Source organism: Gopherus evgoodei, chromosome 1, assembly GCF_007399415.2.
Source record: "Gopherus evgoodei ecotype Sinaloan lineage chromosome 1, rGopEvg1_v1.p, whole genome shotgun sequence".
Lineage (NCBI taxonomy): Eukaryota > Metazoa > Chordata > Testudines > Testudinidae > Gopherus > Gopherus evgoodei.
Genome location: NC_044322.1, coordinates 108,028,300 through 108,100,388, shown reverse-complemented (window position 1 = coordinate 108,100,388; position 72,089 = coordinate 108,028,300). Strand labels below are relative to the sequence as shown.

Sequence of the window (72,089 nt, the reverse complement as noted above, 5' to 3'; positions counted from 1 at the left end):
GAGGCCCTCGCGGTGAAGTGGGCCTGTGAAGGCCTTCAGTTCTTCCTCCTGGGCGCCCCTTTCACCCTCGTCACCGACCATGACCCCCTTCAATGGCTAATGCGGATGAAGGACAACGCCCGCATCACACGCTGGTACCTGGCCTTGCAGCCCTATGCGTTTACCATCCAGCATCAGGCCGGCAAGAACCATGCTAACGCGGACTTCCTATCCCGCCTCGAAGAGATGGAAAGGCCTGGCCCCGACAGACGGGAGCCAGACTTGAGCAGAGGGGCGTGTAGCGAGGCGGTGTGGCTCCCCTCCTCCCCAGAGAGGGTCGAGCTCCGTCAGATGCCAAAGGGGGCGGAGCCACTGAGCAATAGTCCCGCCCCTCAGAGGGTCAGGAGGCACCCTGGAAGTATAAAAGCAGGCCCTCAGCCGGAGCCCTACCGCCATCGGGAGCAGACCTGCTAGAGGGTGCTCCTGCCTGGGAAGCTGCGGAGGCCCAGGGCCGTTGTCCTGACTGGCCAGAACTTCCCCGCTGCAACGAGGAGCCGCTAGAGCTGCCCCACGCCCGCTACGACAAGGAGCCACTGGAGCTGCCCCACGCCCGCTACGACAAGGAGCCGCTGGAGCTGCCCCACGCCCGCTACGACAAGGAGCCGCCGGAGCTGCCCTGTCCCTGCTACTACCCCGAGGAACCCCCGGACCAGGCTTGGCCGGTCTTTCCTGAGGTACTACCGGATCTACCGCCCAGCCCTGGCCGGGAGGAGCCCATGCTACTAAGCTTCCCAGGGACGGATGGCCACGATCAGGTAGGACCAGAGGGGGAGATAGGAAGTAGCTCGGGGGCAGCTGACCCCAGTCAGACTGCAAGTATGCCGGAACCCATGTCAGTGTGTTTCGGTCAGGATTCCCCACTGACCATTAACGGCGTTAACCGCTGCTAGGGCCCCAGGCTGGAACGCACTGGAGTGGGCGGGCCTGTGTTCCCCCTGCCACCCGTACCCGGGTGGCAGACTCTCCCTCTCCGCAGCCTAAGGAGGCCATCAAGCCTAGTGACTGCTCAGCCCTGAGCCACAAGGGTCTGAGCTATTGTAACTGTGAGTTTGGTGCCCCGCCCGAACCAAGGGCTGGGCCCCCCTTGACTGTGCCACTGCTCGGTCCTGCCTACAGGGCCCGAGCTGCCTGAACTGCTAACTGCTCAACCCCGAGAGCAGAGGCCCTCAGATGACGCATAGCGAGGCGGTGCGGCTCTCCTCCTCCCCAGGGAGGGTCGAGCCCTGGCCGTGCACCGTCACACACACCAATATCTCACCTGCAGAATTGTGTTATTCACAATTTTTTTTTATAATCAAACTTTTATTTCCCCTTTCTGAGGTTACATTTGTTAACCTCTGTTAGGGACACAACACAAGTTATCTGTCTCCAGAGTCAGACACTATTCTTCCTCAATAGCTAACCAATATATAAGAAATCAAGGGAAAGCAAGCTCAATTAAAAGAAAACTAACCACCATTATTACTACTGTTCCTAAATTCTTCTGTTCCTTCTTATCCTTCTTAGAGGGCATCAGTAGCGAGGAGGCGTGGCCTCCCTCAAAGTGACAGGAAGGGACCACAACATACCCACTGGTGGACAAAACAAGGAGAGCCACATCCGCCCTGCCGCAAGCAGAAGGGCAGGGCGGAAGTATAAGCACAAAAAGCGGGGCCCTACAGTTCAGTTGGGTTGGTTGACAGATGCATCCTACCAACTGCTGGAACCTACAGAGGAACCCACTGTGCTGAAGACTGGCCAGATCTCCCGGGCCACTGGCCAACCGAGACACTGAGGAGCTTCTGGGGTTGCTGCCTGAGGACTGTCCGAGCTTCCCAAGAAGACAGAGGACCCCCAAGTTATAGAGGTATCAAAATCTGGGTATGTAGGAAGCAGCCATGGGGAATTAGATAACTGTCTGGTTAAGTGCTGGCCTGATTCTAGGTCAGTGTGTTGCTGGCAGATTCCCGCTGGCCCAGTGGCAGACCACTCTGCCACTGTTAGGGTCCTGGGCTGGCATACGATGGAATCAGGCCGGCCCGGGTCCTCCTACCCCCCTGCTACCTTACCCTGGTGTGGCAGCCTTCCCATATAAGGTCAGGAGGCCCGTGTTAGTCTATCATCTGCCAAGCTGGGACCCTAGACTCTGCTGGTGCTCACCCTTACCTGGGGCTCATAGACTGCTTACCTGCTCTGCCCTGACTGCAGGCCAGAGCCAACTCACTGTTTGCTGCCCCACCCTGACTGAGGACTTGGGGCTTGTAGACTGCCATACTGTTCTGCCCAGCTGGAAGATGCAGCTAATTTCCTGCTTTTGAGCTCACCTTTAGAGGGACGTGGCAGCGAGGAGGCGTGGCCTCCCTTAGAGAGTGACAGGGAGGGATGGCCACACTGCCTACAGCATACTATGGGAGTTAGGCACCACAGTGCCTTCGAGGATTTGGGCTCTTAATACTTTTATAACCCCCAGCAGAGTAACAAAGCCCACCTGCTCTGACTGATTCCGATTGAGTTACAGCTCTGTCTTATTTCCACAATTGGTGGAGTTTTCCCTAAAAGAAACAATAGAAGCAGAATTCTGGAGCAGAGAAGGTTCTCTCTGAAACACCAGCCACCAGCAGATCTGGTTACTACATTTTACACGCACACATGTAACTGTGACCTACTGAATCAGTGAAATTGATTCTACTTGATCATGAAAAATCAGGAATACATTCTGTTGTGTATATAATACAATAAGTATTTTATAGCATCCATTAAACCTTTTTATCTTTTGACTTTAAGAAATTAAATACTAAAACATATTTTTACTAATCTGATGAAGCTCATGCAAGCCAGGAAATTCAAACCAAAAGGCTGATGTTGTTAATTATATATTGTGCCTTTCTTTTGCCATACAAGGGTGTCGATTACAGGTTAGCCTTCACTTTTAATTTTCTGCTTTATAACATATAATACACACAGACTAAATTAATAATTTTACATGGTTATTGTCTGGTAAACCAAATATATAATCTAGAGAGACGCCTGACCACAGAATGTGGATGGATCCATTTCCCAGACCTCTGAACTCTGGAATGGAAAGACTTCTGTGTGAAAAGAATGGGACTGTTCAGACAAGAAAGAAGACTATTAAAGCAGACTATATACAGATACACAACTCAAAACAACAAATGGTACAGAAAAGGTAAATCAAGGAAATCCTATTCACCCTTTTGCATAATACAAAAAGGCAACATATTTAAAATAAAATTCTTTTCTAAATACTGAATAATTAGTCTGGAAATCACTGCCACATCACTGAGACTGTAAGCAAAGCAGGATTAAAAAAAGGATTTCATTTATTTGATGCCATTTATCTGGATAATGAGAACATCCAGTACATCAAACAGAAATACTGTAAGAATAAAAGAAGGAATATAAATCCTCTTGCTCCAGGTCATAAGCTAACCAAACTGATGGCAGTTAGAATGAAACTTCCTCTGGAGGAGATTAGTCCATAATTGTCCACCTGCAAGTAGTTGGTATGGGCTACTGTATAAGCTAAAAAAAGGAAGGATAGCCAGAGGCTAGCAATCCTAGCCTACTACTTAGCAGTCCTGAGGTTCAGTTCCTTGCTCTGCCATAGATTTCCTGCATGCCTTGGGCAAGTTATTTAGGCCTAAATCCTCCATGTATTTAAGCCCCTAACTCCCATTGAATAGAAATTAGATGCTTAAATAACTGGGAGACTCCGGGTGCTAGTCTCTCTGGCCCGGATCCTCAAAAGTATTTAGGCATCTAACTCCCTGATTTCAATGGGAGTTAGGTGTCAAATTCTTTGGGCCTCTGGGCCGCAGGCCCCCATTTGTAAAATGGGGATATAGCACTTCCCTACCTCACAGGGTATTGAGACAATAAATACATTAAAGATTGTGAGGTGCTCAGCTACTGCAGTAATGAGGGACATGTACCACACATAAAGAGGATACTGAAACTAGATGGACGCCTGGCTGAACAAGTATGGCAATTCCTATGTTCCACTGAAGAGATAGACGCTTTAATAGAATCATCGAATTGTAGGGCTTGAGAGGTCACCTAGTCCAGTGCCCACACTGAGACAAAACAAAATATACATAGACCATCACTGGCATATGGTTGTCTGTCCTATTCTTAAAAACCTAAAGTCCAAGTGGATGAGATGTTAGTTTAGACTCATTCTTATATGACCAAAATTGCTTCTAATGTTTGCTGCACATTATTATAGCCATAATGTAAACTGTATTGAAAAGGTTATATTTGATTATTTGTCAGTGATAAGCCCGATAACCTACAAGACACAAATAATGACAGTGCTTCCCTTACAGTTTCCAGTCTAAGGGAGGACTATCTTTTAATAATATTCTTCATTTTCTGAAGGCCTCTTATGACTTTGTTTATTTGCCAAGATCAATACAATAGTTTGACAGCATAATGAGAATCAGTGTTTTGGCATTTTAAAAATTAATCTAAATCTGTTGTCCTCCATTCTTGGGCAATCCCTGTGCTATTTTAAGCACCTATTGTCAGTCAAAGCTGCTGCTTATACTGAACCAGTACCCTGGAAAACACCATCTCCTCTCAGTTACTTTAAGTATCTAATCAGATTCGGGAAGTTGTAATCCAGAAAGAACCTTCTCAGTAGGGTGATCAGATAGCAAGTGTGAAGCTGGGACAGGGGGTGGGAAGAAATAGGAACCTATACAAGACCAAAGTCCCGAATATCGGGACTGTCCCGTAAATTAGGATATCCAGTCACCCTACTTCTTGGTGTTGGCACCTTTCCAGAGGAGTAATTCCTCCATACCACTGATGTCTCAGGGAGAATTTGAAAAAACTTTCCATTAAGTAATAGTTAGACCATAGACTTTAAGGTCAGAAGGGACCATTATGATCATCTAGTCTGACCTCCTGCCACAACGCAGGCCACAGAATCTCACCCACCCACTCCTATAACAAACCCCTTACCTATGCCTGAGTTATTGAAGTCCTCAAATCATGGTTTAAAGACCTCAAGGTGCAGAGAATCCTCTAGAAAGTGACTCGTGCCCCACACTGCAGAGGACGACGAAAAAACTCCAGGGCCTCTGCCAATCTGCCCTGGAGGAAAATTCCTTCCCAACCCCAAATATGGCAATCAGTTAAACCCTGAGCACGTGGGCAAGGCTCACCAGCAATCACCCAGGAGAGAATACTCTGTAGTAACTCAGATCCTGCTCCATCTAACATCCCATCACAGACCATTGGGCATATTTACCTGCTAATAATCAAAGATCAATTAATTGCCAAAATCATACCATCTCCTCCATAAACTTATCAAGCTTAGTCTTGAAGCCAGGTAAGTCTTTTGCCCCCACTACTCCCCTTGGAAGGCTGTTCCAGAACTTCACTCCTCTAATGGTTAGAAACCTTCGTCTAATTTCAAGTCTAAACTTTCTAGTGTCCAGTTTATATCCATTTGTTCTTGTGTCCACATTGGTACTAAGCTTAAATAATTCCTCTCCCTCCCTGATATATTTATTAAGAACAATCATATCCCCCCCCTCAACCTTCTTTTGGTTAAGCTAAACAAGCCAAGGTCTTCAAGTCTCCTTTCATAAGACAGGTTTTCCATTCCTCGGATCATCCGAGCAGCCCTTCTCTGTACCTGTTCCAGTTTGAATTCATCCTTCTTAAACATGGGAGACCAGAACTGCACACAATATTCCAGATGAGGTCTCACCAGTGCCTTGTATAACAGTACTAACACCTCCTTATCTTTACTGGAAATACCTCACCTGATGCATCCCCAAGACCGCATTAGCTTTTTTAATGGCTATATCACTTTGGCGGCTCAGTTATCCCGTGATCAACCAATACTCTGAGGTCCTTCTCCTCCTCTGTTACTTCTAACTGATGTGTCCCCAATTTATAACCAAAATTGGTGTTATTAATCCCTAAATGCATGAGCTTGCACTTTTCACCATTATATTTCATTCTATTACCATTACTCCAGTTTACAAGGTCATTCAGATCTTCCTGTATGATATCCCGGTTCTTCTCTGTATTAGCAATACGTCCCAGCTTTGTGTCATCTGCAAATTTTATCAGCACATTCCCACTTCGGGTGTCAGGTCAGTAATAATGTCTCAGGGAGAATTCGAAAACTTTCCATTAAACAATAGTTTTTATTATAATTACATATACACACATACATACATATACACACACTTATTTCTGTTTTCCCTTTCTTTATCACTAAGATTAGTTCCACGGAAAAAGGAATTTTGAGGTGGAGAATGTGTGTGAGGATGTGACTTTCTCAGCTTATCTACTATAGTTGGTTTTCAGGTTTTTTTGTTTTGCTTTGTTTTGGTTTTTTTTCCTGGTTTGTACCTGAGCTTTTTCTTTGGGAATTTGAGGGATAATAGTGACACACATCTGGCAAAGCTAATCCAGGTCAACCTCACATATCTCCAAAAAGGACGTATCTGTTAGTCTTAAATTATCTAGCACAGTGTTTCTCAACCTTTTTTATACCAGGGACTAGCTTGCTGCCTTTCTGAACTGTGTCAGGAAGATCTCCGGGACCAGCAACCAGTCCACAGCCCTGTCATTGAGAAACTCTGATCTAGCATGAGGGGGTATCTCTTGTGAGGAATTGGATGAGCACTAATAGGTCATCAGAAGACAGTATGATGGATAGTCTAAGGGTAAATATGCTGCTGCTAATTTCCTTCTGCTCAGGAGATACATAGGTCAACTGAGAGGAAAGTTCCATGGCAACTGGCCGTTGAAGTAGGGTGTAATGGGGGATCTTAGAGAGCAGTATGGAGGCTATAGTGAATTGGTTAAATGCTTATCTGACTAATGATACACAGAGAATGCCACCAAAGACTGTTCAGGACAAATGTTTATGTAGCTCAGCACTCCACAGACCCTACAAAGGGGGCAATAATTATAGATGAATGTTAATGCCTTTCAGTATTACTATCATGAGCATCAGCGTAATGGACTTCAGATGTAATCCAGCTGTGAACCCTAGCCAATACAGAATGGACGCATGAAGTGCCCAAGCTGAAATTCTATAAGGCACCATGGCAGCATTTCAGAATTGAAATTCTGCAGGTTTCAGCTGACATTGTTCAGATTTTGAGTGTTCATCTTTTTGAAAAGTTGAAATTTTCTGCAGAAAGCAGGTGGCTTTCATGAAAAATTTTGCTTAGTTGATAAACCAATTTTTCACTGAAAAACAGTTTTGATGGGAAAATTGTTTTACCATCCCTATTCCTGATTTGTTTAGAGAGAAAAGTAACACATTGTCTGAGAAATTAGGATCTCCTATAAGGTCCACAAGGTAGTTCACATGCTTTGATGCCAGAAGGAAATCTAAAAATAAGATGCTTGGATCTGCCAGGACTTTTGAAAATAGTTGCTTCTATATTTAGAGACTTTAGACTGCTTACCCCAGAGAGACAAAGAAAATTCTGGGCCACTTGGTATGTAATTACTAAAATATTTACAAACAAGTTACAGAACACCATCAATGTTTAGGTCTGCTATTTCAGGCAGCTATTAGCCAACAGAAAATTGTTTTGTCAACACATCCTTTCCAGGTTAATAAAAGCTGCAATTATCTAAAACACTCCTCAACCTAAAAATAGTATTAAAGAATATTAATAGAGATCTAGTCTTTTTCCAAAGTTTAAAAATCCAAAACAGTTGTTAGATCTTTTGGCTGAAGCTAACTCCAATTCATTACTAATTTATCTGAGTGACATTAAGATATGGTTCTAATCTTAAAAGTGACTGCCCCTTGTGTATAAGCAACCACATCAATCACAAAAGTTTCTAAAAGTTTTGTAGAATCAATGAATCTAAGACAGTGGTCTCAATTCTATTCCTTTTTGCACATAAATACTATGTATTTGTATTTTATTGGATATCAACAAATTGTTCACTAGGTTCCAGTGACTTATATCAGTAAATCCATTGTCAGCAGTGGGTTACACTGGTGTCAAGTGTAGGATTTAGCCAGCAGCCTTTTTACTACTGGTGATAATGCATGAGAAGGGAAGAATACAGCTACGACTCCAATCCCAGGTCCAGACCCCAGTCCTGCAGACATTTATGCACAGGAATAATCCCACTCATTTCAGTTGGAATACAATTATTCACTTCTATAACTGTCTGTACAATTTATGAATATAATGAATGTAGCCAGCTGTTGACCCCATATAACATGGAGATAAGCATGGGGGATATAACTTCACAGAGAACTCCCCTCGGTGGAGTCCTGCCTGGCCAGCTGTTCTGGACGGACAGAATCCCCTGCAGCCCCTCCGTGAGCTTCAGGGACTCTCTGCGCAGCTTGGAGTGTAAGTTCTTCCCTCAGTAAAGCCTTGCTTATTATTCTCAGGCTGAGTGTCATTCTTTCACTGGTATCTCGGCCCCCCCTTGCAGGCACAAATTACCCATCAACTAGGTAATGCGGCGTACAACCGAAGACATGCCAAGAGGCATTAAATGTACACTTCTCATCCCTTGAAGACCTGGACTTCACAGACGATGTCGCTCTCCTATCACACACCCAACACTATATACAAGAAACAACAACTTGACTTAACACATTCAGCCAGAAAATTGGTAGCTGGTTGAAAATCAACCGTGATGAGACGGATATCATGGCCTTTAATATTGCATCACCATCACCAGTACGGATAGAAGATTATGTTCTCACCAATGTAGAAACATTCACATACTTGGACAGCACCATCAGCCAGGATGGTGGAACAACCCAGGATATCGGGGGGGGGGGGGATTAGTAAAGCCAGGAACACCTTCAGGAGCTTAAATACGGTCTGGAAATCATCAAAATACAACACCAAAACAAAACAAGATTTATCAGAGCTGCGAAAATAGTATGCCATCACCAAATGACTGATACAGCCAAAAGGCATTCATTAGACTTAATAAATAAGCACATTTTATTTCATTTACCTTATAAAAGTTGGTTCTCCTGTAGTTGAACATCTTTGCTCATGGTTTCTTTCTTCTTAAACCTGTAATTTCTTGCTGCTTTCAGCAACTCTGGAGACTTTCTGACATTCATAAATGTCATCACAAGACATACTTAGTGCACCTATACCTGGCTTTGCTTTCACAATACATTCACTTAATCAGTTCCTTTCTTTCCTCCAGGTTGAGTCAGAAACCTGCACACTGCAAAAAGATTTTCATTGAGACTGGAATGGAAAGCATGAAAGATACAAGTTTAAAAATGTGTGGTATTTATTTGAAAACTTCCAGCATCTTTGATCAGCTTTTTGCTCCTTTGAAATTACTTCCCTAATTTGCTGCAAAATGTTGTAATCATCATATAGCTTATCAAAATCAATCTCAAGGTTAAGAACTTCAGCCACTTCTCAGTATCAAACCATTCCACTTCATTGTCCAGTAAGAGGACTGACCACATGTTTTGGAAACAGATGTCTTGAAATCATACCATTTCTAAAGAAATGCACTGCATCTTGACAATGCCTTATCTGCTTTCGCCTCAGATTTTCTCCTCAGACTCATAGGTCAGAAGGGACCAATATGATCATCTAGTCTGACCTCCTGCACAAGGCAGGCCACAGAACCCTACCCATCCACTTTTATACAACCCCTAATCCAGGACTGAGTTATTGAAATCCTCAAAACTGGTTTGAAGACCTCAAACTGCAGAGATCCACCAGCAAGCGACCCATGCCCCACGCTGCAGAGGAAGGCGAAAAACCTCCAGGGCCCCTGCCAATCCGCCCTGGAGGAAAATTCCTTCCCGACCCCAAATATGGCGATCAGCTAAACCCTGAGCATGTGGGCAAGACCCACCAGCCAGACCCAAGAAGGAATTCTCTGCAGTAACTCAGTTCCCATCCCATCCAACATCTCCCCGCAGACCATTGAGCAGACTTATCTGGTGATAATCCAAGATCAATTGCCCAAATTAAACTATCCTATCATAACATCCCCTCCATATACTTATCCAGCTAGTCTTGAAGCCAGATAAGTCTTTTGCCCCCACTACTTCCGTTCTATAGAGAGATTGCACAATATAGCCTGCACTGATGGTCCACAGAAGTTGTCCTCTTTCCTTCTCTTAGTTTAGAATGAAGACCTTCCATGACAACCTCATTCTATACAGTTGGCAGTGTTGCATTCTTTTTGAGTGCTTCAAAATACTCCCATCAGGTTATGCAGGAAGTAAATTTAAACAAAGAGATTTCTGATCATCCTCACTGAATACTTCCTAAATAATCTTGGCACAATTTCCCCCTCTCTGAAATAAATATGCTTTTAATACAGGGGGATTGATTTGAAATCAAGGCAATTTAAATCAGCTATTTAAATCACTACATGCATTTAAAAGCCTTGATTTAAATAACTGATTTTAATAAATATTTCCATTTGTATTTCAGTTATTTTATAAAGAAAGGTGCGTTCTCATTGGTTGATATAACCATTACAACATATTGATTTACAACTAAAAAGAGTCTTTACACTAGATTTGGTGCATTTTTTTTGCTACTGTGACGTTATCTAGGGTACAATCTGGACTGTTGAACAGCTGTGTCCCTTCAGTACTCCAACCTGGGGTGCCTTTTACAGTGCTTTGGTGTGGGAGCAGTCATTCATGACCTGTTTACTTAGAGCCTCCAGCATTTAAACTACTCCCAGCTATATCATAAGAGTGATACGGTTAGCCAAGCTTGAATTATATTACAGAGCGACATTAGCAAATTCCAAGTCCCAGACTTGTCCCCAGAAATGTGTGCCAGTACCCTCATGGACAATACAAGCTCATAGAAAGTCCATCATTTCATTAACAGAAAATTATATGCACAAATCTTGTTTCCCCAAATGAAGTTTCCCAAACAAACACACACTGGTGTAGATAAAACAAGTTTATTAACTACAGACAACAGATTTTAAGTGATTACAAGTAACGAGGCATAAAAGTCAGAATTGGTTACAAAAATAAAAGGTAAAACACCAGCTAAGTGAATTTAAAGCAAAAGGATTTATCTTACCACATGCTTACAGCAGTGTAGTTAGATTCCTTTCAGCCAGGACCCCACCCCAGTTCAATAATGCTTCCTTTTCTTTCAAGTGTTGTTGATGCTGTGAGTAGAGATGAGGGGAGAGAGGTGATTTGGGGCCTCTATTACTCATTTTTATCTTTTTCCTCTTCTTTGAGAATCATCTCCAGCTGGGGTTCAGGAGACAAAGTCTGGGGACAGAAATTTCCATGCATTCAGCATATTTATTATTTAAATATTTTAAGAAACTAATAAATTTAGGCCTTAAATTTTGTCTTAAATTCAGATTTCATTATAAACAGGCTTTTTTTTTTTTTAAAAAAAAGTAATTTAAGTAACAAACCCTATTTTAATTAAAAAAAAAACCTGATTAAAAAAAAATCCTGTATTTTTATCCATGCTGCTTTAATGCAGGCCAGTGTGGTAGGATTCATTCCGTTGGAGGCAGAAGGACAGTTACCTCATTGGCACATTATGAAGAAGTTTCTTATACGCATAAGAACTACCATATTGGGTCAGATCAATAGTTCATCTAGCTTAATATCCTATCCCCCAGAGTGTCCAATACCAGAGATCCAGGGAAGGGCAGTTTTGTAGAGATCCCCCACCCCCAGTCTTCCCCTCCTGGCGTCTGGCAATCAGAGGCTTAGGGTTGCCCAGAGCATGGAGTTGATCCCTAATCAGCTTGACTAATAGGCCTTGATGGACCTATCCTCTACGAAGTTATCTAGTTCTTTTTTGAACCCAATTATGCTTTTGGCCTTCACAACATCCCATGGCAATGAGTTCCACAGGTTAATTGTGCATTGTGTGAAAAAGTAGTTCCTCTTGTTTATATTAAACTTGCTGCCTATTTATTTATTTGGGTGACCCCTGTTTTTTTATTGTGGGAAAGGGTAAACAACATTTTTTCCCACACCAGTCAAGGTTTTATAGACCTCTATCATACACCCCCAATCATCTCCTTTCTAAAAACAGCCCTAATCTTTTTAGTCTGTCCTCTGAACCTTTTCCAGTTCCACTATATCCTTTTTGAGATAAGGCAGCCAGAATTGGAAACAGTATTCAATGTGTGGGCACACCATTAATTTATATAGTTGGCATTATGATATTTTCTATCCCTTTCATAACTGTTCCTAACATTGTTAGCCATTGATGGATATTGAGCTGAAGTTTTCAGAAAACTATCCATAATCACTCCCAGATCTTTCTTGAGTGGTAATTTAGAACCCATCATTATATATGTACAGTTGGAATTATTTTTTTCCCCAATGTGCATTACTTGGAACTTATCAATGTTGAATTTCATCTGCCATTTTGTTGTCCAGTCACTCAGTTTTTGTAAGATTCTTAGAATATCAGGGTTGGAAGGGACCTCAGGAGGTCATCTAAGTCTAACCCCCTGCTCAAAGCAGGCCCAATCCCAATACAGATTTTTGCCCCAAACCCCCACATAGTCCCCTCAAGGATTGAACTCACAACCCTGGTTTTAGCAGGCCAATGCTCAAACCACTGAGCTATTCTTTGTAACTCTTCAAAGTGTGCTTTATACTAAACTATCTTGAATAAACTTTGTACCATCTGCAAACTTTGCCACTTCACATTAACTCCCTTTTCCAGATCACAAAAGAATATGTTGAACTGCACATGTCCCAGAACAGATCCTTAGGGGACCCCACTCCACTGTGAAAACTTACTATTTATTGCTACTCTTTCTGTCCTTTTAAAAAGTATAGATCCATAAGAGGACCTTCCCTCTTGTGCCATGACTGCTTACTTAAAAGCCTGTGGTGAGGGAACTTGCCAAATGCTTTCTGGAAAAAAAAGTACACTATATTACTCCTGGGAGAATACTGTGCATATACATAATTAATAAGCTGTGCATATTTTTAATTTTTTGCGCAGAAAAAAAAGTTTCTGCTGAAATGTTGCTGCAGTTCCAGCTTTTTCCCACCAGAGGACGCTTGGTACAAGAACAGAAGCAGCTCCCAGCAGAAAATAACTTCTGCAGTTCCACCTTTTGTCCACCAGAGGGCTCTGTGGCAAAAGAGCAAAGCTGCAGCTCCCAGGCTGCCAGGGAAGAGAAAGAGCCTGCCTTCTTAACAGCACCTGTAAGGCCAAGTCAGGAGACAGAGGCTACAGGGAGAAAGACAGCATGGGGAGATGAGGGGGGGTGTCAGAAAGGGGAGGACAGACTGGGCCAAAGTCTGAATGGGAGTGGAGGCACAAGCCACAGGGGGAAGGGAGGTGCAGGGCCACATGGTGATGGAGAAGGGGGAGCAGAGCTACATAGAGACAGGGGAGTGGCTGGGTGGGGATACAGAGACGCATGGGGATAGGGAAGGAGTTACTGAGCCATATGGGGATGGGGGGAGTGGAGGCACACAAACACATGGGGACAGGGGCAGATGTGCCTGACTGAATGGGAAAGGCTAGGGATCAGCCAGGGTCTGCATGGGGGAAGCTCCCTAATAATCCTTCCCTGCCCCCCTAAATGTTCCGTACTTTTCCCACCCATAACCAACAACCCTCCAAGTTCTCACACAGGCTCCTTCCCAGCAATTTACTTCCCTCTCCCTCAGCTCCTCCGTTACCCTTGACTCTCCAAGCCTTTGCACTTCTTTTGCGGGGCAAGGGAAATATGGTTCTGTATTGTAGTTTAAATCAATTATTACTCAGAGTTCTGTATTAACATGCCTAGTAAGGAATCTATTTGTCAAAAAACATTTCCTGAATCTTTTTTTGTTGTCTGTATTGTTAGAGACATACTTGCTGACAGGTATTTTGAAACAAATGACCAAAAATAATTGAAACTGGTGTGATACTATGGTGTTATTTTGACAAATAAAATACGCAGAATTTTGCAGAATTTTAAAATATTGTGTGCAGAATTTTTAGGCACAGAATTCCCACAGGAGTAACTATATCGACTGCATCACTCTTATCCACATACTTGTTGACATCCTCCAAAGAATTTTAATAGATTTGGGAAGGAAAATCATGCATCACCAAAGTCATATTTCCCCAACAAATTGTGTTTATCTTTGTATCTGATAATTCAGTTACTTGTTATAGTTTTTACCAATTTGACTAGTACTGGCATTAGGCGCACCAGCCTGTAATTGCCAGGACAGCCTCTGGAATGGTTTTAAAAATTTGGTGTTATATTAGCTACCTTCCAGTCATCTGATACAGAGACTTGTTTCAGCAATAGATTACATATACTAGTTAGTAGTTCTGCAATTTCAGATTGAAGTTCCATCAGAACTCTTGGGTGAATACCATCTGATTCTGGTGACTTTTTAACTGTTTGTCAGTTTGTTCTAAAATCTCTTGTATTGACACATCATTTATTCAATTTGTACACAGTCAAAAAAATGAACTGAGAAAATGCTCTGTTTAGAGGAGGAAGAGAACTTACTATACGCTTTCAAAATCAGACATTCAGTGTCAAAAAAAAAAAAAAAAAAAGTTACTCACCTTTGTAACTGTTGTTCTTCGAGATGTGTTGCTCATATGCATTCCAGTTAGGTGAATCCCAAGCCTTACCTAGGCAGTGGGGTCGGAGTGAGAAGTCGCAGCATGAAGCACTGCAGAGCCGAAGGCCGCGTCATCTCTGGACTGCTGGACCAGGGCATAATGGGAAGCAAAGGTATGGACGGAGGACCACGTCGCCACCCTACAAATCTCCTGGATAGGCACGCGGGCGAGAAAAGCCATCGATGATGCTTGTGCCCTGGTAGAGTGCGCAGTCACATGGCCTGTAGGGGCGTGAGCCAAGTCATAACAGGTCCTGATACAGGACGTCACTCACGAGGATATCCTCTGTGAGGAAATGGGAAGTCCTTTGATTCGGTCCGCTACTGCCATGAAGAGCTGGGGGATTTGCGGAATGGTTTGGTCCTCTCCACATAAAACGCGAGTGCCCGGCAGACATCAAGCAAGTGGAGTTGTTGCTCCCTGAGGGACGAATGGGGCTTTGGGAAAAAGACGGGGAGAAAGATCTCCTGGTTGACATGAAAGGCTGAGACCACCTTGTGGAGAAAGGCAGGGTGTGGTCTCAGCTGCACCTTATCTTTATGGAAGACCGTATACGGGGGATCTACCGTAAGGGCCCGGAGTTCTGACATCCGTCTGGCTGAGTTGATGGCCACCAGGAAAGCAGTCTTCCAGGAGAGAGAGAGCAGGGAGCAAGTCACTAACGGCTCAAATAGAGGGCCCATGAGCCGAGTCAGAACCAGGTTGAGATCCCAGGTAGGGGCAGGGGGAAGAACCTGGGGGTAGAGACGTTCTAGTCCTTTCAGGAATCTAGTCACTGTAGGGTGAGAGAAAACCGAACGGCCGTCTCCCCCGGATGAAAGGTGGAGATAGCCGCCAGGTGAACTTAAAGGGACGATATCGCCAGGCCCTGCTGCTTGAGGGACCAGATGTAATCGAGAATACTGGCGATAGAAACCTCCACAGGGAGGGAACCCGTCTCCGTGCACCAACAGGAGAAACGCTTCCACTTGGCCGAGTACGTAGCTCTAGTGGAAGGTTTCCTGCTGCCCAGTAGTACTTGACGTACAGGGGTAGAGCACCGTAGTTCCGGTGGTCAGCCACTCAGAGGCCACGCCATGAGGTGTAGAGACTGGAGGTCCGAGTGACGGAGCCTGCCATGCTCCTGGGTGATCAGGTCCAGGTAAAGGGGCAGGGGGACTGGGTCGGCCAGAGACAGGTCCAGCAACATCGGGTACCAATGTTGTCTGGGCCACGCTGGAGCTATCATAATCAAGCGGGCCCTGTCCCTGCGCACTTTGAGAAGGACCTTGTGGACAAGCAGGAACGGAGGGAACGCATAGAGCAGGTGCGTCGTCCACGGGATAAGGAAGGCATCCGCTACCGACCCTGGTTCCTGCCCTTGAAAAGAGTGGAACATCTGGCATTTCCTGTTCCCTCTGGACGCAAAGAGGTCCAGCCGGGGACAACCCCACCTCTGGAAGAGCGAGAGGGCGAAGTCTGGGCGAAGGGACCATTCGTGCGAAAGGAAGGATCTGCTCAGACGGTCTGCCTGCGTGTTCCATACTCCGGGGTGAAAGGAAGCCATGAGGTGAATGGAGTGGGCTATACAAAAGTCCCAGAGCTGCACTGCCTCCTGACATAGGGGAGAGGATCTCGTGCCGCCCTGCTTGTTGATATAGTACATGGTCGTCGTGTTGTCGGTGAATACCGAGACACAGCGACCTTGAAGCTGATGGGAGAATGCTTGGCAAGCAAGGCGGACCGCCCTCAACTCCCGTATGTTGATGTGGAGGGCCACTTCCTGAGGAGACCACTGGCCCTGCATCCTCAGGTTTCCGAGGTGCGCCCCCCAGCCCAGGTCTGAGGCATCCGTTGTTAGGGATACCGAGGATTGGGGCAGATGAAACGGCAGCCCTGCACACACTATGGACTGGTCTAGCCACCACCGGAATCCAGTACCTCCTGGGAGATGATGATAACTGCGTCCAGCAGATGCCTGGCCAGACAGTATTGTGTGATAAGCCAGAACTGGAGGGGCCTCATGCAAAGCCGCGCATAAGCCGTAACAAAGGTGCAGGCCGCCATGTGGCCTAAGAGGGTTAGGCACGTCCTTATAGAGGTCAAGGGAGCCGTCTGTAGACGCCGAATGATGGCTGACAGCGTCTGGAACCTGGACAGCGGCAGAACGGCCCTGGCCAAGGTGGAGTCCAGAATGGCCCTGATGAACTCTATCCTCTGCGTGGGGAGCAGAGTGGACTTGTCCACGTTAATAATGAGGCCCAAAGCTCCAAAGAGTCTGCTGATCTTGCGGACGTGGTAGTGGACCTGCGACTCTGATGTGCCTCGAATCAGCCAGTCGTCAAGGTAGGGGAATACGTGTATGCGACTGCGTCGAAGATATGTGACGACGACCACTATGCATTTCGTGAATACCCTCGGGGCCGTGGAGAGGCCAAATGGGAGGACTGCAAATTGATAATGGTGGCGGTTGACCACGAACCAAAGGAAGCATCTGTGTTGTGGAAAAATGGCTATATGAAAATAAGCGTCCTGCATGTCGAGGGCAACATACCAGTCTCCAGGATCCAGAGATGCGAGCGGCGCCTGGAGCGAGAATGTCCACGGTGCCGGGACCTCGAAGGGGATTGGTGCCGGCTGGGCGAGTCCGGAGATGGCGCTCGCATTGTCGCAGGCTTGCCTCTAGATATAACCCGCACCGGGGGTACCGGAGGTTGAGGCTGGGTAAGCTCCATGAGAGCAATTAGGTCCCACGCCGAAGTGAATGTCTCTGGCGTCGAAGGGACCAACAGCTCAACCCCAGATCTCATAGGGGAGCTAGGAGGGACCGGACTCGACGGACCTCCAGGGCCTGGAGTCGACGGAATCCCTGCTGGTGGTGCCGCGGCAGAGGTAGGTGCCGAGCGCTCCGCTTGAGCCTGCGAGGATGGAGTCGCAGACTTCGAGGGTCTTGCGTCGGGTCCCGGTGCCGGGGAAGGTCGGTGCCAGGGCATCTTTCCGGTGCCAGCGCGGTCCAGTGCCGGCGCGGAGCTGGCGCTCTGCGTCAAGGCCATTAGGAGAGTCCTTAACCTCTGGTCCCTCTCCTTTTTTGTCTGAGGCTTAAAAGCCTTACAGATGCGGCACTTGTCTGAAATGTGCGATTCCCCCAGGCACTTCAGACAGGCGTCGTGGGGATCGCTGGTCGGCATCGGTTTTTTGCAGGCCGAGCACTGTTTGAACCCCGGCGAACCAGGTGCCGGGCGCAGTGAAGGGCTACAGCCCAAACCCGCTAACAAGTATATACAGTTATACTATAATTAACACTAACTAACTACAATTAACAACTATCTACAACTATGAGAACAGTGAAACAAAGGAGAGCTAGGGACATGGAGGACAGCTATGCCGCGCTCCACAGTTCCAACGACCGACACGGCGGTAAGAAGGAACTGAGGAGCGGGTGGGTCGGCAGGGGTATATATCGAGCGCCATGGCGGCGCCACTCTAGGGGGTGACCTGCCGGCCCACTGGAGTTGCTAGGGTAAAAGTCTTCCAACGAATGTGCACGCGCGGCACACACACCTAACTGGAATGGATATGAGCAATCACTTGAAGAAGAACTCCAAGCTTTCATGCCATTTTTAACAGTTATGTATTACATTGCACTTGCAACCAATCTGAATCATTCTGTCATTCATCTGTTTTAGATTCTGGTAAACTGACTTTTTTCCAAAGTTAGAGACGTTACTAGCTACACAAGACCACACACAGTGGTTTATACCAAGTTTATACCACGGTCACTTTCTTTTATGTTTGAAATACCAACAGGACAACAGCATTACTTGTCTCATCATTATTGTGGTAAAATAAAGTAAGCCATTTTTAATTCCTTCCAACTTTGCAAAATAATGAACAGTAATCGGGAAACATTTATTTCCCCTATTTGAGGCATCTGTTCTGATTGAGGAGAAAAAAATGCTAATTTGAGATCATTAACTAAAAGTTGCTGCAATTTCAGTGCCATTGTCAGTAATTCTAGGTGCTTTTGTAGGTCCACAAGGCTTGGGTTGTGGGTTTTGTTTTGTTGGGTTTTTTTGGCACAATTTCTGAATGTGATATACATTTTGGAAGTGATTTGTTGCCCCAATCTTGTTTAAAATAACTAAAATGATTAATCACACCATGGTAAACTTCTTGTATTTATGCTGCTGTCACTAGACTCTCCTGAAGTGCATCCTCTTTGATTTTTTAAAAAAAGTTCATTTCTGATTTTTCACAGCATCTTTGTGTTTTGTACATTCCATGTGAATAGCAACAGCTCTTCTCCTTTCATATTTAATTGAAAATGCTTGATGAGACAAGATACATTAAGCCATAAATTCATCAATTTTGCAAAGCCAGTTTTTATACCCAGGGACCTTACACCACCCATCATTTTAAGTACAATAGTCCTTTTTCCTTTTCACACTATCTTGGAACCACCACCACCACATCATGCATTTTGAAAAATGGATCTGTTCCCTTTGAAAGTGCAAAATTCTGTTCTTGCTCAGGATCCAGAATTATGTTTGGTTGCTGCGAGAGAGCACTGATTTTATCGTAACGACATAATTTAAGTTGCAGCAGCAGTACAACAATTGAATGGAGGCGAGATGGCAAGTGTACATTTTCTCACAACTTCAAACACCAGCTGGACTATAAATAGCCTTGGCAGAATTCAATTTTTTTAAATAATTTCAACCATTTATTTTTAAGCTTTTTTCTATTTAACAATGTAACTATTCAAAGCTGTGGGAAATGGGAAGAGCCAACAAGGAAACCGATGGCAGTGGATACTGAAAGTCAAAAGGTTAGACCTTTATGACTTTAAAAAAACCAACAAATTCTCAACATCACATCAATTGGTAGGACTTACAGAGCTTAAAGCCAATTGTGACAAGGTCTCAAGCACCGTTTTTCTTACTGTGCCAGCATGGGTGCTGAACTAGGCGCGCTCCCCCATCCTGGGGCTTGAAGTGGTTTCTATTGTATACAGGATTTACAGCTTGCTTCAATGGCTCTCACCCCCCCATTGCCTAGCTGTGAATTTCCATTATCTGACTATGGACTCTCCAGGAACGCCTGAACCTAAAGCGTGACTGTGAGGCACCGTCCCACGCCCGCCCTGGAGCGGCGCCTGTGAAGCTTCTCCGGGCTGCTCACTGCAGCCCCCACCGAGACCCATCTTAGTCCCCGCGACTCCCTGATCTGCGAGGCCCTGCGCGGCCCCGGGTCAGGCGGCCGCAGCGCGGCCTCTGCCTTGCGTCATCACAGGGGCAACGCTCCGATGCTGCGCGCGCTCCCTCTTGTTCCCGGTCAAGCTCACGGCCGGGGGCCAAAGCGGCACCAACAGCTGGCGGCCTGCAGGCGGTGACAGGAACAGCCAGCGCGCGCGCGCGCCTCCCGGCCTCCCCCGCCCACGCCACTCGGGGAGGAGCCAGGCGCCCGCCCCACCTGGTTCTTTGTGCTCGGAGTCGGTCGGGACTCAGCAGCAGCCTCGAGCCTCCGTCGCCCCCGCTCACTATGTCGTTAGGAGTCGGCCCGGAGGCGGGATTCTCCAGCGAGGAGCTGCTGACCCTGCGCTTCCCCCTGCACCGCGCCTGCCGCGATGGGGACCTGCCCACCCTGTGCGCGCTGCTGCAGGGCTCGCCCCGCTCCGACCTGGCCGTCGAGGACTCCTTCTACGGCTGGACGCCCATCCACTGGGCCGCGCACTTCGGCAAGGTGCGGCCCGGCCCGGCCCGGCGAGGGGGCGCTGCCCCGCGGGACCCCCAGGCTCACACGGCGCCATCTTGCCGTGCTCGCTGCGGCGGGAGGGGCGGCCCGGGACCCGCCACCCGGCTCGGCGGGGGTCGCGGTACTGTCCGCACCCCCCGGGGAGCGCAAGCGGGCGGGCTTTGGGGGTGCCCCCGACGGCCCCAGGGGGGAACGTGGGACGCTCCGGGCTCTCGGGGGGGCCTGTCCACGTCCCGGGGGAGAGCTAACGGCTGCTTCGGCATCCTGCCTTCGCGCGGTCCCGGGGGAGGGACGGCGGCTCGGGGCCTGTGGTGGGGCGAGGAAGCGCCGCAGCTCCCGGTGCCGCGAGCGGGCCCGGCCCCTCCCGGGAGCTTTATTGAGACGGACAGATCCGTGGCCCCTGGCCAAGCTTTCGAAAGGTGCCGGGGTCACCGGCAGCTGCGGCGGGAGCCAATGGGGAGGAGGAGGGGCAGGTGCTCCTCCCCCAGCGCGCGGGGGCGGGGTGGGGTGTTGAGTTACCGCGGGTCCAGCAGGACCCACTTTTTCCTCCCCTCCCCCCGCCGGGTCCAGTAACGGTCCTTCTTGCGCGCGCAGGCTCCACCTGGAGACTTTGCTCTGTTTTGGTGCCCGTGTTATGACGACCGGCGTGTGTGTTGGGAAGGAGGCGATCGCTGGGCGGAGCGCGGCCCAGGGGCCCTGAGGGTGAGCGGCGCCGGGGGGATCTGCCCTGACGGCTCCCTCACTGCAGTGCCTGGGAGGTGAAAGGGCGCGATGCGTCGGGTCTGGGTCCCCTGAGACAGTTTTGTGTTATAATTGCGGGCAGGACGTGGCCCCGTGTGAGGAAGTGCGGTGGCCCCAAAACACCTGAAGGTTAACTCCCTTATTTTCCCCAGTCCCTGTTATGGTTCTCCCTCCCTTCCCTCCACATCTTTTGTGATTTTTCTGTCTGCAAGCCGCGTTCTGGCTCTCCTCTTTCTGGTATTATAGGGGAAGAGCAGCCGTTTGTGCATTTAACCATTGCTTTTTGTCTCAGGCTATGTAAGTTTCTTAAAGGAACTTGTAGAGGGAACAATCAGGCCTGCAAGCTAATGGTAGATATCCTACACAGAATGCCCTGTGGCCAGACGTCTTTCTTTAATGAAAATACTAAAGGGAATGCAGAAGATTTGTTTTGCATACAGATACATACACGAAAACATAACTAACATTTTAGTGCTCTTAGATTGCTGCACTTTTGGCAGCATCACAAATCAGAACAATTAGTCCAATTAAAGGAGGCTAAGCCTTTGAGGAGAGAGGCAAGAGGGCAAGCCAGCAAAGAGGATAAGCAGGATACCAGTAAATTAAGGAGCCTCAATTCAGTTTTCCAAGGGTAGGGGCAGAGCTGGGTCATTAAAGCTCAGTGAATTCCTTTGCTGTAGCAGAGCCTTGCTGTATTTGGATTTATGAAGAGCTTCTGTACATGTTGATGTAGTATGTTTCAATTACAAACCTTTACTTATATTTGTGCTAAGGAAAAATAAAACGTTTTAAATAGACACCAGGTAATTAATTCCTGAATTTGTGATCTGGTACAAAAGTACCTGGAATACCTTTCATTGGATAAAAATAAATACAACATGTTGCTGAGAAATGAAAATAGCTACTTCCATTGAACTTATGGACATACTTTTTTTTCCTGCTGTTGTGTTTTCTTGAGTGGAGCTTATCCTATTTCAAAATTATCATTACTAGGGGTTGAATTAATTGCATTTCTAAACATATTGTGGATTTTAAAAATATTAGTTTCTGAAAAAATTAAATTACTGGACCTCACTCTGTTCCTTAGTCTAGCCCCTTTCTGCTGCTCTAGTAGAGTAAAGAGGCTATAAATATGACAGATCTTCCCATCCCAGCTACTGAGTCTCCTGTCATGAGGCAGTCACCCAGTGGTGCGAATCCAGCTTGCAGGCTACCCTCATCTCTGTGTAGGGGATGTAGCCGAAACATTATCATGTTCCGGTCACCCCTGACTGGTGGAATACCCCTTATGGGTGCCAAAGCTATCAGGCAAACCTTAGAACAGCTCTCTTATGTATGTTGGACTAGTGTAGAATAATTCCCAAGACTGTAGAGCCCCAGCTTGTGCCTTTGTAGACACCCACTCCCTCCTTCTGCACCAAGCAGGTACTAGGCACAGAAGAGACTCGGCCCCACTATCTTCATAGATAATTTAAAAAAAAAAAATCAGGTGTTTTGACTAATACCAGTAAACAAGAACTATCATTTTGGTGAGTGCCCCCACAAGGAAACAAACTGGAAGGTTTAGTTTTATTAGAAAGAGACTACATTTTTTGGAGGGTTAGGGAGGTAAGGAAGGGATGCCAAGGATCAGTATTTGTAAATGGAAAAAGATAAAGGTAGTAGGAAGAGAAATGCAGTATTCTAGTTTCTAAGAAAGTATTACAAATAGAGCACAGTTCCAAAACAAAAAACAGTAAGAAAATGTATAACTAATTGTAATAGCAGGTAACAGTGCCCTGGCATTCGTAAGGTCTGAGGGCTCATTTGTCAGTATGGACTTCCACTGGTAGGATTTTGTGTTAAAGTATGTTCATGAACTTAAACCGCAGTCAATCCCAAGCTGCTCCTTAATACATCATATACCTCTGGAGCAGTCACTGTTTTCTGTATATTCCCTAAAAATTGAGATATGCTTATCTCCTGGGACACTAATGGATTCCTACAAAATCAGCTACATCCAAATTAATTAGTTTTCAAGAAAGTATTGTCTAGTTCATTTATATAGTGCCTTGAATTATGCTGGGTGTTGTACAAAGCTATAAGATAGGTCAGAATATAAAAGACTATATGATCTAAATAGCCAACATCCAGACAAGGGAATTGAGAGCAGGGATACAACACCAAGATAGTGGATTTTTTTTTAATGCTTTCCTTCTATATTTGTGGGGGGGGGAGGGGTTGTTTTTTAAATCCTTGACTAATTGGCCATATGTTTTCTATGACCATATCAGCTTGCCTCTTGCTTTTGTAATCCTTGCCTGTTTTGTGATCCTTGACTGTTGTTGTTGTTGGACTATTTTACTTTACTTGTATATAAGATAAGGTAAGTAAATTCTTCTATTCTTCTTTGGGCTGTTGTTTTAAAAAAAGTACATAGTCCAGTGTCCCCCCCCTTCCCTGTCGTGTAAGTCCCTGGAACCCTCCCCATCTTCCTTGATTAACCCTGATTCTCAATCCCCACTGTAGCTATATCATGAACTTGAAAAATATTCTTTTTTTTTTTTTTTATTAAAGAAACCAAAAAGATGATCACCAAAACCAGTGCTCAGTGTTCGAGTGCATGGGACAAGAATAAGGGAACCTGGTGTTCTGGCCTCTTCCTGACTAGCAGCTACTTCCATTTTCTGATGGAGTTGGGACTCGGAGAAGCAGGTCTCTCAGTCCATGAGGCAGAAGGCCTCGTGTTCTGAGTTTTAATGAAGTGCAGCAACTCATCTTCTCTATTCTTAGACTTCTTAAAATTAGAGAAGAAAAAGTAAAAAAGAACCATTTTAAAAATAACCTTGTTAAGTTACAGGCTTTGAAACAATGCTAGTATGGGTTACAAATCAACCTTAAATGCTAGAAGAAGGGCACTGGTTCTCCAGTTCCATTGCTTTTCTCTGGAGTTGACAGACTGCGACCTACGTGTAACTCACAATAAGTTGTCATTGAGGTTTCTCTGCCCCTCTCCAGGCCAGTAATCTGGATTTATATGACAAAAAAAGAAAAATCCTTTGCTTTTCGCAGAGTGAAAGATTAACACTTTCACTATAACTTTTAGACATCTTAGTCTTTGTTGCAAAATCTCTTACAGTTGCTAATGCTGGCTCAACTTCACCATTGTAACTTTGATAGGTGGGCTGTTGGCTGTCATTGGTGTCTTAAGCAAATTATTTACCCCTGCTTGATTATGGTAACCAGTTAATGACATTGAGGGCCTTGGTGTGTAAACACCAGTAGAGGCAAACCAATGTTGGTAATGGTGGGCAAGTTTTTGCAGAGTTCACACCACCACTGCAACTGTATCTCTATTACAGCCTCTTTAAGTTGGTTATCTCTCAATATAGCTCTTAATTATTACTGCAGTTTTAGCATATATTTATTTATCTTTTCAAAGAATACCTTCTCCTGTGTTGAATGTTAGGGTTTGTGGGAGCTAGGTTCGTTAGCACTATACTTCTTTGCTCACCCCAAGATATTTTTATTCACCGATTCCAAGGCCAGAAAGGACCATTTTGATCTTTTAGCCTGACTTCCCATAAAACCTAGGACTTCCCCAAAATACTTCCTAGAGCATCTGTTTTAGAAAAACATCTGTTCTTGATTTAAAAATTTGTCAGTGATGGAGAATCCACCACAATCCTTGGTAAATTGTTCCAATGATTAATTACCATCACTTAAAAATGTGTACCTTATTTCCACTATGAATTGTTTAGCTTCAGCTTGCAAGATTGGATTGTATTATACCTTTCTTTGCTAGATTGAGAGCCCATTATTAAATATTTGCTACTCATGTAGATACTTATAGACTGTAATCAATTCTCCCCTAAACCTTCTCCTTGTTAAGGTAAATAGATTGATCTGTTTGAGTCTGTCATTATAAGGCATGTCTTCTAATCCTTTAATCATTCTCATGATACTTCTCTGAACCCTCTCTGTTGCATGGTGAGTTACCGTATTTCCTTTATAGCCAATCTTAAATCCACTGAGAGTTTTTAAAGCATTTTATTTTCTGTATGCTGTTCATACATCCTGTTTTCTCAGCAGAGAAGTACAGTTAGTAATCAGAGTTCTCTTAAACCTAAACCTATAAATTCATAAATTACAGATTTATTTTTAACTTTTTTATTAAACTAGTAGGGACAGTCGCTAATACCACAACACATTTGCTCAATTACAGTTGAAGTTTACAAAATATATATAGTGATCATGGTATTTATGCAAAAATTTTCAAACCAAGATGCCTGATTTTAGTCACTTGACTTGAAAACTTTGATCTACATGCTTTTAATCTGTAGAGTAAAATTAAGCATAGTACAGTGATGCCTAGTATAAAACAAATGTATGTTTGTACATAAGATAATTTCCTAGTGATTCCTGTTCCTGAATGGCATGAGTTGGTGCCATTGCGTGACACAATTTTCCAACCACTTTTCTCTAAGCCATTACCTTTGCAATTCTGCTACACCCCCCACACACTAATCTGACATCTTTTCAAAGCATTCTCAGAATTATTTTAATGTTGAAATATTAAAAATTTCAGCATAGTATGATATGAGATTCTTTGTCAGAATAAAGAGACACTGCCAAAGTGATCATATTTGAAAAAGCAACAAAGAGTCCTGTGGTACCTTAAAGACTAATAAATATATTGGAGCATAAGCTTTTGTGGGTGAATATTATGCTCCAATACATCTGTTAGTCTTTAAGGTGTCACAGGACTCTTTGTTCCTTTTTACAGATCCATACTAACACGGCTACCTCTCTGATTACTTATTTGAAAAGACAACCAAAAAACCCAAACAGATCCTTTTGCTATGTTACCAGTGACTGCACTACAGAAATTTTAAATGGAAAGAATTGTAATACATATACTCTTCAGCATTTTTATGTTATATTTTCATTTAACTCAACAAGTATACTGAAAAGTTAATAAGCATTTTACTTTCTTCTTAGAGTATGAGTTTCCAAAACTTCAAGGAAATATTAAAGTAGAATTTTTAGTTATCATTCTTTACTGCATGCTCTTCATGCTCCCTTCCTTTTAAACGTTCCTGAAAACATTTAAGTTCACACTAGGTTTTTTTAATTAAAAAAACTAAAGTTCTAGCAAATGCTACTTGACAGTATCTATTTATGAAGTTGCTTTTACAACTTTCCAGATCAGAAACGTAGCACCTTTTCTGACAGACGCAAACAGGATACAAATCCCTGCTGTAGTCATCTTTAAAGTATCATTTTTTTCCCGTATCAAATTAATGGTGTTGGGTTTGTTTAAAAATTTTTTTTTTGGAAAGAATTGCATTTCTCTTGGCTATTTCTTTAGTGACTGAGAAACCTGGAAGAGGTGATGAAGGCACGGGTTATTATTTTATTAGTCATGTTGTTCAGCCTGCTTCCACTAATGGTCAGTTTAAACTGATATTGTTCCTCTTTCTCCTTTAATTTAATCAGCGATGTATATAGTATCGGTATATTTGGGTAATTTCTAAATTATTTTCCCCTTGTCTATTTAAGCTGGAGTGTCTAATGCAGTTAGTGAGAGCTGGCGCTACTGTAAATGCCTGTACAACACGTTTTGCCCAAACACCAGCCCATATTGCTGCTTTTGGAGGACATCCTCAGTGCCTGATCTGGTTGGTTCAAGCAGGGGCCAACATAAACAAGCAGGTATGGATTAATGTTGGGTTTGATATTGGTTTAGTTTTTAAAAATACTTACATAGGTCTGGATTCACAAAGGACTTGTGCTGTGATGCTGAGCGTTGCAGTGCCTAACTTCAAGGCACCTAAAAAGTCACAGGAACAGTGTTGCAATCCACAAAGCCTGAGTTAGGTGCCTGAACCTGGTACATAATGAATGGGGAGAGATAAGCATCTTAGAATGTGATTCCCAAAGGCTAGCTGGCTAGGTGCGGAGCAACCTAAATAAGCCGATGGGAGGGGTTTCTTAAGCTCCACCCTTTTCATGGAGATAGGCACCTCTTTGCAGCCTGGATGTAGGTGACTATCTCTGCTGGTAACCCACCGTGGCAGGGCATCACTTAGAAGGTGGGAGATCCAGGTTCCAGCCCCACTGCTCTTGTGCCTCTGCCAAAGCTTCAACAGCAGAGATTGAGGTAGTCTCACACTGGAATATCCCATGTTAGAGTTAGAGCAGAATAGGTGTCTCCTTTCAGAGTGGGGAATTGAACTCAGTTCTCCCAAATTCCATGTTGAGTACTCCAGTCACTGGGCTGAATGTTATAACGTGGGTGGATTTTGAATGGTACCACACACCTGGATCGGGCCCCGAACACAAAATAGGCATTCACTTGTCTTTCCTCTTGCCAGTTTGTGGATTGCACTGGGCTTAGGTGGGAATGAGGAAGCAGTGCACGTGCCCGTGGGCAGAAACATAGGCACCTTGGAAATATTTATGCTGAAAACCTAGGCACTGAGTGAGTTCAGGTGCCTACAGGGTTAGGCAGCAGCTGAGCAGGAGTTTTATGGGTTGCAGTGAGGCCTAAAAATGGGAATTTAAGGACCTACGTACCTTTGTGGCTCTGGGCCATAGTCCTTAATGAAGAATAGTTTGGAAAAGTTTTAATTATTTGTATCTCCTGCTTTCTACAGTTAATGCTTAAGTGTCTTATAAAATGAGATTTATAAAGAAATTGTAATGACAGTTAGAGTAAATGTGTTTTAACTCAACTGAAGATTTGAATAACCCATTTTTCTGCTCCAAGATTTGAGGTGTGGCTGCTGTTTTCAGTAAAACTCTTTATCAAGTTGCTGTTATTAGCAGCAAGACCACAATTCTGTTGTTACAATGCATCTCTTAAACAGATAAGAATGTAAAAAATACAACTGTAAGTCAAGCTACCATATCTAATTAAATAATGGAAACCACCAGTTTAAAGCAACATGATTCAATCAAAATTCTAACTGGTATTAATAGGAGCTGACTGGGATTATTTTAGGATTTCTCTTCCGAGGCTAAAGGTCTTATAAAATTCAACAAGTGACTTCTTTAAACTGTTTTTAAAAAACATACATTTTTCATCATAATATGGATGGATGAATAGATTTTTCTCTGAGCTAGTTAATCTTCATTACTGTATTGTGAGGCTGGACTAAGATTTATTTGTGGGTGGAGGATGTATTAGTATAATAGGCAATGAAATTGCCTAGGTAACTTTTGTACTCTGGAACTTTCTTAACAGTAATAGAGACAAACAGTAATAACAGATTTGTATTTCTGTGCCATTGCAAAAAATGTGGTTATTAATGCACAGCAAGCATGACCATAAATCCCTTCAGTGCTGAACAATTTGCCATGTATATTCTAGCACAGTGGTTCTAAAATTCTGGGTTGGGACCCCAAAGTGGATCACAACCCCATTTTAATGGGGTCACCAGGCCTGGCTTAGAATTGCTGGGGCCCAAGGCTGAAGCCCAGCCCATACCACTTGAAACCTGAGGGGTTCAGCCCTGCGTGTTGCGACTCATACTACAGGTCCCACGCCTGGAGCTGAAGCCCTTTGGCTTCAGCTTTGCTGCCCTACCGCACCCGGGTCAGTGGGGCTCAGGTGTGCTCAGGCTTCAGTCCCCGCTCCTGGGGTCATGTAGTAATTTTTATTGTCAGAAGGGAGTTGTGCTGCAATGAAGTTTGAAAACCCATGTTCTAGCAGCAATGAAAACATTTATTGTAATGCTATTTAGTGGTGATTAATATAAACAGATATATAGATTTATTTTTTTTAAATCTACAGTGGTGGATCAGAAATTTTACAGTTGCATTGTTGTCTAGGTAATACTTCACTTTTAACAACAACAAAAAAAAGGGTTACTATCTTTATGCTGTCAAGTATCAGAGGGTAGCCGTGTTAGTCTGGATCTGTAAAAGCAGCAAAGAATCCTGTGGCACCTTATAGACTAACAGACGTTTTGGAGCATGAGCTTTCGTGGGTGAATACCCACTTCCTCAGATGCATCTGAGGAAGTGGGTATTCACCCACGAAAGCTCATGCTCCAAAACGTCTGTTAGTCTATAAGGTGCCACAGGATTCTTTGCTATCTTTATGCTGTAAAATATTTACCATAAAACAAATAACTTGACAATATTGCACCTCCTAACTCTGCTGTAGGAACTTAAACTTTCATTTTTAGATTTTATTTTTATTAAGCAGCTTTAACTTCTAATGTAATTTTTTAAAAGAAAAGGTTGTGTGTGACCATTTTAATATCCAAATGATCTCGATTGTTAAGACAAATGGGTAGGAGAGCATCCACTGAGATCGCATTTTCCTGTGTGTTTACAGAGGCTTGCATGAGAGCAAGAGGTTAGCTTTTACCTTGAGGAAGGACTGTGCTATGATTGATTCAATGAGACATGAACAGTTTCCTACACAAGTTACCCCATCATCAACCTCTGGAGCTGTTCAGAAATGTGCATTTTTGTTGTCACAAAAGGGGCTTACTTAGGATATGCTGTAACTGAACACGCTCAAACTTAAGAACTGGATTTCCAGACTTATAATTTCATTATCCCACTAGCTTCTTTGCTTGTCTCAGTTTAGTGTGATGAGCCTTCCCTTGTGGTAACAGACTCACAGAAAGGGTCTGGATGAGAAGTGCTTTTCTTGCTATTGAACTTTATTCTGTGTAGCCTATTAGCCACTGGAAAAGAGAGAGTGATTTTTCCTGTTGACCCATTCTATCTGGTAATCTATCCAGAGTATTGTACCGAATAAAAAAAGTGATTTTGGCAGTAGGGAGAATTCATTAGTTTTCCCTTAAATTTGATCTCAGATGTCCTTTCGAAAAAATATAATTTACTTGCTAGTTTTCAAAATTCAGGGTTTTTTTTAAGTTCAGGGATGGGGAATAACTTTTGTCAATGACAAGTGGGTTGTGTTTTCCAGTCTGATGTAAATCCCAACATGCTTGAGTGTTTTCCTCATAATCTAACAAAACAAACCAATCATCCTCTAGTTTAATATAATTGTAAATAATTTCTTTGCTCCAGAAGTGTGTTTCAAAAGTAGCAAGTGAATAATAGTTATAATTTAAACGTTGCCACCTTAAGTACAGGATTTGCTATTAAACAAATGCTGTAAATAATCACAATGATCATATTTTCTGTAGTTCCCTTAATCCACTAAATGTCTTTTAATTAGTGGCATTACCCAATCCATGGTCTCAGAGGTGTTGGAGGGATTTTATCTGGGACAGCAGGAGGGGAAAAAAACACCTTGACCCATCTAAGGAGCATACCTCCGTCTACTCCTCTTAATAAGAAATTCAGCCCTCTCATGGTCTATGCGGGACTCTGGGCTGAATGGTAGGTCATAAGGCAATAGCAAGCCTATTGACTCCTGTGAACTTAAGGGTTTTGTACTGGTGACCCCTTTCACACAGCAAGCCTCTGAGTTTGACTCCCTCCCTTATAAATTAAAAACACTTTTTTATATTTAACTCTATCATAAGTGCTGAAGGCGAAGTGGGATTTGAGGTGGAAGCTGACAGCTTACAACCTTTGCAACACTATTAAAGTAGTGGTCACATTCATAACTGGATACTTTTACTAATCCATTTCTTTAATTCATGTCAGGAAAAAGACACTGAATGTTTAGAAATAATGTAATTTTATTTTTTTGGAGTAGTTATACCTGACAAAATGTGCTCTGTCTTTGCAGGATTATGTTGGTGAAACTCCTATTCATAAAGCAGCACGATCTGGTAGTATGGATTCCATAAGTGCCCTTGTAGCTCATGGAGCTCAAATAGAGTAAGTGGGGTTTTTTGCTTGGTTGTTGTGTGTCTAACTAACTAACATAGGATAGTAAACATAGATACTAAAAAAACTGAAAAAAATCAGAACAGTAAACATCTTATTAAAAACTTCAGTTAGACATGTTCATTTATTGTAAAACTTAAGATTTTTAACATAACTAGTAATAAAAAATATTGCACTTGAAGTGATATCAAGCAGTGCAATATATGAAACAGAGTGTATATTTAAGTTATTTAAACCATATTTATCACACCTGTGTAAAATGCCCCAAAATTTTACATCTTGTCTGTTATGTAGTTATCTATTAATGAATAAATTTACAAAAGAGCTAGAGCAGAGTTATTTGCCAAAAAAAGATACACTCAGCTATTAGTGTAATAACTTTTGTTAGTATATATTGTATATTTGCACTGTTAACTTTTTTCTTTAAAGGTTTATGTACTGCAAAAACATTCAGAAAATTTCACAAACTTTTGCAACTTACAGCATGGACAAAATGGATGCAGTTTTCACCTAGACATGTTGAGTATAAGCTCTACGGCTTATAATAATGTAAATACTTTAGCACTTTGTTTATAATTAGAACTAGCTTTTATTATTTAAATGATAATTAGTGTGTTTTTGTATTTTAACGTGCAATGTGAATCTCTGAGTTATAAGTGAAATAAGAATCAGAGTTAGTTTCTTGTTTAACCCTTTGGTTTCCATCTTACTGTTTTTTGTAACGCATCAGTGAAATCTGCCTTAATTAGTTTTTTGTTACAGTACCATATAATGTCCAGAAAGCAGCATAATTTACAGGTTAATAATATTAAACACAACTGTCTTGCTAGTATAATTGTGTTCAATTAAAAATTGTTATGCAAACTCTGAGTAGAATCTTGACGTGTTACTTGAAATCAAACTTAATTTTATAAATCCCCATTTTGAACTGAACACATCTGAAAATAAATGCTTGAGGCAAACTTGAATTAAAATTTACTGTGGAATTGAGGAATCCTTAATTATCATCAATTAGTAGGTGACCAATTGATTTTGAAATTGTCAGGATAATTTAAGTGGTATAAAACTTTATAATAAAGTACTTGAAATAAATAAGATTCTAGAAGTAAAATAAACTAATAGTTAGCACTAATAGGGTTTTCCTTATACAAGCAGTACAGTTAAGGGAGACTGCTCTAAATTTAAATCATTGCATTAATCTTTCCTGATATTGATACGTCATTCTGCTGTGTAGGCAAAATATTGTTATAAACTTTTGTAGAGGGTATCTAACTTTAGCCAAAACTATTTTTGGTCTTTCTAATGTAGTCTGAGGTGCAAAAGAAATAGTGCAGATTTATGACAATTTGATGTAATAGATTACAAATAGACAAAATTGGTAATTTCGTTATTTATACAGTGCCTTAGGTGTTCCATGGGGCTTTATAGACCAGTAAAATAGCAGGCCCTCCCCTGAGCGGATTATAGTCCAAGGCCTCAGTTTTTCAATCTGATTTGCTTCTGTGGACTGTTAGTCTGCATGGACCCTAACTGAATGCAGTTGGACTCTGTGTAAGCCCACGTGTCTGTGTTTGTAGATCAGTTTCCAGGATCGGTGCCTTAATTTGATTAATCAGTTTTATATGGAGTGAAATCCTGGGCCCAGTAAACTCAGTGAGAGTTCTGCCATTAACTTCAGTGGATCTAGGATTTCACTTATAGTTTTTCAAATTTAAATGCCTAAAATTAAACCATATCAATATTTAAACATCCGAAAAGGGTACTGATTTTTAGGCATCCAGGTTTGAATCTGGACCAACAGTTAATGGTCTCGTTGATTATGTAACCTCTTGAAAATTCAGAGTACCTGAAGTATTAAATTTTTATTCATATCTGTTATATTTCTTAAAGAAAAAAAATTGGACTCTTCCCACTATGCTATACTAATTAATTCAACCATGGATATAGTAAATGAAATGATTGATTATATGGGATTAAAAGTAGCTTTATTTTTAAATACAGAATTAAACACATTGAACCAAATACACTGACGTAAAGCAATTATAATGTCTCTGATTTTAGTTAACTGTGCCCATAGGTCCTGGTGGCGAACTTGACCCTTGATTCATCATCATTTGCACTACTTATTCTGTTTTCTATAAATAAATTCTTGTTTGTTTCTTTATACAGTGTTTTTATTACTAAAAATGTAGTTGCATGAAGATGCAGAGAATACAACTATGACTGCAGATAGGCAAATGTAAAGACACCTGATATAAACAGGTATACAATGTATGCTGAATTTCACATCATTTACTTGTGTTGCATGAGAAGTAGCACAAGGATACTAGGACTCCATTGTTTCACTATGGACTTACCTGGATGAAAATATTATACTACTACTTGTAGTATCTCTTATTAAAGCTTGATCATTGAAATAGTGCTCTTTTAAAATTGAGTACAAAAGCTAATTTAGGCTACCACAATGTTTGATAAGTTTTTACAGTATTCTTATTACTCATTAAGTTAAACTGGAAACTAACTAATGTTGACCGTATTTAATTTTATCCTTGCTGGACAGATAATGTTAACTTTAGTTTGAATAAATTTATTTTCTTGATATTCTCCAAGTTAACTTTATTTCCAGTTTGGTATTTTTCTACTCCTATAAAATAAATACAATACATTGCAGTCTAAACTGGCCTAAGATTTGCATTATTTCTCTAATTGATGAAAGAAAATATGGGTCTCCATTCCTATGTAAATTTTTAATTGTAAAACAATATTAAATGTACCCCATTGAAAATAGTTTGACTTTTTTGGTGGTATATTCTTTCTCATATTAGCTAAATCACGTTCTGTGCACAGTATGTCCTAAATCCATAGAAATGATTGCTTCTAACTATGGTATTCATGGAATCTTGAAGAGGGGAAGCAGGTGGTCACAATGTCCTCATATGAGTGAAAAGGTTTGGCGTGTAACTGACCTATTAATGTGGATAATACGTTTTAAAGTAATCAATAATAACTGCTGGATTTTTATTAAAATTGCATAATAGCACTGTTTATATATTTGTTAAAATTGTGCACATTAAAAATAATGATGAAACAAGTGTTCACAAAAGTCTACAAAGACTTCTTGGTGCTAGGTTTTCTTTTGCCCTGTTAATTTATTTTCCATACCCAAATAATTTGATAACGTCTAAAAATACACTTTTATAATATTTCATTCATTAAAAAAACCCAAATATAAATGCTGAACATGCAATGTTGGATGAATGGGAAAGAAATACACATCAGTATATCTGCTGTTATTAATGACTGTGATCATTTAAAACGATTTCTGGCATTTTGCATCTGTGCATCATATCAGCAAATTTCTGATCATATCATTCTTTTTCCTGTTTGTATGAACAGTTCAGACTTCTGCAACTGCCATTTGAGCAGCCACACTGTACTACTTCAGTGACTCAGTCTTGAGTTGGATTGACGGGAGAGACCCTCTGCCAATGGCCAATTGTTGATTTCATCTGTATCCTGCAATGGTGGCGAGAACTCTTGACTTAGATCATGGTGTGGTTTGATATATGTTCATTCAGATGAACGCACTAAATCTTGCTAAGGGCAGTTTTGCTTAAATTAATAAAAAGGAAGAAATTCCTCATTTTTTCCATACCATGTTTATTCTTGAAATAGTCAGATATATTGTTCTTGAATACTGAAGTACAAGTGAAAGCTTCATTTGTTTGAGGAAGAGTTCTGTCAAATCTTGTAGAAAAATAGTGTATATGTTCTGCTGTCAAAGCCTGGTAGTGATGCACCAGTACCATTGTCTATGGCCATTAAAGAAAAGTTACAGAGGAAAAAGTGTTTTCCTTCCTGGTTTGTGATAACTAAATTTGGTCTCCAAGGGAAGATATTGAAGTGCTGAGATAGACATGTCAATAGGCAAAGTCAAAGTGAGACCAGTGGCATTTGAAACTGTGAAATCAGTAGTACATCTGTTTCTGTTGAGTGAATGAACTACATCATGATGATACTTTATGCATTCAGCTCTAGTTGACACATAGATTTCAGCTACTTTCTCACCAGAACTGTTACCTGATCTACTGATTATGTATTAATTCCCAGTTAGCATTCTTTGGTTTGCCAGGGTTCAGCCTCGAGCTCGAAAAGAGTTCTCAGTATAACGAGAGCCATTATGTGCACAGAAAAAATACTTACGCTTAGAAAGGGCCTTTTGACTTTGTAATATTTTTATTAATACGGTTAGCAAGATCTCTACCTACTTTACTGAGTTGGAGTGTTTGTGATAATTCATAATGGTCAAGACCTCTGGTGTCAGAGCATTCATATACTTACTCCATCTTTTGCCGAGAAACCTGAAGTGTCAGTCATTATCTTATCTTCATCATCACCCGTGGGTGTCATTCTGCTGTCTCCCAAGGCACACGGGCCAGGATATAGCTTTTATATTGTATTATGCTGATGCCCACTGTGCTTTAGTCCCTTTTCCTTATTTGAACTTCCACACTCTTCTAAGGTGCCCCATTTATCATAGGCTAACTTGTTCATTCCCCTCATTAAGATTTACATCACTCGGTCACCATAATAACTTGTGGCTAGCATGTTGTTGATACCCTTTTGTCTGCAAAATCCCCAAAATACTCTTAACCAGTTTTAACTTGTACATTGCAATATATAATTCCTAAATATCAGCAATGTGATACATATATTTGATGCAGCATTCTATCTTATGACAACTTCTAATCTAGGGTAAGTTACTGGATATGAATGTTACTTGCTTATATCAGGTGTTTCTTCAGGCCTGTGGTCTTGTCTGTCTAAACTAAATATTTTACAGGCCTGTTAGGCCCTTTGTTATAACTTAATTAATACTTCTATTTCACCTCAGTATCTTTTATCCTTGGCTACAGAACAGATTGGGAGTACATTTGAGTGAATTAATTCAGTCCTTTCATTATGTTACTAGCTTGGTGTTTATAGTACTTCCTCAGTTTATCAAAACTTCTTCCCTCACCTTTATACTATTGACTTAATCTACTTTTGCAATAATTTTTTTTTCCCACACAGGTTTTAATTATTCTTATTTGGCTGCTTCCTCCACCCTTTTTTTTTTGTTTTTGTTTAAGTACTGGAACAGGTTTTTTAATGGCAGATTCTTTTAGATCCTTTGAGAAGCCTTCTGTGAAGTCTCTGTAGCCACATTTGTCATCGCATTCTTTTTCAGGTGTATTCTAGCTGGCATTTTAATTATTACCTCTTTTAGGATTTCCTTAGCCCTCATGCATGCTGGCTGTCTGATTTTGCCATCAGAGATTACTTAATTTTTTCCAAATTTTGCCTTCCAACAATTGGAAACCACAGTAATGTTAGATTTCATGGTGACAAGATACCTTGGATAGTATACAAGATCAAGTTATAAGATTTCTATCTGTCAGTCAAATCCTCATCAATTTTGAGGGAAAAAAAATCAAGATTTCTCCTTTTGGTTGGATTCTCTACTTCAGGATTTAGGAACTTGCTTCATATAAAGGTCTGTGCTTATCACCTAACAGATATATGGGGTTTCAAGTATATGAAGTTGTTTATTTTTGGTCTCTTAGACTCTTGGTGCTCTGTAGCATGTGCCCACAGTTGCATTTTTTAATATTCTTTTTTTTCGTTACCTAAATAATGCCTTCATTATTGAATGGAAGCTTGCTATCATTAAATATTCTTGATGTGAAATGCTTCTCCTACACCAGTTCGTCTCCTCTAGAGTGTACATGGCAGTACTGACACTCGGTATAGAAGAATCATCCTATTAGTTTTGTTATGCCCAACTACTTCTAATTCGTATTGATAATTTTCCATCTTGCTTACATTTAAACACTTCTTAGCACAGTGTTTCATATTTATGGTAAACCACAACATAGACCCTTTTCAAACTAAGGACCGTCTTGTAGGTACCTCCTTTCTTAACTCAATTCCTCACCTTCCTGGTGGCATCTATACCTCCTGGGTTACTTAAAGTAATTTAGGACATTATCAAGAAAATGCACTCGAAATCAAACTCTGTTTTGTTAATCGGATCTTGTTAGGGCCAATTTCAAGGAAGTTTTTGAAAATAAGTAACCTTAAGCCTGACTCTGTATTCAGTAGAGAGAACAGACCACCAGGTTAATGTGCTCTTGGAGGCCTCTTTTGGTAAGTGGGGGCTGTTTCATTTTGGAGTAATGAGTGCTTTAAGGTTGGAAGCTTTCTTACATCACAGTCCATTAAGGCTGGAGAGTCACAGTCACAGAAACTGAAGGTGGTTGGGCTTAGCCTCCTTGCCAGCCAAAGTGGCTGAGGACCTTTTTCACAGCTGTAGTTATTTCGGTATTCAGTAATAGCAAAAAGTCCAGGAAAACACTTGTCTTCAGATTCTATTAAGATAAGAATTGGTTGTTTTTTGTGGTAATTGCCTGTTCTTAAATGTGAGGCAGGACAGCCATAGTTATTGATATTATCAGATACAACAGAGAAATGCTGACATATGAGAGAGCATGATTGAAGTCCATAGAGCAACAGTTCTCAAACTGGGTCGGGACCCCAAAGTGGGTCTCACTGCCATTTTAATGGGGTTGCCAGGGCTAGCTTTAGACTTGTTGGGGGCCCAGCCCCACCCCCTGGGGCCGAAGCCAAAGCCTGAGGGCTCCAGCCTGGGTGGCGTAGCACAAGTAACCCCTGGGGCTGAAGCCCTTGGACCTCGGCTTTGATTCCCCTCCCGCCCCCCGGCCTGGGGCAATGGGGCTTTGGCCCCACTTCCTGGGATCATGTAGTAATTTTTGCTGTCAAAAGGGTGTCGTGATGCAATGAAGTTTGAGAACCCCTGCCATGGAGGAAAAGAAGTCCTCCATCCAAGCAACAACAGAAATCTTTTCCCATGCCCCTGCCTGGAATTCCACTGGAAAAGATGTAGTATATTGGCATAAACCTAATTGAATTGTAAACTAGTTTCTCATAAATGTCTTGATTGTTTTGCTTAGAAAAGGGAGTTTAGATGCTGCTGTGTGGTAATTTGCTAGATTCCTTCCCCCCCCCCCCCCCCCGGTGAGGTTTAAGTACTTGTTGGATTGCTTACTTGAAGGTACAAGTAGTCGGTTTCTGTCTTCAAAGGATGTTGGTGATCATGGCCCTGGCTTCTTACAGTGTTTTTAGGATTCCTTGTTGAGGAAATGGACTCTAAGATGGAGCATATTGAGCTTGTTCTCAATCTGCAGTTCTTCAGATGGACTAATCCAGATGCAGGGGAACTTTTCTTTAAAATAAGTTGATAGTTACTTGCAACAGAGACCTCAGGATGACCAAGAGAATAATGATTTGAAAATGTTCAGTAGAGCATTATTTTAGCTGCTGCTGTGGTGGGGAGCTACACAGTTGCCCATGAAAATCAGGTTCTGACTCGCTGTTGGTAGGCCTGTGACAATAAAAGAAGGGGTAGAATTTGCTGTATTTGTTCTGCTGATACCTTCTGCCTGAGTGTATGATTTTAAACTCATACTGTATTTCACTGTAGCCCCTGTCCAGAGAAACATCTGGCAAAGAAAAACATGAAGCAGTCACACAAACAGAGAAAATTTAAGTTTAATTGATCAAAAAAGGCTCTGAAAAACCTTTTGTGTCTGACTTCATTGTAGTTTACAGGAGGTATCTCTTGCATAAAAGCCTGACATGTCTTATCTCTGACAAAAGCATATCTGCCCACTGCCTAGAAGTGCTTAACTGGCCACTGTTTGAGAACCATTGCTTTAGTATATTAATACTCTTATTTTAAAACAGTTTGTTTTTTCTGTCTTGTTTTATGTATGTGGCAGAGCTTGAGGTTTTTTTGGTTTGGTTTTCTTTGAGTTTGTCATGAGAGTTCTTGCTCATCTAAATCTTGCTCATAAACCTTGCTAGTTTTGAACCCAAAAGGTCTTTTGTCAGATTAAATGTACATAATCACGTCCACTCATCTTGTTGCAGAAGATATTCCAGTGCTCTCTGAATCTAAAAATCTTTCACCACTAGTGGAAAGTAGTGGATCTATCATTTGATCTGTAATTAACTGCCACTGGTCCAATTTTGCATTGTATATCTATTTCTCCACTTTCACTTGACATTAAAGAAAAGTTTCTCTAAGAAGATGACCTACATCAATCACATCATTTGTTCTATTTCCTGTAGAACAATTTTTATATATTAAATACTCCCCTCAAATATAACTTGTTTTTATATAGGTTATTGTCCAAGGGAGTTCCACAGCACATGATTCAGGCTTTCTGACACGAGAAACTTTCTTGGTTAAACTGTCTGTCCATATGTTGCCAATGGTCTCTCTGTGTATATTGAGCAGTGTTTAGGTGATTGTTGAAAACCATGCACAGCCTGTCCTTTGTGACATGTTAAAGCTCTGCTTCTTTTGCAGCAGCATTTTTACTACTAAGCTTCTCAGGTTTGTGTTTTTATCTTGATTTTTTTGAAAATTATTTGCTTGGTAGTCTTTCCTGAATGGGTTTGAGACTTAAAATACAACTTTATTGCCTTTTGATAGACACAAACAAACAGTCCTTGCAATTTCTGCTTTGATGACACCTCCTTATCACACTTCCATTATGGAAATAAGTCTAACTTGAATTCCTAATCTGTCTCTCTTCACTGAATAGCTGCAGTAATACTTACTCTCTTCTGATTTGCTAATGTAGATCATCCAGTTTGACCTTGGTACATGTATTTGACATAGCAGAAATGGTGGTACTTCATCAGTTGCATTTGTATCAAGTGGCTATTCTGTTGGAGCCTGGGTTTCTCTTTTACTCTAACTTCTAGTATTCTCATGTGAATCTTCCTTGGGGTCAATTTGGCAAAGTATTCTGATGATGCTGTAAAGGTTTTGTTGTTGAGCGTTGCTGTCGACAATCTGGGAAGTCTTTGTGATCTTTTTCTTTTTTAGCAGAGAAAGTCATTTTCATTATGGTGTATTGCATAGGTGAACAGATTACACTTTGAAAACTATTGCAGTCTCGTCTCTTTTCTTTTCTTTGAACAGTACTTAGGAAACACTTATTGTGTAATACAGCATATGTGGAAAATCTGTTAATTACTTCTGAATATTACAGCTCCATGGTTCACAAGCTACCATGGCCCTGAAGTAGATTAGTGTATGAGAATTGCCTTAGTAGAATGGCGCTCCACTCCTCCTCCTAACACACTCTTTGTGGAGATGTGGGGGGGAGACTGAGATTCTGGCCAATAGTTTAAAAATTTTTTTTTAATTTTAATGAAAATGTAATCATCATTATACCATGACACTGGATGTGAAATGAAAACTTGGCACCAACTTCTCATGTCTGTGTGTAGAAGCCCAGTATGTATTTCTACCAAAAACATTTCACAACTTCTCCAGCAAATCTAAAATGCTATTAATTAAGAGTGGTTTTTTTTCCTTTTCTACTACCACTATCTGAAAAACATGCATTTAAAAAAATATTTTGCAACTTCTGTACTTGGACACCAAAGGGTTAAAACATTTTAAGTTTGTTTTTTAAATATTTTGCTTTAGAAACTGTAGGCTAGTATACTGATGATGTCTGTAGGAAAAGATTTTTCTCACTGTGGGCATAGTGTTCTGATCCTTGTCTCTGCTAACTTTTGTATAAGCATAGTACTAATTCATTTGAGATACAGCATATTAAATTTAAAGTAACTGAAGCCATGAGATGATCAGTAGTTTTTAGCCCATACTATTTAAATTTCATCAAAGAACTTGACAATTAAATTGGCTTCAGCATGAAAGTAATAATGTTTAAAAGCCAGAAAGGCTCTGTGTCTCATTGTTAAGGTGGTCACATGGTGATGGCTTAAACACAATGACTAACGTGCTACTGCACTCTATGTATGTTAATGTAACTTTTAATCTTAATGTTGCCTGCAAATATGTGATCCCTTATGATATAAGTTTCCTGTTTATGCACCATTGCCCGTTTAAATCAAACAGAAGATTCTGAAACTGTAAAAACTACACATGTCAATGTTTTACAGCTACGTAATTCGAATTGACTTGATTTTTTCAAGTAATCCTAGAAAGGGGGAGCATTCCATATAGAAACTGCTGAAACTGCCACAGGTGCTTCTCCGAAAACCTTACAGTTGTGGCATTGAATGTTCAGTATCGCTTCCTTTCTGCACACAAGGCATACTGTTGAGGTATTTGTTGCGGTGATTGGTTTTAATGCTAATCTAGGAATTCAGATATAGAATCTATAGATTTGCATGCTTTTGCTTACCCTAATTTACAATATCTACATTTTTATTTGTAAACTAACAATAAGTAAGTTGAGATCAGTATTTTTTAACAGAAGTATTACATTGATATACGAAAACTGTGGTTTATTTTCCTAGATTGTCACATGGCATTAACAAAGACTAGGTGATGTGATAATCACTCTGTAAAATGGTAGTTTCAGGGAATTTTGTATATATATTTTTATGTAAAAAAGTTGGATTATTTTTTGTAGTAAACACTTGCTCTGTTTTCTAAAGGATGTGACATTATAAGTGGAAGATTCCTTGAGGTACATCTTTTAAGATTTCTTACAATTATTGAACTCACTCTTTTCCCTGAGACAGCAAAAATCTGGTCACTTGCAAGAAATAATGTGATCAGTTTTCTTTTTAGTAAATTCAGTTGCAGCATGAAGCTCTTCAAAAAGTAAAATGCTTCTACTGTAGGAGGAAAATGGAAACTCAATTGAGTGAAAACCACAAACCTCTTTCATACCAAGAGAAGTTACAGTCTTGAGGACCCAACCTGTAGACATCTCTTGTTGCATGATGCAAAATGATCAGGTGAAAGGGAAGAAATCCAATGCTGAATGTTGTCCTTAACTCTTCAGGAGAAGGTATACAGAGAAATGTATTTCTCAAGGCAGAGGATTTAAGCATTTTACATTCAATGACATGCCCAGTTTATGTATAAAATTCCTATATGCTGCCCAATAGCTTAAGAAATGTCAAGTAGTAAACAAGCAAACATTACAATTATCCAGTTTTTATTCATATTTAGACTATACTTCTCATGGAATTAAATGTCTTGTTTGGTTTTCTCCATCTTGTATATCCTCTTTCTGAGATTTCTCTCCCCACTGTATTCATCCTTACTTTCCAGAGCAAAATGGAAATATCTGTCTTTACATTAATCCAAGAATTTTGGAGTAAAGTCTTTTTGGGAAAATCAGTGTCAGACTTGAAACATTTCCACAAGAAAGAACCTAAATTTTGCTTATTAATTCCTGTGAACAGATGAGTTGCTTTTAAATTGATGCCAAACAAAACTGTTCTTTAACTACAGAGTGAATTGACCTGCTGATTTAATAAAGAGCCACATCTAAAGTTAACTAAAAGTTCCTTGTCATATTTGCCAGTTCAGTTCTATGCGTCTCTCAGTAGGGTAGATGTGCCAAAAAGGAATTGGAACCTTCATGTCATTAGAGCTGCCTTTGTAGTTAAGCTTCCCTTCTGTTCCTAAAGATGGATTGAGCTCCTTCAGAGAAGTCCTCCATTTCTTGGACAGAAAAAAAGGTTGTGTGGACTTATTTTTTGTGAATAATTAGGCCAGTCTTGGCAAGTTCTTGCCTAGAGCAAGTAAACCTTTTGATAGGCAACTTAATGAAGACATTTTTATCATACATAATACAGTAAAAGTTTGAGGAATTTAACTTGTGACTGGGCTGGCCAACTTACAGTAGTTTTTCAAGGCTAAATTAGTCCCAATCTTTCTGCTTGACTATTCTTCCTCTTCCTTTCCCCAGCTGGTTACTTCATGTTTAGAGTCCTTCTAAGGAAAGTATTTTGTGGTGTTTCTCACCCTCCTCAAAACTTTGTCAGTTGGGTAACAAATTGCTCTGAAGGGCAAACATGTCCTTGTCTACAAGCCCAAGTTCATAGAATCAGAGAAATGTAGGATTGGAAAGGAACTTGAGAGGTCATCTAGTCCAGCTCCCTGGCTTGAGGCGAGACCAAGTAAACCTAAACTGTCCCTTAGAAACCTCCAATGACAGGGATTCCACAGCCTCCATTGGAACAGGCTTCCAGAGCTTAACCTATCCATGTATTTAGAAAGTTTTTCCTGGTATCTAACCTAAATCACTTTTGTTGCAGATTAAGCCCATTTCTATTTTTTCCACCTTTAGTGGGCATGGTTAACTATTGGTCGCTATTTTCTTTATAACAGTCCTTAACATATTTGAAGACTTACCAGGTTTCCCCTCAAACTTCTTTAGTCCAAACTTGACATGCCTAATTTTCTTAGCCTTCATCAATTTTGTTGTTCTCCTCTGGACTCTCTCCACATCTTACCTAAAGTGTGATTCCCACAACTGAACACAGTACTCTGGCTTAGTAGAGAGGGACAGTTACATCCTGTGTCTTGCATATGACACTCCTGTTAATACACCCCACAATATTAGCCTTATTTATTTATTTATTTATTTATTTTTGCACAACTGCATCACACTATTGACTCTTATTCAGTTTGTGATCCACTATAACCCCCAGATCTTTTTCAGCTGTATGGCTGTCTAGCCAGTTATTCCCCCACTTTGTAGTTGATTATTTGATTTTTTGTTTTTGTTTTGTTTTTCCTTCCTTAAGTATAGTATTTTGTACTTGTCTTTATTGAATTTCATCCTGTTGATTTCAGGCCAGTTCTCCAGTTTGTCAAAGTTGGTTAGAGGCCAGAATTAGAATTCAAAAGTGCTTGCAGCCTTTCCCATCTGCAAATTTCATAAGCATTAACTTCATTCCATTATCCAAGTCATTAATGAAGATATCACATAGTGATGGACCCGTGATGGACTCCATTAGATACATTTTCCCAGTCCGGCAACGAACCATTTATAACTGCCCTGAGTACAGTCTTTGAACCAGTTGTGTACCCACCTTTATAGTAATTTCATCTAGACCACATTTCTCTAGTTAGTTTATGAAACTGTCATGTGGGATTGTGTCAAAAGCCATATTAAAACCAAGATATCACATGTATAGCTACACCCCCATCCTCTAGGCCAGTAGCTTTGTCAAAAGAAAATTGGATTGGTTTGGCATGATTTGTTGGCTGCTATTTATCCTTTTATCATCTAGGTGCTTAAAAATTTATGTTTAATCATTTGTTCCAGTATTTTTCCAGGTATTGAAGTTAGGCTGGCAGGTCTGTAATTCATCAGGTCCTCTTTATTCACCTTTTTTAAGTGGTACTATAGGTAGGTACTATATTTGCCCTTTTCCGGTAGCCTGGGATCTGACTTACCTGTCCTCCATGAGCTCTCAAAGATCCTATTTTGACTTATATTGGTTCCCTCTTGTTGCTAATATTAATTGTGTTGAGTGTCTGGTCACTATTAGTCTTTTTAGCAAAGACTGAAGCAAAATAAGCATTAAACAGCTTAGCCTTCTTGATGTTATCTGTTGTTAGTTCTCTTTCCCTGCCAAGTAGTGGACTTACACTTCTCTTGCTCCTAATGTATTTATAGAATCTTCTCTTATTGATTTTTATGTCCATTGCTGGATGTGACTCCTTTTGTGCCTTTCTGATGGTGCATGTACAAGCTGCTTGTTTTTTTTTACTCCTCAGAAATTTGTCCATGTTTCCACTTTCTGTAGGGTTCCTTTAATTTTTCAGGTCATTAAAGAGCTTCAGATTGGAGCAGTGTTGGCTTCTTACTATTCTTATCTTTTCTTTGCATTAGGATAGTTTGCTGTCGTGCTTCTAATATTGTCTTCGAGAAACCACCAGCTCTCCTAAACTCTCCCCCCCGCCCCCAGATTGTTTTCCTATGGGACCTAACCTACTAGTTCTGTGAATTTTAGTCTGCCTTTTTTAAAAAAAATCCATTGTCTTTATTCTGCTGCTGCCATTTCTTCCTTTCCTTAGAATCATGAAATCATCATTTCATGGTCACTTTTTCCCAAATTGCCTTCCAACTTCAGATTTGTAACTAATTCCTTCTTGTTAATCTGAATCATCATTTCTGAAGGACTGTCCCCCTGGTTGATTACGTCGTCTTGTGAAACAAGAAGTTGTCCCCCATATATTCCAAAAACTTATCTGGCATTTCGTGTTCTGCTGCGTTACTTTTCCAACAGATGTCTGCATGGTTAAAGTCCCCATTATTACCTTTGGATAGTTCTGTAGTTCTAGAAATTTAGTTCATCATCTCTACAGCCTTTTGTGAGACTTGTCAGATTGGGTTCCATATTCTGTGTTGTAAAATTGTAAGTACAGCAGTCCCATCTGCTGCTAGTGATTACACTGCCATCATGCAGCTGCTATCTTTAACCAATCCCTTTGGGATCTTTTAAAAGAGATGTTAGAACCCAAGGTTCAGGCCTGTCAGGCTTTGGTCAGAGTTTGAGTATTCTGTAGTGTTCGAAAAATTTGGGACAGTACCGGGGAAACCTGAAGTCTGAGAGAACTCCCTTCCCTGTTGCCCATAGATTGGCACGTATTCTTAAATTTATTTGTCCTTCAGGGTTTGATCCATGAAGGCAGGGATGGTGTCCCTATCCTCTGCTTGCCAGAAGGTGGGAATGGGTGACAGGGCATGGATCACCTGATGATTATCTGTTCTGTCATTACCTCTGTGGCACCTGGCATTGGTAACTGCCAGAAGATAGGATACTGGGGCTAGATGGACCGTTGGTCTGACCCCATATGGCCATTGTTATTTTCTTAAGGCCTTGTTGTAATCTGTTTGTAAAGATTTACTGCTTTTTCAAGTAGGTATGAGAGAGAGTGTGAAGTATTCTCCATCAGTTGACCAGGCACCTCTGATTACATCATGTCAGAGAATCTGACTCACCTTAGAGAAATCTTCCTTGTATTCCTTAGTACTAGCCTCCAGTAAGTATTCTAGTTGGAAACAATGTAGCCTCTTTTATGTTTTTCAGTGAACCCTTTCATACAATCACATTCCACAATCTTGGATTTGCCTTCTATTTCCCAGCCACCTGTACTAATTCAGAAATTGATACAGGTCATTTAGTTACTGTTCAGTGCTAAGAGGCACAGTCCACCTCACTTAATAAAGGAGTATTCCACTTGCCACTCCATTCCTTCTTTTCCCCTTCCTGCTAGAGGAAACTTAAAACTCTGACTCATCTGGAAATGCCTTTTGGAGACTTAATATAGGAGCTCAGATCATAATGACGTAAGAAGCAAATTGTAGTCAGACTCTTGGACACACGGTATAAGGAAGGGGCAGGGTATGGTACAGTGAATCATGCCCATCTCTCTACAGGATCTGGCGATAGTTTAGTGTGTTATGTTCATGTTAGTACAAAGGATGGGCAGAGCTAGCTACTAAGATCTCTGAAAATGTGCAGCACCACTGGCTAGCCACAGAAGAGAATACCTGCTCCAGCCCCTGAAGAGGTATAGTAATGGATTTGCTTGCTGCTAAGGTAGTGCAGACCAGGTCAGCACCAGCCCCCATCCAGGCCAGTGCTTTTAAAAGTATAGTGGAGCTCTTAGTTTTTTACTATGCTCTTTCATGCTCTGACTCAGGGCCTTTAGAAGATTCTGTGAGAATATTGCAACTCATTGTGTACTCAGATTGCTTTCAGTGGTGGATGGCAGCAGCTTTCACCAGTCTTTTCCGTGACATTACTTGGAAAACCCGCTTGCTTGCTTGATGAAGGTTAATTCTGTATCTGTAAGGTGTGTGACCTCTATCCAAATCTTATAACTATAATAATCCCTATGGTTCTTTCTTTCTGTTCCATGCAGATTGCTAATTGAGTATTTTCAATCTTTCTGTCAGTTAGCTTCCATTAGTATTTCACAGTGCTGTGGCCTCTTTGTCACTCTGTACTCTTGTCAACAAACTTCCCTTCTAGATGTGTGTGCAAGAAAAGATACCTGAACTTGGTAGGCCTGTTTAGGTTTTTTTTTTTTTACTAGACTTCTTTATTCTTTTGGATTCTTGGAAGCCCCTCAGTCAATTCCAGTTTGTGTCCTCTTCGTTCTTCCCATTACTAGCGTCCTGAAGTAGGGAATTCCCATTTGCTTTATTTAGTTAAGACCTGACTGGAAGTTTTCAACCTTTTTTGCAAGATGTATTTATGAGCTCTTTTCAGCTCCCATGTTTTTGTTGGGTGTTTTTTAAATAGTATCTAGCACATCAGGACCCTTGGTGCTACTGCAGTACTAGTAGCAGTAGTGTGATAGCTCTTTCATAGAAGGCAAAGTGCCTGCACCTTCAATTTAGGGAGAAACCATTCTTTTAAAAACAAATTCTGACCAGTTCTGTTTTTGCTTTCTCTTCTCCCCCATTAATTTAAATAGTTTGGGAATTAGTAACTTAAGACCTCTTTCAGGAAAATTGAAAGTAGTTGTGCCCTTCTGCAACCTTGCTATGTGGTGTTAAAAGCCTAAGCATCTTAATTTATACATCTTCCACCTGGATAGTCTTTCTTGCCCCATCTGTCACTTTGGGAAATGCTAGTGTTGCTCTTCTTACCATTTTACCCTCCTTTTTTAACTGCTTAGAGAACTGAAATAGTTCAATAATATTTTTAAATGTCAACATTGTTATTTATCATTGGTATTTGAGTTCATACTCATTGAAATGAATGGAGCAATCCACATCTCAGAGCTCTTGCTTGAGGGTGTCTGCAAACCCATGCAGGTGTCTTCGCATCCGTTGCATTTGCTTCATGTTAAAAGGTTTTCTTCACAACCATAAGAGCTAGAGCCTTTTTTTAATAAATTTCCTCCTGAGTCTCAGCTTTTATCAGTCTGTCATTCATCGAGTCCTTTGCACACGTGCCCCTTTTCCAATGAGGTGAGGGAATATGACCCACTCTTTAGAAGACACTGACTTAAGTGGATATGGGTTTCTCTTGATCCTGAGCTGATGGGAGGGAGCTATTAACTTTGTTCAACAAAAGATATGTTCCTGAAACTTGCACTGTTTGAAATCTCTAGTCTTGGGTTTTCTGTAGCACCTGTTAAATAATATCTGTGCTGCACAGGTAAGCTAGCACAAGCAAGGTCCATAAGGGATGGCTTAAGTATTCTGGTAGAAAAGGAGACCACCTTAATTTCCCTAAGTAAGTGGTGTTTCTGGTTGTGGAGACCAAAGTAAGTGAACCAAATTGTGTGCCTTATAGGTATTGGTCTTGTTATAATGGTAGTTCTGCTTGTAAAGATTTTTACCTCCTTTCTAATCAGTGTGGCAAGCAAACTACAATCTTCTAGGAAACAACCCTAGTCCATAGCCTTTCAAATTCCATAGTCCAGTCTGTGTCAAAGTTTAGGGCTTCATGATGGATCTAATCAGCTATCCTTCACAGATCTTTCTGAATTATTCCTACATCATGCTTGTTAATAGTGAAATAGTAGTTCTGACTAAATTGAAAATAACACTATACCAATGCAACATAATTAGAATAATTTAGATCCTGTCTATAACTTGCTCAGTTCCTTTTGTTTTCACGTATTTGACAAGAGCAATTTATTATACTTCAGGGGAATTTCAATGTATTGGGTATGTTAATCTCCTTAATTATCTCTCTGTTGGTCCATCTTCTTATTTTCAGGAATTTAAAGTAATAAGCTTCTTGCCTAAACTACAAAATCTAAGTAGTAAAGATCCAGTTTTCTAGCTAGAAAGTTTTTTTGTTTCACAGTGTATCTAGTTAGGAAAGATTCATCAGCATTCTCTGTTCCTTTAATTCTGCTGCTGCCAACCCCCTTTGTCTACACTTTTTTTGTTACAACGTTTTCTTATTACACTTTAGTATTCATATGTCTAAAGACAGGTTTACTGTTGTCAGAGGCCATTCATATAAATGCTTATCAGTGGGGAAGGACAAAGGGAGAACTCTTTCAAATTGAAACTCTCATCTGTAACTGTTGGTGTCCTGTCTGGCTTCATTTAATTCATAATCTTGCTAAATTTGAAAATTCATTGCCAGTGTTCCATCTTGGACCAATCTTGAGCGAAGTAACAAAACAAGTCCTCAGCATTTATAATGTCACATACTTTGAAATAAGAAACGAGAGCAAAAAATAAATCTTAAGGAAAGCATAACTAAGCATAGCTTTTATATTTTATTGTTAGGAAGATGAATGATGTTAATTATTGTTGTGTTAGATACCAGAATGCCATGGACAATTGCTAAGTCATGTTAAGTTTGTTTTGAGGGTGGTTTTTACTCAAGATAAAGAAATAGATTGTCAAAATAAGCTGCAGAAGGTGATAGATTTCAAGATTTAGATTTAGGAGTCTGAAGTCTGTGTAAAGGTTAGATGCTTCAGACTGTAATTTGGAAAGTAAGCATTTTGAGATGTTTAAATAGGAAGATACTTTTTTAAAGGCACATAGTATATTGATTTTATTGAAAAGTATATTGTCTCCCAAATTTTGCTTAGAAGCCAGATATGTGCAAAGGCTAAGTTAGTTTTAAAACTAAGATTTGATAAATAATTCCTTAATGGAAATTTGCTAAGTCTATGTTCTTTCTCTCTCATCACCTGCAGATAGATAGTCAGTAAGAGCAGCAGCAGCAGTCAAGGTGGGTTGATGAATGAGTGTAATTCAGTTTCTTTGTATTGTGCAGCTTGAGAAATGCCAGTGGATTGACAGCAGCAGATCTTGCACATACCCAGGGCTTCCAAGAGTGTGCCCAGTTTCTCTTGAACCTCCAGAACTGTCACCTGAACCGTTTCTTTAGCAATGGCACGTTAAATGGAGGTCCCAATCCAGTCAATGGTGGGACAAGTCGAAAGAGATCCTTTGAAGATGTGGATTCTGCTGGAGTAAAGAAAGCTAGGATTGAAGGTGAGATTTCAGAGGTAAAAGTGGGAGGGGCAATATCACTGTTGACTGTGAGAGTAAGAGAAGGTACTCCGGGCTAGAAGGTTTTTTGACAACCCTTAAAAAGGGATACACGAATCAATTATGAATAAAATAATTATGAAAACAAGACTAGTGGCCTCCTTAAAGAATTATCTTTAACGGTTCCTACTTTTAGTGAGTATATGCCTCACTTCTGCGAGTCCCAGAGCTATATGGACAGGAAGTAACTTGGAGGGAATGTGTGCACTCTCTTCTAACTCAGATGTTGATTCATAAAAGGATTGTGGAGCATCTTTTGGCTACTTTCTGTCATAAAGATCATATAATCACAGAAATATAGGGCTAGAAGGGACTTGGAGAAGTCATCAGATCCAGACCCCTGTGCTGATGCAGGACTAAGTAAATGTAGACCATCCCTGACCAATGTTTGTCTAACCTGTTCTTAAAAACCTCTAATGGTTTGGGTTCCACAACTTCCCTTGTAAGTCCATTCCAGTGCTTAACTAACCTTGGAGTCAAAGATATTTTTTTCCCTCCTGATATCTAACCTATACATCCCTTGGAGCAGATTATGCCCATTATTACTTATCCTGTCCCAGTGGACTTGGAGAACAATTGATCACCATCTTCTTTATAACAACCCTTAACATATTTGAACACTATCAGGTTCCTCCCACCCTTCCCCATCTTCTTTTCTCAAAACTAAACATGCTCAGTATTTTAACCTTTGCTCATGGATCAAGTTTTCTAAACCTTCTTATCATTTTGTTGCTCTCATCTGGGCAGTTTCCAATTTGTCTACATCTTTTTCCTAAAGTGTGACATCTAGAATTGGAAATAGTACTCCAGCTGTAGCCTCACTAGTGCTAGTAGAGCAGGACATCTGCCTCGCTTGTCTTACAACATGGGAGGTAATTATCCAGTCCTGCTTGGCACTAGTGAGGCCTTAGCTGGAGTACTATGTCCAATTCATAACCATCATTGGTTCTTCAGCTGTTTGCCATTGCCTAGTTCTTGCTTAATATAATATATGTAATGTTGACTGCCTTCTCAATAGGAGTGTGTGCTTAGCTATATGGCCTTCTTAAAGGACCCAGAATATAAATAGCTGCCCTCACCAACAATCCCACTGTTTTTCTGTCTGCCATATGCCGTAGTTGGGGATATTTTTTCTTTCCCTTCAGCATTATGCAGTAGTTAAAAACTTCTCCAAAAATCCTGCATAAATAGTTTGTTGGACAAGGTTTTTTCCACAGGCGAAACCCTGTGGAAGGTACTGACCAGATTTGGCTGCACTCCAAAAATTTTATTAAGGCTTCTCCATGACTTCCACCATTCTCCGTAATGGCCTGGAGATGCACGCTTTCATCATCAAAATTGGGGTTAAATAGGGATGTGTTATTGCCCGAATTGTATTCTCCATCTATTTAGCAGTCATTTTGATCCTCTTTAAAGGCCACCTCCCCAATAGAGTTGAAATTCAATACAGAATGGATGGGCGACGTTTTAATCTTCGAAGTCTCCGCTTGAAGTCTAAAGTCCCCAATATTGAGTGAGAATCCTAAGCTTCAATAAGCTTGTGCAAAAAAATCCAGTGTGTGCGAGGATGGCACAGTCATCAGCCTACTAAAGATCAATAACTGATGCCCTGAGGCATGAGCAATGTCTTTATATACTTGAAAGAAAATAGTTTTGCCAAAATCCTGGAACATCTGCTGGCTCTTCTTTAAAAGGGCCCCAAAAGACCAGCAAGTGGTATTCCAAAATCACTTCCTTCAGTCCTGAAGTTGGAAAAGCCTTTGCAAAAAATCTTTTTGACATGAGTGGTGTGTCTGTGAAACCTACTTCTGCACCACATTTTCCTAGATTCTCAGACAGAGAAGTCAGTCTGTGTAGAAGATAGCCTCGTGGGAACCCTTCAAGAAGTTTCAGAGGCTGCAGTATCTGAGATTTTGGTGGGAAACTAGGTGTAGCACTTCTGGGTTCTGTGGCTTCAAAAATTGCTCTGCGCGAAGGTGAGGCTGTAAGAGATTCAGCCAGACCTTTTTGCAATTGGCCTTCCCACATCTTAATTGTCCTGAAGAAGAAAACTTCCTTGTATCTGGGCCATTTGGTTTAGTCTCCTGCACTAAGGCATCCATCTGATACATCCAGCATGATCTCCAAGAAATGCCTCTAAAGGTGTCAAAGAAGAGGGCTTTCTGAAGATTCTGCACCATCCTCTGTGTCCAGCTGTGATTTATTCCTTATTGGGGTTGCTCGCTTTTGATTGCCCTTCTATTGTTGCCAATGAAGTTGTGATGAAGTGGGGAATTTTCGCTAATATTTTTTTATGAATACTGTGTGCACTTCAGTTTCCCCTATATGCTGCATGGATAACTAGGTGGTTGGGAAAAGGCTGTCTACTCTTGGGCAGGCATGTGAACGGTGTGAATAGCTCCTAGCTCTGTTGGGTTTGGGGCCCAGGTCAATGGAGGGTCTGTAAAGACAATGGCAAATCCAATCACCAAGACTTTTGGTACTTAGCAGCTAATGACTATGAATGGTCCACCACCTCTGCAGGACGCCAGCCATATTTGACCAGCTGGACAACGAATGACTGAAGAGAGGCTTGGTAGAACTGGCTTGGGAACTTGAACAAAGAGGATGGAGAGAGATCGCGAGAGCCAGGGGTGGACCCTGCTTTCCTGGGCTCTGGGTAACCAGAGTGGAGTAACTTTTTTTTTTCTTTTTTTTCTTTATGCTAACCAAGAACTTTGTATGCTATGTTCCAAACATCTAATAAACCCTGCTGTTCTTGCAATGCCTGCCAAGAGCCACTACAGATGTAGAAGGTGAGAGAATTGTACACCCAAAGGGGGTAATACACCCCCCAAGTGTCCAACTCAGGTGGACTCACTGAAGGGAGATCATGGTCTGAAGCAGGGGTGCTGGAGGCTCTGAGATTCAGTTCAAGGACGCAGGGAAGCCAAGTGTCTTACCCTAGTGAAAGAGTGAGCTCCTAAGTGGGTGTCCTCCCAGGACTGTTCCAGAGCACTGGATCTGTGGATCCATGACAGGTGATAGTAGAGGATGGCTTTTGAATGCATCAAGAGGATGGTTGGTTTCTGAATGCACCAGAAGTATGTTGTACATGACTAGCATCAGAAAAACAAGGGTAGTCAAAGGAAATAGCCAGAAAATGATGTATAGCCATCTCGTTGTGAAGGATATTGCACACCTGTGCATTGAGAGGATTAGACATTGGGAAGCTCAAGAAGATGCCTCTGATTGCATGGCTGGAGAAGAATGATCAGTTTAAGAGGCAGGTTCCAGCCCCAAATTTGTCCCCAACAGAGTCCAGTAACAGCACCAAAGAGAGCAACCAGGGCAGCAGGGTGTCCACAAGACCAGTTCCCCATCCAGCAAGGGCTCTTCATGACTTTGCTCCCCATGAACAGATTTGAAGCAATGATAGTTAGAGCTGAGAGAGAAGTTGCTGGAAGACTGCAAGAAGCAATGAAAGCATGAATGGGAGATGAAGAAGCAGAGGAGCAAGAGGACCCACAGAGGGGTAAGTGAGGAGTTCGCAAGGAACCTAGATACCAAATTGCTGCCTCAGATTAAGGAGGCAGGGATGTAGATACCTGCCTCACTGCCTTTGAAAAGGCTTGTGATTTGAACCAGGTTAACTTTTTGGACTGGCTTTGCTGTCTCACCCCCTTACTTGGTTCCAAGCCCATACAGGCTTACAGCCAGATTAATGGAGTTGATTTGGGGACTGTGAACTATTCAAAAAAGCTTTGCTGCTCATGTTTGAATTGACTCCTGAGGCATTTAGGAAAAGGTTTCAGAGTGTGCAAAAGACTTAGGATGTGACTTACTTGGATGCCACCACCCTGATGGGAGAGTATTTTAACAGATGGGGTAAGAGTGCAGGGGTCACCATGCTAGAGGATTTGTATAACCTGATTGCATTGGAGCAAGATTATGAGATGTGTTCTCATAGGCTGACCATGTGGTTAGTGAACAGGAAGCCCAAGGATTTGCACAATGTGAGTCAATTGGCAGATGAAGGGATCCTCCCAGGGACTATTCCAGAGCTGTTCTAAAGCATTGGACTTCATGGATCTGTGATAATAGTGCATCCTTAATGCACTAGTTCTAGAGAAGACTGGTGCTAAAGTTTTTATGGGTTGGTGATGTGAAGGGTTGGAACTGAGAAGACTGACTTCTGCTCCTTGCTCAGTTCCTATTTCCTTAGGAAAGCAGATTCTGGCACAGGCTGGCAAAGATCCCTGTTGTCTCCGACACTGCTGAGAGATCTGAACTTCAATAGTGTTTTTAGGAAGACAAGTATGGTTTAGGAATTAAGCATTTCCTCTGAGACTTAGACATAGATTTTGGATCCCTGTTGTGGGTGTATGGGTGTTGTATCCAAAAACAAATGAGATCCTGGAGAAGCTGAAAGTGACTGACTAAATCAACTGCTTCAGGCCTCAGCTATCTATTTATGGGTCAGTTCTGCATAGAAATCCGAAGTAGAAAGTAGCCCTATGCCTTTCAGTGGAGATAGATGAAGGAACCTCATTTCTGTTGCCAAACAGCAATTTGAAGATGAAAAGATGACCCTGTCCCAAGCTTTAAAGGAACAGATCCTTCTATGTGCCTGCCTTTTGGAGACAGTTTGTCCTTAGGCAGTTGTGTGTGTGTGGGGGGGGGGTTCTTTACCATAGTAAACCATTTTTTTGGGTTGTTGGAGCCACCAGGAACTTATCACATGAGGGTCTGACTTCTAGTTCCAGGATGTCTGTCTTTGTGTCTCTCTCACACACAGTCTCTCTCTTCTCTTCAAGGATCCCTCTCGTAAGAAACTTACAGGACAAGGTTTTGGCTTTAGTAAAATTTGAGAAAAGAAAATGTCGGACCCTTACAGGAGAAAGGGATTTTATTCCCAGTATTATTCCTTTCATAAAAGGAAGAGTGACCTGCATACTATTCTAGACTTCCCCAAACTGAACAAATGCCCAAGGGAAAATCAGATTCCACATGGCTTCTTCTGGGGAACATAACCCCTTTTTGGTCCTGCATTGGTTTGGGTCCCTTGCTCTCTTAAACAACTTGATGGGAGAGTGGCATCTCTTAAGGTGTTCACCAAGTCCTTGGCTGTGATCACAGTTCATGTGCATCATCGGGGCTTACAGACTTATCCATACTTAGATGACTGGCTTATAGGAATGTCATCTTAACATGGGTTAAGTTATGCCCTAAAGAAGTGTTCCATCTTCAAGACTCTCTTGGTCTGAGTGAAGGAAAAACCAGACCTTATTTTAGTAAAGATTCTGACTTTCATAATGTCTGTCCCAAATTTCACAAGGGATTTAGCTTTGTCTACCTCAAGGCAAGTTGACAGAATTTACTAAGGCAGTTTTTTGAGGAATTTGGGCTCAATGGCAGTCTGCAGACTTGTTTGCATGTCTGCAGATGAAACCTTTACAAGGGTGAGGTCCAACAAGTCCTCCTGGAAAGCAGGAAGCCCTCAACCAGACAGACTTACCTGGCCAAGTGGATGAGGTTTTCCTGCTGGGTGTCAGAGCATGGCATCTCTCCCTCGCACTCTTCTGTACAGTCTGTCTTACACTACCTGCTTCATTCAGGGAACCAGGGCCTGGCACACTCTTCCATTAGAGTTCATCTCGCGGCCATCTCCACTTTTCACTCACCAATCTAGGGCCAGACAGTGTTTTCTCATGACATAATGGTCAGATTCTTGAGAGGCCTCGAGAGACTTCCCGCAGATATGGACTCCTGTCCTGCAGTGGGATGTTAACTTTGTCCTCTCTAGGATCACTGGCCTGCCACTTGAGCCACTGGGTTCCTGCTCCCTTTCCCACTGTCTTGGAAGGTCACGTTCCTGGTGGTGGTGACGTCGGCAAGATGGGTCCCTGAAATTAAAGCCTGACTCTGTACAGAGTCCTCTACATAGATACGGTTCAGTTGCGGCCCCACCCTGCCTTCATGCCAAAGGTGGTTTCCACCTTCCATATGAACCAGGACACCTTCCTTCCGGTGTTTTGTCCCAAACTGCACAAGACCAGTGAGGAGAGCCATCTTCTCTCTGTGGATGTCTGGAGTGCCTTGGGTTTTTACTTAGAATGTACCAGGCCTTTCCAAAGATCGACTCAACTCTTTATTGCTACAGTGGATGACGGGTCACCCGGTGTCCTTGCAGAGAATTTCCAATTGGATTACCTGGTGCATAAGGCCTGTTACGACCTGGCTGTGGTTCCGCCACCACTGATTGTCAGAGCCCACTCGATTACAGCGCAGGTGTCTTTGGCGGCCTTCTTGGCGCACATTCCTATCCAGGATATCTGTAGAGCTACAACATGGTCCTCTGGTCACATGTTTACCTCTCATTATGCCATCACTCAGCAGGCCAGAGATGACGCTGGGTTCATCAGAGCTGTGTTGCAATCTACATGTCTGTGAACTACCCACTTCCATGGGTACTGCTTTGGAGTTACCTAATATGGAATGGACATGAGCAGGCACTCGAAGAAAAGACAGTTACCTTTTCTGTAACTGGTGTTCTTTGAGATGTGTTGCTCATGTCCATTCCACAACCCACCCTCCTTCCGCACTGTTGGAGTTTCTGGCAAGAAGGAACTGAGGGTGGGGAGAGCCGGCAGCACCTCTTATACCATGGCATGTGGACACTACTCCACAGGGTGCCAGAGCCAGTCCTCTACGGATACTGCTGAGGGAAAAACTTCTGACACTGGTGCATGTGGCAAGAGCAAACACGCCTAATATGGAATGGACATGAGCAACACATCTCAAAGAACACCAGTTACGGAAAAGGTAGCTGTCTTTTTCTCTCTACAATGTAGCAAGAACAGAGGCAGTTTAGGGAGCACAGTGCTGCTTCCACTGGCCAATTAGCGAGGCTGCATGGAAGCAAAGCCAGGAAGGAAAAAAGGGCATTGCTTGTCTTACATAACTTCTGTTCTGTGACTGTATAGCATCTAGCGCTCCACATTGGGTCACCCCCTCTTTCTCCCTCTGCTATTTTTTGGAGCCCAGTAGTTCTGGAGGCAGAGGGGAACAAGGAAAGCATTGGTGAGGGAAGGCCACCTATACTCTCTGGGGCAGGTAGGCTTCATGTCCTAGACTAATTGTCTATAGTCTTTATGGTTCCAAAGATAGCGTTCAGAATCTGCATCAAATATACTGGTGTCTGATCCCAAGCTATAAATGTTCTCTGAGAAGTATGAATTGCTCTCTTCCGTATCATTGTGCTAACTGAAGCCTAATGATGGGTAATTGAAATGTCAACTATTTCTATTCACTTCACCAGAAAAATCAATCTAATGTACTTGAATGTGATGGAGCATCTAGTTTGTGTTGAGTCATAGTCAGAGTTTAAGGCTAGAAGGAATGACCTGATCGTCTAGTCTTCTGTATATGGTGGGCAACAAACAGCACCAGCACACACTAAAACCAACAACTAAAGTATTACAGCACATAGGAGACTAAACTACTATGTTGCCACTGACAGAAGACAGAATGAACTTGAGTTTACATCAAGGCCTGAGGTCCCTGCAATGGCAGGAAATTGATGAAGTGAGATAATCCTGGCAAGTGATCTGCGCTCCATGCTACAGGAGAAGGCAAAAACAACAAAACTCGAAGGTCACTGCCAGTCTGACCTGGGGGGATATTTCTTGCCAAACCCACATATGGATCTGATCTCCATCTGTGGACATGTTTGATGCTTGAGAGGAGAGTGACCAAACCTCTCCTCCCCCCGTTTCCCCCCCCAGGATACATTGGGGGTGAGTATCCTTTTCTTGACCCCTGTGTGTGACCAGCTAAAGCCCTGAAGCATGAGCTTTAAAAACAAGATATAAACTGGAAAAGATCCCCAGGGCTGCCAACCCCCTGTCCCCTGCCAAATCCTTAATTCTCCCACAATCAGTCACTTCTAATCCAGTTTCCTTCATGCACCCCTCAGATTTCTTCTTTTATGCGCATACAATTAATCTTTCCATATAGCAGTTTTTTTCTCATTTTTAATAATGAGAATATTTACACTTCAGTTTATTGGCTTGGATACGAGTTTTCAACTGTGCTCTCGAAACTAAATCTAACCTTCTTTTTTTACCAGCTCATAGCTTTGATGGCTTAATACCAGTGATGAATGGAGGAAATGAGGATGATGCTGACAATATGCACATTGATAAAGAGTTTGCTGTTGTATCAGGTGGGAGTGGACAGTTTCCTGTTAACTACAACAACATTCAAATGGTTGAAGACACCAAACAGGAGAGTGGTTCTGTTGGACCAAAAGAGATTGAAATTTACACAGTTTCTGCAATGCAAACTCCCTGTCGTTGCAAGAATCAATATGCATTTTATTTCTAATTTAAATATAAAACATCCTTTTCTTTTTGCACACTGTTGTCCAGAGTCTTAAACTATTGTATAATAGTTATTACAGTAATATTTGGGTTTTTAAGTAGATATCGAAGATTAGCTGTTTCATAGAACACACTGCAAGGGTATAAGGGAGACCTTATTGATCTAATCTAAATAGAAGTTCACTATGGCTGTTTCACTTTAATTAAAGGCTTACATTTCATGTGCCTTGTTTTTAGTTACTATGTTTGCAGCTTAAAGGAAAATTCAGAGGTATTTTAAATGATTGGTTTAATTGGTATCAGATAGATAGACTTAATTACCAATATTGTACAAGAAGTAGTATATCCTAATGGTTTATATAGTTCTTGACACAGTGTGGAACCTCTTAGCTAGTTTCAGACTAGCACAACATAAGCTAAAAATAATAGTCCAAACTTAACGATTGCGTGTCCGATATTTGTTCAAACACAGCAATATGACTGTAGAAATCATGTTGTGAACAGCTATTGCTTTTGTTTTATCTGGATAAGACTATTGATGCCATGAGATTTTCATTGAGTTGCCATTTGGAACAATCTTGGAAACTACTGTTTGGATTTTGTATCAGTCTTCATGAAAACAGCCATATTGTTAGTAGTAGTGCATATTAGTACTTTAATTTTTTCAGGGGCCGCTTGATCAAGATGCTTTTTAATAACCCGAGAGTGTGTATAGAGTTACGCTGTCTTAAGAAAAATTGTCTTGGGTCAGCTTGTCCATCCACTTGGTAGGTAAAGGGAGGAGTTACTATTTTAGTGTATTACTACATTTTGAAATAAATATTCATGTTGTAAGTCACACTATAATAAAATGTTTCTGCTTGATACCATTGGTCGGATTCACCAAAAGTAGATGAAAAGCTCCAGTGATAGTTGCCAAATGTTTATATTTATTGAAAAGTAGTTGACTTTCTCTTTCATCAATATTGTATATTGTTATGGGTGCTTATTTTCAACAAATATAAAACTGCTATAATTATCACTAGAACTATTCATGATCTGCTTTTGAATATTCACTAACAGAAATACCATTGTTAACTTCACCCACTTGGCAAAGCTAGCCTAAATTATCAATTTTAAAACAGGACTTTGCACTTTTTCCAGTTAATAAACACATTATCAAATTTTTAATGTGTCTTTGTCACAATATTAGTAGGCATAATGTGTTTGAATTTCTTTTTTTTTTTTTTTAAACTTGACCTCCAACAGGATTCTGTGGCTAATGTTTAGTTAATGTGATTATTTTAAGCGGTTTAGGGATAAAGCAGGAAACTTCAGTTACTGCACTTAGTGTCACAAAACTCTCAATTCATTCACTTTCTTGGCACTGGTATTTCACATATAGTAACGCACAATGTCATATTATGTGTATCAGTTTATATTTACGTGGAGAACCACAACTTTCCACTTCTTTGGTGTAAAACAGTGGTACTCATTACCTTTCCTTCAAACAAGTACCCCATGTTTTAAAATTTGGCAATTTAGTAAGAGAATACTTAACTGTCCTGAGCTAGAAATAAAACAAATGATACTTTTCTGCACAAAGATTTATGCATTAATATGTACATAAATGTATGTGTATATGTTCAGAGAGACACAGAAAATGTAAAATGCTCAAATATCAAAATACAAAGCTAAAGTTTCTAGGTTTGCCCTGCTTGATGATCATAATGGTCCCTTCTGACCTTAAAGTCTGAGTTTATCGTTAGAGAGAGAGAGAGAGACACACACACAGACACACACAGACACACACACACACAAATATATGCCCCAATAGGTAATTTTAGGGCACACTCACTAATCTATTTTTGTGCTAGTACTTTGAGTACCACTGCAGAAACATACATTTGAAACTTGACTGAAATTTAGGTTTTACAGAAAAGGTAATTAGTGTACTAATTACTAAAATTCAAACGAGAAATTGCTTAAACCAGTCTGGTTTTTTGCATGCATGTTTGCAGTGTTTTCTGTTACTAATCTTACGGTCTTCTGTGCATTTTGCTGTTGTATGGCATTTTGCATGTGGATTGTACAGATGTTACAAATCTATCATTAAGAAAAAACACATTTTTCCTGCTAATATATTCTCAAATAAACCACTAGTTATACTGAAATTAAATGTTCAATATGCAAACTTAGGAAACCTTTTATATTAGATTCCCCACTGACACAAGCTTGTTCATATTGCCTGTTTCAATGTGTACTGTTACCTGAGATCTGTCACTAAAGAGGAGGCAAGAACCCTAAGTTAATCACCACTGCTAAAAACTGTAGTCCACTCAAATTTCAGTTCTTGCACAGAGATTCTTTTGTTCCAGGTGGATTTTAAATTTGTGTAAAAAGGTAGCTTAACTTCAAAAACCTTTGTCCTGTTTCTCAAAATACTATTTGGAATGTTGTCTGCTTTGTTACTCTACACTTGTCACTTAATATCTTATTTTTTCTAAAATTCACACTGTCTTAGAAAGATTAGCAGAGCTATATATATTTACATTTCTAATTTAGTTAGCAGTTATGTTTTTGAAATTAGCTTTCAAATTTACTGATCAGAGTCAGATTACATTACTTTTAAACCACCTATGTTGACATGGAATATAAAAATTAGGTTTGCACTTGTTTTTGTTTGGCTTTTTTTTTTTTCCCCCTTTCAAGTTTCCATACATAGGCTTTGAAAAACAAAAGTGGAGTGCAGTGGAGACATTTTTATGTATTTCCATTGATTCTCAATTTTTGGTGACAGATATATTTCTTAATGCAGATATGAATAGCAGTAGCTCCGTTTTGAATGCATTGACAAATGGATGTACCATCAATGGACATTTGGACTTCACCGCCATAACACAGTTTAATGGAATGGATGCCAGGCATGAAGAATGTTTAACGTTAATACCTAATGGAATAACTCCTGGAGTAGCTTCTGCCAATAGGCACAGTAGTCACACCAGAAACGGCACTGAAGAACCAGAAAAAGCCATGAATACTTCTGCTGATATGTGTGGTTCACTGCATCTGAATGGAAGCCCAAGTAGCTTTGTGTCTAACAGGCCCTCATGGGTTGACGATCTTGGAGATACTTTGCACTATGGGCATTATCATGGTTTTGGGGATACTGCTGAAAGCATCCCTGAACTTAACAGTGTTGTTGAGCATTCCAATTCTGTTAAAGTTGAACAGAAATACGATAATACTGTCTTAGGCACAATGTATCTTTATCATGGCTCCTAAATCAGCATCTTGTTCGTCAAATTCATTTTGAAATTGCTAGCAAATGTTTGGGAGGGACAAAAAATCCTCACCTAGCATTAAATCTGAAGAATGCAACTATTACTATTTTTACACTTTTGTTTATATAAAAAGTAAACCTTTCATTTGACAGTCTTATACTATAGTTCTAATTTGTTGCATGTATGGGGCTTATTTAGTGATGCAAGTAGGTGGTGTTACAATGAAATGTTTATTCTTTGCATTTTACTATGGAATGTTGTGGTTTTTTACTTTTTTATTTCCAAGCTAGTGAACACTATCTTCCCCTTTTTAAAAAATGTTTTCCCTCTTATTAATATGATCAAACTGTATTGAATTTTGTGCAGAAAACAAGTTGTGTTTGTGCATCTCTTTTGAAGTAAATATTTTCCTTTTTTGTACTTTCTGCTGAAGCTGTGGTAGCAACATCAGTGCCAGCTGTCACTATGCAAGGTTTGAAAAGTGTTCTTAAAGGAGCTTCTCTGATTTACAAATTTGTGCATTTATTGAATCGAAAGTTCATCTTTACTTTCTATGACAAATGAAATGTTAAAAATGCAAAGACGAAGTTTGAAAAATGTTTCACTTTAATGTAGTATAGGAATTATTTTCTTCATTGTTGGGGCCCTTGTCATTACAGAAGTGGAAAAGCAGATTACCCATATTTGGCTGCAAGGCAGGGTTGGTTCTGATTTTTGGACTTTATTTTTAGCCTGGAGGCATGTTGGCACTGTTTTTGCTTTTTATGCAATTTAAAATTACTGCTACTTGTTATAGAAATCGTCAGGTCAAAATATTTGACTGATTTTGATATACTGTACATATATTTTGTTTGCTTTGTGTTTTTTACAACTGCTTTGAAAATCTAATGCTGTGTATATCTAGCCAGTTAAGATTACTTTTAGGGTTATGTTCACTGAAAATACATTGTATTTAAAGCTTATTACAAAAGTAAAAATTCATACAAGTGCTCTGTACAGACATTAAATAATGTAAGATATACTACTTCTGTGATTTGATAAAAGAACGGTGGGAGAATATATTAAACAAAAGAAAGCCAATAAGACCTTTGAACTGTATCAATTTTTTGTTGTTTAAAAGGGATGTTTACAAATTGGATTTAAAAAGAAATAACTCGATTGTATCTGAATTTATTTTATTTAGAAGAGACACATTCATTGATTATATGAACAAGTGTTTAATAATTTTAAAGTCAAAACTCACTTACCTATTTAATCCTTCTTAATCCCTGTGTGGAATCTTCATTTATTTTCATTATGTGGAATTATTTTAAAAAAAAAAAAAAAAGGTAAATAGGCTGGCAAGTCATCTTTGACTGAATTTCTTCGTGCTTTCAAAGATACTAGTACATGTTTTCTACACTGTGTAAAGACTATATCAGTCCTGAGCTCCCAACGAAAGATCAGAAATGTTGGCTCTGTGTTTCACACTGAAATTGTGTAGTACTCAGTTTTCCCTTAAACATTTTATTAGGAAAAAGTCTGAAAAATCATCAATATTTTCTAATAAAACTTACAATATTGTTTCATATATTACCATTCTAATATAAAATACCACAAAGCAAATTTAAAGTATAGTGAGTTAGATACTAGTTGGTTACAATGACTGTATAAGCAAATAGAACAGTTGGCCAGAATAATGCAAGCACTTAACTTCTGGGGACGAGTGAGATGTGCAGTGGAACCTAAATCTCACCTGAAGCATGGCGCCGCTAGCATTCTATAATTTTGGTCAAACTAACACTTCAGACTTAAAGCTTAATTAAAAACATTTTTCCAAGTGCTATTTTAGAGTTTTACATAATGCTTTTGTTCATACTTGTTTAGACAAATCAAACCCATTAGTAGTTACACAGTGTGCTGTCTGGATTTTCCTCCTCAGGTTACAACTAATTTTGCACATATGTTGCTTGGCTACATTTTATAGTTTTAAATGAGGTTTTATATACCCACGTGAAGTATAACTCAAGACTTAAATTTCCTGCCAGACAAGCTTTTAAGGAAATATGTACTATGTTCAGCTTTCATTCACTATTACTTAAACAGGTTTCAGACACTCATTTGTCTTCAAAAATATTTGACTGAAGTATCTATATCCTACCTGTGAAACATTTTCTTAAGACCCCTCATTCAAATATTTTTTGCTTCCAAGACTAAATTTCCAAAACTGACACTTGAGGTCCTTGATTGCTGCCTGTTGTAAATTCTTAAGATGTCTTCTGTACGTTTTTAATTTTTGGAAGATCAACTGAAGTCCTCAGAGCAAAATAAGGTTGCAAGAGTGCAGTATGTGAGTTAAGAAGGAGATTGATGAGGCAATTTTGAGTTTATATGCTGGAATTGAAAGTGAGAAATGCAGGCTATTACCATAGCCCTGTTTTCTCTACTGTACAAAGGCAGAGAATTGGAGAAAGTTGGAGCATACTTCTGGTCTCGGAGATTGAATACTGATATGAATAATTAAAGGCTATTTGGCTGTTTTTAATTATTAGTATAAATAAGCTTTGCCGCTTTGAATAGAAGGATGAATTTTGCTCTCTTACATGTTTGTAACTCCCCTGCCTTCAATGGTAATTTTGTGTTAGATGGCAAAATATGGGCTGCAGCTTTGCTTAACAACAAGCAAGTGGAATAAATGTGCTGCTTTTGGCAGAAAAAATGCAGATGGATTTGAACTACGTATAATCAAATGGCAAATGTTTATGCAGTTAGTTTCCTAGTGACAGCTTGTCTTTCCAGAATGTTGAGTTTAGCAAAACTTAAACTGAAAACCAAGAAATACACTGTTAAGGTAAACATGCACCCAACCTTGACTCTGCCCCTGTGGCACTGGCAATACCCACTGGGAATTATCTGCATATACTGCAGCTGCATTCACTGGGTTGTAGCTATATTGAATGGCCTATGCAATAGATGAGACTAGTTGGTAGAAGTCTGAGGAGATGGGAATTAGTTTGCACATTACAGAGCTGTAATATGGTTGGTTATGAGGTGATTGGAGTTTGCTCCTATCCAATCAGTGTAAGGAAAGGGGAGCATGTGTACCCTAAAGATGGAACTAGTATGCATCAGTTTATTGCAAAATTATGTAGGTTGGTGCTGAGGTAGTGCTAGGTATAGTCTCCCTGGACTAAGGTTGGGGCAGGTAGGGTCCCCACAGTTAGGTGAAGGGCAGATAGGGCACCTCATCCTATGGTCAGGGCTAGAAGTAGTGTTCCACCCTTCTGGCCTGGGCTATGGATGGGGCAGGTAGGGTCCCCCTAGTCCAGGGGCAGAGATGGGGCAGGCAGGGAGGTACCCAGTATAGGACTGGGATGAGACCAGAAAGTGTCTCAATGAGAATAGGGCTGGGGTTAGAACTGGGCTGGAAAAGTGCCTCAGGCTTGGGTTACATTGAAGGGCAGGTAAGTTTCCGCCCCCCCCCCCCCCGCCTAGGGTTGGGGCAGGAAGGGCACCATATTTTAGGGTCAGAGGTTGGAGTAGATAAACTTCAACAAGTTATGGTTTGGACAGGTACAGTCCCCCAAGCCTAGGATTAGGGTTGGAACAGGTAGAGCCTCCCACCCTAGGGTTAGCATTGGGGCAGAAAAGGTTTCTCAGGTTATGGCTGGGGTAGATAGTGCTCCTGGGGTTAGGGTTGGGGCAGGAAGGGACCCAAAGTCTAGGCGTAGGTCTGGAGCAAGTGGGGTCTCAGCGTAGGCCTATCGTCCCTATGTACTTCATGGATCCTCTGGAGATTATGGAAGAGGGAGACATCAGGGCCCTAATTATACCCTGGGTGATCACTGCTTCCCACCACCCAACACAGATGTAATGAGGTTAAGTGGTGTCTGCATAAAGAAATTAAAACTACTGATTATTCCTCAAGAAAGGTTTTTAATGACTTAACGGCTATAAATGGAACACAGAATAGGAAAAGAAAAGTTAAAGACCAGCATTGAATAAGGATTAATATAAATGGCAAATTATACTGAAGACAAGTACAAGTAACATTATGCATCAGGTACCTACTACTATATTTAATACTGCAGCATTGCTATAACCTGAGATCAAATTATTCTGACACTACCATCTTGAATACTGTAGTGTCAGTACTACCTGAGATTAAATCAGCTCAAGCAACCCAGACTTTACTCCAAAACCTTACCCTGCATTTTTCCAAAGATATGTTATCTTCAGTCGACCGCTTTCTGCACTGGCCAGGTACAGATAGTCGGTGAAGTGCAAGTCCCTTTGGTTCAGGGGGTGTATGTGAGCCTGACAAAGAGCGCTCTCTTTTAGGTCAACACACACACAAACCCACGTGAGACTCAACATATTTTATCTCATCTGCCCCCCATGTTTTGAAGCAGGTCAACCAATCAGGTTAGGCCAAATCTTTAATGTGGTTAATGTTGCTTTGGCTGTATACTTTATGCTTGCTTATTTTCTTGTAGCCAATTGTTTTAAATATGGTTAATGTGGATTAGACAAGCTGTGCCTGGGGGGTACAACTTATCTCACTTTATAGGAGTCAGCATAATGTGTTACCTGGTTGCAGCACATTTTTGACCACGAGTCTGTTTCCTTTTGCAAAGCTTGCTTTTTAAAGCTAATTTTACAAGGCTCGCTTTGTGAAGCTCCCGGAAGTTTTAGGCCTAACACTGACAATACTATTGTTCATTTCAAGCTTGACAATACTCTTGTTCAAATAAGTCACCTTCAGAGATCTGTGAATAATCTAGTGAACCAAAAAGAACCGCCCTCTCTCTAGCAGGAAAGGACCAGAATAAATACATCTATCAACTGATTCTGTGGGACAACAAATGGAAAAAAAATGAATGGAAGTAAGGGTCATAGGTTTGCAATCAGTGTTTCTGAAGCTGACACCAAGCAGAGATCCCTGGACAATATCCACTGCTCAAGAGTTCAGAGAGCTAATGGATGCTGCCCAGAGAAACTCTGCCCAGAGAAACTCTTCCCAGAGACTTGAACAGACAAGTGCACAAAATCGACCCCCACAGTCTTGGTCACAGATAAGCCCTCTGTCCAACCCCTTCCTTCTTGATTGGATATATGGCGCATTAGCTGAAAGCCAGAAGGAGGTTGACAACTTTGTGCAACTTTGTGAGGACATGCATAAATAAAAAGATGTGGAGAAAAGTGAAGACAGAACCTTGACAAGACATTCTGGAAGAGGCAGAAAAGGGACTGCATGCTGTCAAGATGCATGTGCTAGGGTCTTCGTCTCACCACAAGAGAAACAACTGTAAGGGGAATCCAAAAACTGCATCAACAATAGGCTTCTGTTCATGGCTCTGTGAAGGAGCTGCCAAATTAAATTCCTGACAGGCTGTGGCACCAAGGTGGAATACAGGTTAGCCCACCAAGACTCCTTACCCTCCATAGATGGCAACAGCTCCCACCATTACATACTGGGGTGGGCTATGAGCATGAAGAAATTAATAGCATGGAGCGTGAGCTTGTCTAGATGTCCCTGTGATGTGGCTTGGAATCAGGCCAGCCAGGCCTTACTGAGTTGGCTTATATGGGAAATTCAAAGCAGCTAGGGAGAGGGGCTTGCAGGGTAGGGGCCTAACCTGAAGCTTTGATGGGCCAGAGGAAATGGATGGGCAGGGAACACTAGAGCAGGGGGGGTAGGCAACCTATGGCATGCGTGCCAAAGGCAGCACGCGAGCTGATTTTCAGTGGTACTCACACTGCCCGGGTCCTGACCAGTCCAGGGGGCTCTGCATTTTAATTTAGTTTTAAATGAAGCTTCTTAAACATTTTAAAAACCTTATTTACATACAACAATAGTTTAGTTATATATTATAGACTTACAGAGAGACCTTCTAAAAACGTTAAAATATATTACTGGCACGTGAAACCTTAAATTAGAGTGAATAAATGAAGACTCGGCGCAGCACTTCTGAAAGGTTGCTGACCCCTACTATAGAGGCTGGGAGCATGTGTATTATTCCACCAAGTCTCTGTAATGCCAACTATGTCACAGTTGTGTTTATTTACTAGCATTTTGAATTCTTCCTGCTTATTCCCCATACGTCTCACATTAGCATACAGACATCTAAACTACTGATTTGATTTCCCCGCCCCCAATTCTGTCTTGTCTCTCCTTTATCCCTGCTATAACAGCCCTTGCTCCCCTCAAATTCTGACCCTTCTCCTAGGTCTCCATGTTTTTGACTTACCTGTGGGCTTTTGTCACCTGCCCCCTTCAAACCTAATTTAAAGCCAGAGGTTAGCCAGTCTGTATCCAAATATGCTCTTCCTCTTCCTCAATAGTTGGACCCCATGTCTGCTTAGCAGTCCTTCTTCCTGGAACAGCATCCTGTGGTCAAGGAAGCCGAAGCCCTCCTGGCAACACCATCCTTGCAGCCAGGCATTCACCTCCAGGATGCATCTGTCTCTCCCTGGGCCCCTACTCTTGACCAGAAGGACTGAAGAGAACAGCACCTGCACCCCCCAGCTCCTTCACCCATACTCCCAGAGCCCTGTAGTCACTTCTGATCTGCTGAGGCTCATACCTTCTCGGTATCATTAGTGCTCACATGTATGAGTAGCATGGGGTAGTAGTCAGAGGGACAGATGATTCTCAATGATCCCTCTGTAACATCTCGGATGTGGGCCCCTGGCAGCAGCATACCTCCCAGGATGCCATGTCAAGGCAACAGATGGGTGCCTCTGTCCCCCTCAGAAGAGAGTCACCAAACACCATTACCCTATGTTTCCTCTGGGGAGTGGTGGCTGTGATCTTCCCAGCCTCGGGAGTACATGGCTTCTCCTCCTCCACCTTTGGGTGTGATTCCTCACAGCTCATTGCCTGGGCAGCAGATCGATTTTCCATCACCATGGTGGGTGGGTTGGGAGTACAGGTGGAGCACTGCCTGCTGTCAGAAGTAACCAGCAGCCAGTGTCCTCCCTATGACAGAGCCATATTCCAAAGTGATGTGACAGCAGTCCTCTCTAGCTGGATAGCTTCCTCAGCCTTGGATGTCTCCATACGAATACTCTTGAGGAATTCCTTGTGGGCATGGATGCTCCTCAGCCTAGTCACCTCCTCCAGTAGCTCTCCCACCTGCTTCCTGAGAGATTCCACCAGCAGGCACCTCTCACACTGGATGGTCCCCCCAGCCTAGCTTTCTGCGTGTGGGAAATGCAGGCTACAGTCTCTGCAAATCCACACCAGGATCTGGGTAGAGGCATCCATGGTTAGGTTGTCTGGATACAGGTGCAGGTGGAGGAGACAGCAGCAGCATTGGCACTGGCAATGCGGCCCTTCCTAACCTTAGTGATTATATTACGACTCCCTCTTACAAACTCCCCTATGGTCCCCTGTTTGCTAACCTTGTTACTCTTCTGCCTCAGCAAGAGAGAGATTTGCTGCTGCTAAACTGTGTGTCAGCTACCAGACATTCCAGTCTGTTAGCCAGTCCAACAAACACCTGTAAGGCAATAAAAAGACTGGCAGAAGCCCAAGGAAATGCTCAATGTCCCTAGATCCTGAACCCCCTTAAGAGGGTTCCTCAGCAGTATTCAGCCCATCACTGCACACATACAGAAAATACCAGCTCCACTGTCTCCAAGGAGACAGATTACACACCAGTGTGTTGGCCCAGCGTACAATGCACACTTCACTTTAACAGAACAGTACTGAGATGGATTTATAACAAAATAAGAATGAGTTTATTAATAAAGAACAGAGACATCAGTGATACTAAGTAGAGACAATAGAAACAGAAAATGGTTACAAATAAAACAAAAGTATAATCATATGTTCTAGTGTCTAAAACTTCACAAGTTACAATTCTTAAGATAAGTTTCTTACCCAAAGCTACTTCTCAGTGGCACCAGCCCACCTAGTTGGGGATCCACCACTCATCGATGCAAAGAGCCTGATCTTTTTATTCTCTCAGTGATGGATAACAAAGGGCTTCTCTCCCTCTCTTCTTATAGTCCAGTAAACCTTTGAAATGGATTCATTTGACTCACCAGATAAAGTTCTTCTCCATTGCTGTCTGTGCTCCAGAGGGCTGATGCCAGGCTGCTTCCTCCTCAGCCTGATAACTGGTGTTTACTTCAGATGCAAATGAACTGCCTATTAACTCTGGTATCCCCCTGTTCAATTTACATTACAGACACAGGCAAACAGGTGATGCAATATTCCTTTGCCTAGTACAAACTTGTTTATCAAGTCTGCCTCCAGCACATACACATGCACAATCTCTTACACACCATCCAGCCATACATCACACAGTGCTATTAATCATCTGTGTGTCAGCAGCTTTCATTTGTTACTACACACAACACTCTCTACAGATAAATACTATGATAGCCATGTGTTAGGAGTAGTGAGTGTATCAGACCTGGTAGGGGGTTTACAAAACAATGGACCCTCTGCTAGTTGACACTGAGGGGCTCTTACAGTCACACTTGCCTTAGTACTTTTGGATTGGCCTGCAAAAACAATGTTTTACCCTGTCCCAAACGTAACCATCTCTAGTCTGCCATGTTTGCACCAATAATGCACTGGGCCTGCCTCAGAATTCTGGAGCCAGCTAATGAAAGGGATTGAACAGAATGATTTATATCAGCTTGTGAAAACAGACTTTTTCCTTGTGGCTGCATCTTATGCCCAAAAAACTCAACTTTCAAACAAACAAAAAAAACTCTCTAACAGATACAGCTATGAAAACCTTTGGAATGTGAACTAAATTAAACTGATGGAGGGCTGCCTGACTGCATCTGCAGATAGCCTGAAACAATAGTGCTAAAAGAGGTATGAACAGTAACTGGATTAACTCTGAAGCCTAATTTAAAGTTAAATGTCAAAATTTTAAACTATTTCATTGCTGATCATACCATGAAAGAAGAACAATGGTCATATAATTAGAGACTCCATGAAGGGCGACACAGTGCTGTGTTCATGAGGCCTTGCCTTAACAGGGTCCCTGGCATCTTGCTGTGTGTATCACAGCTGAGGCAAGTGCTGTAGGCACTTCACCTGCTAAGGCTCTATGGTCAAAATTGTATAAGATATTTAAAGTTACACACACAGCCACCCCCATACCACCCCCAGCAGAAAGAGATGAGCAGTAGCAAATTCATCTCAGCAGATTCATCGTATTGATCTCTGCAGATGTATCAGCCAGCCAATTAAACATAAGACTATGAAGGTCCCGATTCACAGTGAGTGACATTTCATTTTGGTGTCACAAGCAGGCAGAATTTGGGTTGTGGGAGGAAGTTGGAGACCTTGACAATAGCTAGGCTGCTGGTGTGCTGAGACCACTGCCTGGTATGCTGACTGTATTTCTCATTGGTCGCTGCTAGTACCAAAGTATAGAATCTTGGAAACAAAGACCTGGAAAGGACCTTTGGTCTCGAATCCACGGGATTAATGCTATGGCTCCAGCTTTGGAACAGTCTCTAGAAGGAAACCCTTCAGTGTACCAGTCCCTGCCCAAGGAGTGTTGCTTTTCCTCCAGGGTAAGTCACGTGGCTTCCCCACTTCCTTAGACTGGCCCTCTGGGCCTGCAGCAGCCCTGCTTCACACCATGAGCTCCGTTCAGCAAGTCCAACTGAAACAGACCCCTGATGGAGACTTGTACACTCTTCAGGGATGAATGCACCTCACTCACACAGCATTGTCAGAATGGGAAGGGTTATTAGTCATCTGGAACACAGCCTAGGAAGTGCTTAGGTTAGCATAGAGAACTGAAGGTTAAAGTATAGTTCATTCTGGGTAGCTCAGCAACAAGCCAAGCTAAGCTTCGTGATCTCCACTGTTAAGTTCTGTCTCTCCATCTGTCAGACTTCTGTGGTCAGAACCTCAGATTAGAGCCCTGACTGCCTCTAGCAGCGAACACTTATCCCCCCACCACATACCTCTCCAGTCCTTTGATCTTGAGCTTCTGAGAGGTGAGGAAGTCCATAGATCTCTGGGTCACAGTGTGCTAGGTCTCACTGTTCAAGCAACTGGATTTGCCATTTTCTTCTCAGAGGCTTCATCAATGGAGGACCAAGACCCAGACAGGTCGGTGACTCCCATATCTACGCGACTTCATCTGCCTTCAAAGCAAACAGCTCCTTTCCAACTCCGAGATAACACAGCTTATGGGGGAAACTGAGGCATACACAAGCTTTATAAAAATATTACAAAAAATTCCTAATTTGTCACACCTCAAAATGTTTTCTCTTCTGAGCACTGAGGCAGGACTAGGTATTATCTTCTAGACCATCCCTGACAGATGTTTGTCTAATCTGTTCCTAAAAATTTCCAGTGATAGATTCTACAACCTGCCTAGATAATTTGCTCCAGTGCTTAACTACACATGTATAACTATAAAATGTGTATTATTTAAAGGTAAGCTTTTGCTTTTCATTAATACAGTGAACTCTGTTTTCTACTGCTGGGTATGACATAGCAAGCCTAAAGGAGTTGAACCTATACAAAGCCAGTAGGTGGACTGGTATTTTCTTTGATGCTGCATGGTGAAGTAAATTATTGTTTCCTGTATTCCTTGTTATAGGACCCAGATGTGCTATGACTGTGTAGGAGATATAATAGATTGTAGATTCAGTTCTCTATCCATTTTTGAGATG

The 72,089-nt window shown here is 41.4% G+C and overlaps 1 protein-coding gene across 6 annotated transcripts; it reads left to right on the top strand.

Moving 5' to 3' along the window:
- Nucleotides 1-20,071: 20,071 nt before the first annotated feature.
- On the top strand, nucleotides 20,072-62,591 carry ANKRD10 (ankyrin repeat domain 10). 6 transcript variants are annotated; one of them, XM_030568656.1, is made up of 7 exons: nucleotides 20,072-20,357; nucleotides 20,964-21,071; nucleotides 26,652-26,804; nucleotides 30,814-30,905; nucleotides 49,542-49,762; nucleotides 57,930-58,025; nucleotides 60,980-62,591. In XM_030568656.1, exons 1-7 carry the CDS (start codon nucleotides 20,157-20,159, stop codon nucleotides 61,444-61,446), a joined length of 1,338 nt encoding a protein of 445 aa, XP_030424516.1. In that variant the 5' UTR covers nucleotides 20,072-20,156; the 3' UTR covers nucleotides 61,447-62,591. The 6 variants fall into 6 exon arrangements, with proteins under 6 accessions (XP_030424516.1, XP_030424525.1, XP_030424550.1 ...); XM_030568690.1 differs by lacking the exon at nucleotides 20,964-21,071 and adding an exon at nucleotides 23,667-23,804 and having other exon boundaries at nucleotides 20,307-20,357; XM_030568681.1 differs by lacking the exon at nucleotides 20,072-20,357 and adding an exon at nucleotides 23,667-23,804 and having other exon boundaries at nucleotides 21,029-21,071.
- Nucleotides 62,592-72,089: the final 9,498 nt, after the last annotated feature.

Bases quoted from the DNA above. Each gene is read 5' to 3' on its own strand.
- ANKRD10 (XM_030568656.1), top strand. From the start codon at position 20,157: ATGTCGTTAGGAGTCGGCCCGGAGGCGGGATTCTCCAGCGAGGAGCTG. The intron at 26,805-30,813 runs GTATGGATTAAT...CTGTCTTTGCAG, and splicing joins GGGCCAACATAAACAAGCAG to GATTATGTTGGTGAAACTCC. The intron at 49,763-57,929 runs GTGAGATTTCAG...TTTTTTTACCAG, and splicing joins AAAGAAAGCTAGGATTGAAG to CTCATAGCTTTGATGGCTTA.